The sequence below is a fragment of the Manis pentadactyla genome, chromosome X (genome assembly GCF_030020395.1).
Source record: "Manis pentadactyla isolate mManPen7 chromosome X, mManPen7.hap1, whole genome shotgun sequence".
In the NCBI taxonomy this organism is placed as follows: Eukaryota; Metazoa; Chordata; class Mammalia; order Pholidota; family Manidae; genus Manis; species Manis pentadactyla.
In genome coordinates, this window is record NC_080038.1 from 70,369,595 (window position 1) to 70,441,683 (window position 72,089).

Genomic DNA, 72,089 nt, shown 5'->3' on the forward strand with positions numbered 1-72,089 from the left:
TTCCCCATAACTGGGGAAGAGTCTAGACACTGGAAAGTGCAGAATTAGCCCTCCGTCAGATAGAAGACTGCTTAGAGGCTCTGAGTAGCCATGTAGCAGCTGGCATTGTAGGATCTCTCCTTGTCCAGACAGTGGAAAGTGTTACTGAGGAGAGAGAGAGGATTTTTGAGGTGAGAGAGAGGGTAACTGAGGAGAGAGAGAGGGTTATCAAGGACAGAGAGAGACTTTCACAGGAGAGAGACACACTTCAGCATCCCTTGGAGGAGCTAGGTAATGACCTATGGGATGCCCTTAAGGAAGAGAGACAGTAATTGAAGGGATCGGTCGCACTCCTGGAAAATTCCTTAGCAGCAGCGAGGGAGGAGGCAGCAGAATATTACATATTGCAGAAAGTTGTGGAGGAGGGGGAGGAGCGAGTGGTGCCTTCAGCTCTGGAGATGGTGGAGGAGATGTTGGGAGAGTATGGGGGGGGTGGGTCCAAGGGCCGATCTGTTGCCAAGGCCATTGCCTGAGGCACCAGCCATTCCTGTATTAAAGGCCCACCCAGTTATAATTAAGAAAGTAAAAACACAACCACCACAGGCTCCTGAGGGAGAGGAGCCATCCCCTCCCCAGGTTGTGGAGCACTCCATGCTCTGCCCCTATACCCAGAATGAGCTGTTGGACATGAGCGTCTGATATCTGCAGAAGCCATTGGAACCTCTGCCTACGTGGCTTTTGCATTTCTTGGATATGGGGTGGAAAACATTGTTATGTCAGGTCTGAAATGAGTAGACTGGCTTCCCTGATGACTCACCCTTCTTTCAGGCAGTGGTTGTAAAGTGCCCATCACACCTCAGGGAATTGGCTGCTTCTGGATTGGTTGACAGCAGCCATCAGGACAGTGTGGCCTAATCAGGGTGATTTACCATACTTACCCACTAGCTGGAAAACATATGCAGAGCTTTGATAATCCTCAAGTCAGAGGCTTGGGCATGTAGGAATTGGGCATGAAAAATATCATCTGTAATATGGACCCCCAGTACCCTGATGAGGAATTGTTCCCCATAGGAATGAGAAACCTGGTGCTCCATACAAATGCCCCATCTCTCTTTGAGTCCCTCGTGACTGTTCTTGCCCCCCACATAAGGCAACCCATAAGTGAAGCTACTCGTACTTTAGCAGATCTCAAGGATGTTGAATCACTAAAAGCACAGAAGGAAATATGGGCTACGATTGAAAGGAGAGGTACAAAGGCCCCATGAAGGTCTTGAGGACAAATGTGGGTTGATTTGATAAAAGCTGGGATAGTGAAAGAAAAACCTGATGAGCAGCCCAATAGGATTTTGTCAGAACTGTGGCACCAATTAAAGCCAGAGCAGCAGTTCCAGCCACTGAGATCCAGGGCATGGAAGCTGGAGGCAAAGCCACATGTCTGGCCTGTGTCCCTGCAAGACTTCCTGGGGGACAGTACTCAGGCTCCACCTGGGCCCTCACCCTCACAGGTTGACAATTGGGCATTGTGGTTCGACTGAGGTGAGGGTCAAAGCCTCCACCTTGGGAGATGTGGTGGGGACGAGAGGCCACATGTGGAATGATATTTATCAGTCCCCAGTTAATGTGTAGTGTGTCCTATCCCTGGTGGACACAGAAGCTGAATGCTCCATGATTTATTATGACCCAGAGGGTGTTCCAGGGACCACTCCTACTGTTTGCAGGGTGGGGCTGAGTGGAACAAGTACAAATCTCCTTGGAAATAGGGCAGCTAATACTGTGTGTTATGTTATGCTCATGTCTTATTACCTTAAAGATAGATGTGGCATTTTTGAAAGAGGTTTTGGGTCTTGTAGGCTACTGGAGAGTGTTTATTCTGCACTTGGCACAAATTCTGAAGCCCTTATGCCATTTGGCATGAAAGGGCATTAGGTGGGGCTGGCACGAAATGTGTGAATTTACCTCTTTTGTTGCAAAATGGATAGTCAAGGCCATGAGGTCTTGAGTGAGACAGACCCACCAGGGCCCTGTGAGCTGGGTGTCCATGTGACTGAAGACAGCTGTGGCTGGGGGCTTGGAAGCACCTTGTAGCCCAGGTGCATTTGCTAGCAGCATAGCCTGCCTTGGCAGAAGACAAGGCTGTAGGCTATAGCCTGTCAGTGGGGCCTGCCTTTGACCTTTGAAGAGGTCAGCAGAGCTCCATCAGAAGCATTATGTGACTGAGTCCCACAACAACCTGGAGACTATGTGGCATTGGACATTTTGACACATGGACCAATGATGGCTGGCCCTTCTGGCACCTTGGGGAAAAGACCTGCAAGCTAGCCTCCTGTATGTTCCTGAAGTAACAGAAGAGTGGCCCCCAAAGATCATGGTAGTGTACCCAAAATGTCTTGGAGATAAGAACATCCTACGGGGGGAAGTTTTGTTTTATCTTTGTGGCCAGTTCATGTACCTCCCATAGCCCTATATATTGACCCATCTGTAACTCCCACAGGGAGGGGGTGAAAGTCTGGTATTCTAGACCAGGACTAGATCCCATTCTGCCACTATTCTATCACAAGACCACTCTCTTGCATGTATCCTACCTGATGGACAAGATTTGCCTATGCTGATGGCATTAAAACATGTATCTTATCGCCCTTAAGTTTAGTTTCTTCTACTGTCGTTGTGGCCTGGATGCACACCCTGGTGGCAGCTGCCATGTGTTGATTGCTCTGAACTCCTTACCTGTTCAGCTACTGCCTGCCTGTGGAATGGATGAGCTATGAACTTAATCTGCCTAGGACTTTGAACCTAGCTGAAGCCTCTGACTTGAGGATTATCATGACTTTATTGCTGTTGCTATTCTATACTATTAGCTTGGTTACAATGCTCCAGTTTTCTTGCACAGGGGCCATTGCAGAAGATGGGGAATGTATAGATTGTGTGGTGAGATTTCTAGAGGGGAGGGCTATGGGCAAAATTGTAATATTTCCAGAATCTCTTGCCTGGCTTTGGTGCATCTGCATATCAGTAGCTGTTTCCAAGGGGTGGAGAGAGGTAGTCCATCTCCATATCATAGGTATTTCAAGGCATGGAGAGAAGTGGTCCATCTACGTACCAATAGGCAATTACAAGGGCATGCAAGGGCTTATCTGGACTGGAGAGTTTGGGTGGAGCTCTCTTCTGCTGCAGCCAGGTCAAGAGACAGGATGACTGCTTGTAAGAAATAAAAGCGTTTCTTAATTTTATTTCTCCCTTTGACTGATTTTGGTTTTAGAGGTATTTGCCCCAGGGTTTTTCTACCTGGAGTTACAGAATACCATAAATTTTCCTACAGGCTTCAATTCACCTGGTTTTGTGTTTGCCTGGAGTTCAGGAGTCTCTTAATTTGTTTGTGTATTTATCACAAAAGGGATTCATCCATGTATTGAGTTGGTGTCTCCCTGGGAGGAAAGAGCGTCAGACTTCCTATTCCTTCAACTTGTTGGTGTTACCCTTTGTTCAGACATATTTTAATACAAATTGATTGGACAACTTTTAGAGAAACACCCTACCTAGCTTTCTTGATTGAAGTTTAGGAACATTATTAGTATCTAACAAATAATGTCTCAGGATTGGTCATTAATGCAGATAATTAGTTTTTTCCATTGCGTGTTTACGTATTAATTTGTGCCTTAAATTATCTCATTGCTTTTTTATTGCTTTCAATATCATAGAGTATCATTCTTCTGACCTTGTCTCCACAATTCTGAGTGACTTTGCTCTGTTCACTTACACACTCACTACATCACTGTTATGTAAGCTTTTCGAGGGTGGAGACTTTTTATCACTGAATTCTTATTCTCTGAACTGATTGGATGTTGGGTAAATATTTGTTGGTTAATAATACCTGCATCTTGTTTGTATTGGAAATCACTGTTGACCAAAGTATTCATATGGTCCCCATTAAAATATAATGTATTATCTGAGAAGAGAATACTGATTCATTACGTTTTACTAATGCAATTGCAAGGCACACAGATAACCTCATTTTATCTTTTGGTGGAGTTGTGGAGAGGAGTATGGCATCAGGGGTGTGGAAAAATTGCAATATTTCCAGAATCTCTCGCCTGACTTCAGTGCATCTCTATACAATAGGTGTTTCCAGGGGGTGGAGAGGAGCAGGTCATCTCCATATGAATAGGTAATTACAAGGGTAAGTGAAGGCTTATGTGGATGGGAGATGTTGGATGAGGGGCTCTTCTTCTTCAGCCTGGTCGTGAGAGACATGGGGGAGCAGAAGTGGATGACTGCTTGTAAGAAATAAACTTTATTTCTCCCTTTGTCTGATTATGGTTTCATAGGTATTTGCCTGGGATATCCCACCCGGATTTATAATGGGGGAGGGGAGTCACATTGTAGTATTAGACCTCTGGATTAGGTGCCAAAATGTGCACCCTGAGTTTTGTTTTCTTAATCTCCGTCTTTCATAATGTTAATTTATTGTTTGGCTTTTTTCCAGGAACATTAAAATCATAGTTAATTTCCTCCTGGGAAACATTTTTGGCAATATGAACTGGAAACATTTTATATTTGGGTTTCAGTGGAAATCCAGTTATGTTTTTTCCCCTCAGGAGATATTTGCAGCTACCATGTAGATGACGGAAATAAGAGTTTATACCCTTTATGGATTGTAAATGTTCCAGTGAAACGCAGAAGGTTCTGAACTTAGCTAGCAAATGTTAACTAGTGACATTAAATCTGATGTTTTTAACCATATTACTAGAGATGCTTCCACAAGAAGGTCCTGGGTTGTCTCCTGGTAATTTATCATATCCTCAGAAAAACCAAGAAATATCCTTAGTAGTACTGACTGGCTTCTTGCATTTTTTAACACTTCAACTTGGCACCAAGAACATTTTAAGTTGAGTGTGTTACAGTATTTGTGACCTTGCTGGTGATAAACTTCAGGTGTTTTTCTTCATTCCTTGCCATATACATAAGGTCACTGACAGCCTGAACCAAGATCTATTGTTGGAACACCTTCCCACATGGCAGGCAGTGCCTGGGTATTCCCACAAGAACCTCTGAGTTTTTCTAGTGGTGTAATCTTTGGCTACTGTACTTGACTTGCATGTGTCCCAGGGGCTAAATTGTGACTATCTATGTCATCTGCTACACAATTATCCCACAGGTTATGTTTGGTTAATACTTGTATTATCACATCTGGTTTTCGCTGGCCTGACTGCTGCCTTGCTAGAAATGATTCCTATCATATGAAATACCTAGTGAGGCAAGAAAACAGATGTGGTAATTTCTTTAGAGGTATACTTTACTCCTTTTTAGAGGCTTCTTCTGCTATGGTCTTGTCTGGAGGTTACTAACTCTCCCCTTTTCCTCATGAGTTATGTTTCACTCTATTCTTATTGTATTTCCAACCCTATGTCAGAAAAAATACATAGCTCAATATTGATTAAGCACATGAGTTTTGTTTTTATTCACTATCCATATTCTCTAGTACTCATTTATTTTTACCCTAAGGCCCTGGGGACTTTGCCTGCTTCTCTTCTTGCCAGCTTCCATCAAATTTTTTTTTGTAAGGACCTGAAACCCTAGGGAGCATTTCTCCCTACTTTAGCCTTCAGTTATTTCCACAATGAGAATAGGGCCCTGGGCCACATTCTCCTGTGACTCCATATTTGCTTCAAGATTCACTCCAAACTACAAAGCTTGTAATCAATGTACTCTGCTGAAGCCCCATTCTACCTATTCAACTTACCTCTCATTACTGTTTTAAAATATTAAACTCTTCCAACTACTTTTCTTTGTACAAAGCAGACAAATAAAAAAACAAGAAAAGAAAACCTATGTTCAAAGGAATGCTGTTGCCAGACAAAATGTATGAGACCAAAAAGTAGATCTACTCTAAGGGGCAGAGGAAAGTTCAGATATACCCCAACTACCTTTCCTTACTTTCACCTCTAAGCAGTCCAGCTAGGGTTGGATTTGCATAAGAACCCATTTGAATAACAGTCTTCAGAGATGTTCAGTGCACAACTGGTATGGCTGTGTGGGTGGCCCTGGTCTAGTGCAACCTCCTATACAGATTGAGACATTCTCTTGTTTTTCTTACTCTTCCCCTAACATGTCATGATCATTTCAGACTCAAAGCCTTTGTCCATCCTGATCTCCAACTGAGAATGATCTGCCCTACACTTTGTCTTCTCTAAACCCAACCTTATCACTTCAAAATGCAGGTCTCAGTTCTGTTATACTTAACTAACCATACCTTTCCTAACTATCCTATTTACATAGTTCTCAGACTTCTCTAATCCGCTATAGTAGTTCTGATTCATACTACTCACCTGCAATCTTGAACAGTTTTAGAGGTGACAACCTATCTTTCTAATTAAATGTAAGTCCCTGGACATCTGAAATTGGTTATCTTATTTTTATGTTACAGAAAAATGTAGCTTAATCCAAAGCCTTGCATAGGGTAGGCATTTAAATATATGTGTCAAATATAATTAATAAGTACACAAAATGTTAACCCTGGAAAGGACTTAAAAACATCACTGGAAAGTATACTTACATATGATCCAACAATTATACTAAGCATTATCTAGCAAATATATTCTGTTTATGAAGCAAAAATGCAGCCTTTTAATTTTTACACAGGAAAAACCCCTCTTCTTCCCTACTATGTCTTTCGTTCCTCTGGGTCTGCTTTATTTTTACATAGAACACTTCACTTCTGACACTTCTGGTCACCAAATGTGTAGAAGTCTTTCCCCACAATGAGCAATTCTCTGGGACACCAGCTGGGTGTCCTGTAATTTACGTCAGTTCTGACAATCTACCCAGAGACAGTTAAATCCCACAGTTTAAGGTCTCAGTCCCATAAGACTGCCTGCACACATTTCAGGTGCCTGTTTAAATTTGCTAGAGCAGCTTGCAGAACTCAGGGTAACACTCACTTATATCTACCAGTTTATTAAAGGATATGGTAAAGGTTACAGATGAACAGCCAGATGAGGAGATACTTAGGGTGAGGTCTGGGAGGGTCCTGAGTGCAGGAGTTTCTCTCCTCATGCAGTTGGAATGCATCATCCTCCTGGCATGGATGTGTTCACCTATCTGGAAGCTCTCTAAACCCCAAACTATTGTGATTTTATGTAGGTTTCCTCTTGTAGGCGTGATCAATTATTAACTGTATTTCCAGCCCCTCTCCCCTCTCTAGAGAAGTGGGAGGCAGATGTGAAAATTCCAAGTTTCTGATCATGGCTCGTTCTTTCTGTTGACCAGCCCCATCCAGGAGTCATCCGGCAGCCCACCCAAAGTTGCCTAATTAGAATAAAAGATGCTCCTACTGCTCTTATCACTTCAGAATTTACAAGAGTTTTAGGAGCTCTGTGTCAGAGATGGGGTCAAAAAAATAAATATTAAAATAGAAGATGCTCCTAGTGTTCTTACTAGTTGGAAATTACAAGGATTTTAGGAGTTCAGTGCCAGGAACCTGGGGCAAAGACCAATATTTAATTTTTTATTGAAGTATAGTTGATATACAATATTATATTGGTTTCAAGTACACAACATAGTGATTCAACAGTTACATACATCATTAAATGCTCACCCCAATAAGTATAATTACTATCTGTCAACATAGATATTGCAGTATTATTAACTATATTCTCTATGCTGTAATTTTATCCCTGCAGTTAATATGTACTATAATTGAAATTTTTGTGTCTCTTTATCCCCTTTACCTATTTCACCCACTGATGCCAACCCATCCTCCATGGTAACCAGCACTCTCTTCTCTGTGTCTGTGAGTCTATTTGTGTTTTGTTCATTTGTTTAGTTTTGTTTCGATTTTTAGATTTCACATATGAGTGAAATCATCTCATTTGTCTCTCTGTGCCTGGCTTATTTCACTTAGCATAATACCCTCTAGGCCCATCCATGTTGTTGCAAATGGCAAGATTTCTTTCTTTTTTTATTAGTATATTTTCTATTATCTCACAATATTCAAACAAAACATCTTTCTACCTAAGGAAATATTCATCATCATTTCTGAGTTCGATTGTATTGATGTACCATAATTTATTTAACTATCTTTTTTTAGACATTATGTTGTTTTTAGTTTTTTATTACTTAAAAATATAAAGTTGCAATAAACATCTTTATACATAGATCTTTGCTCTATTTCCTAAGAATTAACTAGCAGAAGACATTATGACAATGCTTAAGTATTTTTTGTTAAGTATGTATTTTCAAACTGTCTTTTAGAGAAATTAGTTTATATTTCTGGCAACAGCATCTGAGAGTATCTGTTTTTTCACCCTCGTCCTAACACTGGATGTTATAATATTTTTTCAATTTTATAGATCTCAAAGCTATTTCACTGCTGTTTTAATTTGTACTTTTATATTTCCTGTGATTTCTACATTTCTTTCTCACTATTTTTGCCTGTTCTTTTCTCTTTTGAATTGCTTATTTGTGGTCTTTTTGTAAATTTTAAAATTAGATCCTTCTGTTTTACTTATTGATTTGTTAAGAGCTCTTTATATATTGACCTTTTTATCCCTTTGTCTTGTGTCTCTTTCAAATATATTTGTAAGTTGTTTTCTTGTACCTTTGATTCATTTTTATTTATAGAAGTTTAAAATTTTTATTTACACAAATATATTAATTCTTCTTTTTATGGTTACTGCTTTTGAGGTCATGCTTAGAAAGGCCTTTATCATCCTGATGCTTTAATCTAGGAAACTGACTATGAATAACATTCACTTCTGCAATATAACTGGGTTCTAGAGAATATTGGCTTGTGTTTCAAAGTGAAATGCCATTTTCTCTATAGGATGACTATTACCTATCTGCTTAGCCCAAAGCGCTATGTCCAACTATGTGCTGATTACTCCCAAATCTGTATCTCCAGCACGCATCAGTCTCCATTTGTATGCCCCAAATTACCAGCAGAACACTTAAGCTATTCAGAATTGAACTCTTTATTCTTCTTACCTCATGCTCAGTCTCCAACCTTCTCTACTCTTTCCCCCTATATCACCATTTCATTACATCTTCCATTGTTTAAGCTAGAGATTCAAGAGTCATATTAGCCTTTCTCTTTTCCCTCACCTCCAAAATCCAGTCCTGTCAATTCTACCTCCTAAATATCTCTTCAATTTTCTTAATCCTTTTCCACTTTGACCCTCTTTTTCATAAGCTTAATTTGATTGACTCAAAATCTCTGGCCAGATTTTTAATGCAGCCTTCTATCATGGTCTCCATGACTCCTACCTTGTTTCCCTCTACTTCATTCTCCTGCTAAAGTAGTATTTTTTAAATTGAAAATTTGGTCTGGTCACTCTCCTGTTTAGAATTCAACAGTCCTTTTCCTTCAACACTAAGTTTCAAGTATTTAACTCACATTAAAAGGCCTTTTGTGACTTGACCCTTGTTTCCTTTCTCATTTTACTGCATGAACTCTTTGCAGTCTCCCTAGTATGTCATACCATCGGGTGCTAGGATTCTGAGTTTGCTACTCCTTATGCTGGTAATGTTATCCTTCTTTGTCAACTTGTCGTATTCTTATCCTCCAAGACTCTTAATACTCTGTGTGTTTCAGAGTTCCCTCCAGGACACAATATGAATTAGATGTGGCTCTCCTACACTCTCATAATGGCCTATGTTTACCTTTGCCAAGGCACTTAGCATACTATATTGTAATTATCAGTCTTCTACACTATATAGCTCTTGGGAGAAGGGTTGATACTAGCCTTTTCAACTTTGCACCACAGCTTCTAGCACAGTGCTTGACACATGGTAAGCCTCAACAAATATATATTGAATGTATGAATGAATTGGTAACTTTCTTTAACTGTCAATTCCTGCAAAATTCCAATATTTGGGAAAGAATGGTGGGTTTATTTTTGAAATGTTGCATTCTATTTGGAGTCATTAAATTTTTTATGAGTCTTATATTTGTGGTATTAAAAATTTTACTTGAGATTTTAGGAATTTACATAAGAAGCACTGAAGGGTGTTAAATTCACACAGGAATTGAGTTTCTACTTATGTTTTCTGTGTGGAACCAGGAGTAGCTTTCCTGATCATAGATGCTGAAGTCCCTGTTGTCTTTCTTTGCCCATACATTAACAGTCCTGGATCACTGGGTAGGAATAAGAATTATCATAATGCTCATTTTTATATTATGGGCCAGGACTTGAATTTTCCATCTTTGATATATGGTTAGTTAAATCATTAACTGGTATTACAATACCTTGAGACTAAATTATTGATGGACATATAAGAGGTAATTTGGCCCAATACTGCATAGCCTCATTGACTGGCCAACATAAGAACTTGGTTAAGTGTTCCAAAATCTCTTGGTATTCACTTAGGGGTATAGAGTTCTCCATATTTAGTGATGCAGTAACCATAAAGTTATTCCAATGAACTTTGCTTTCCAGTAGTCAAAGAATGGATTTTTTGTTAATCAGCTATATTGGTTGATAGAGGTATCATATATGCTAGTCATGAAGTCTCCATTAATTAATGGTAAAAATATAAATAATATGAAATTTACCATTTTAACATTTTGAAACTTAAAGTTCAGTGGCATTAATTATGATCCCTTTATTGTGCAACCACATCACTAACCTTCTCTAGAACTTTATCTCAGGCTAAAATTCTGTACCCATTAAAAATAGCTTTTCTTCTCCCCTTTACATAGTCCCTGGAAACCACTATTTTATTTTGTCTCTATGAATATGACTACTCAGATTACCTTATATAAGTGAAATCATACAGTATTTGTACTTGTGTTTCTGACTTATTTCACCTAGTATATTGTCTCAAGGGTCATCCTAATGTTCCAGAATTTAATTCCTTTTTATAATATTCCATTTTATGTATATACCAGGTGCTGTTTATCCATTATCTATCAATGGATACCTGGGTTGTTTCCATCTTTTGGCTATTGTGAATAATATTGCTATGAACATGGAGATATATATATATATATATATATATATATATATATATATATATATCTGTTTGTATCCATGTTTTCAATTCTTGTGTGTCTATATCTGGAAGTGGAATTACTGGATCTTATGGTTAAGTTTTTTAAGAATTGTCATACTGTTTTTCATAGTGACTGCACCATTTTATATTCACACCAGCAATGCAACGGCTCCCAATTTCTCCACATCCTTAATCACACGTATTATTTTCTGATTTTTTAAATAATAATCAACCCAGTGGGTATGAAGCCATTCTTTATGGGCTTGAGGTAATATCTTATTGTGGTATTTATTTGTATTTCCACAATAATTGGTGATATTGAACATACTTTCACATGCTTAGAGGTCATTTGTATGTCTTCTTTAGAAAAATGGTCTATTCAAGTTAATCACCCATTTTTGAGTTAGGTTGTTTTTGTATTGTTGATTTATAGGAGTTATTTGTATAGTCTGGATATTATTCCCCTATCAGATATGTAATTTGCAAATATTTTCTTACTCGTTGGGTTGTCATTTTGCTCTATTGATAGTGTTTCTTGATGCACAGTTTTTTTTATTAAGAGTTCCAGCTTATCTATTTTTTCTTTTGTTACTTGTGTTTTCTGCTTATCCAAGAAATCACTGCAAATCCAATGTAATGAAGCTTTTTCCCTGTTTTCTTCTGAGAGTTTATAGTTTCAGCTATTACATTTAGGCGTGCGATCCAACTGAGTTAATTTTGTATATGGTACTAGGTAATGATTTAATTCCTATGCTTTACATGTGAATATCCAAATTTCAAAGCACCATTTGTTGAAAAGACTGCCCATTCTCCATTAAAAATCTTGGCATACTTGTGGATAATCATTTGACTGTATATGCAAGAGTTTATTTCTGGTCTCTCATTTCTACTCCGTTAGTCTACATGTCTTTATGCTAGTGCCACACTGTTTTCATCACTGCAGCTTTATGGTAAGCTTTGAAGTCAGGAAGTGTGACTCTTCCAACTTCAATGTTTTTCAACACTGTTTTGGCTCTTGGGGATCCCTAGGGATTCCAAATAAATTCTACAATGTATCTTTCTATTTCTTAAAATAATACTTTGGGATTTTCATATAGATTTCATTGTCTTTAGCACTTTGGATAGTACTGGCATCTTAACAATATTAAATTTCAATCCATGAGCCAGGGATGTATTTCCATTTATTTATGTATTAATTTCTTTCAGCAATGTTTCGTAGCTTTCTGTATACAAGTCTCTGACTTCCTTGATTAAATTAATTCCTAAGTATTTTATTCTTTTTATAAATGGAATTTTAAAATTGTCTCATGTATTTTTTATTGAAATATAATTGACATCATGTGTAAGCTTGAGATGCACAATTTATTGGTTTGTTACATTTATATACTACAATATGATTACTACAGTAGCATTAGCTAATGCTTTTACCATATCACATAATTACTATTCTTTCTCTGCTGAGAATAATTAAGATCTACTCTAAGCAACTTTGAAGTTTATACTACATTATTGTTAACTATAGTCACAATGTTATAAGTTAGATATCCAAAACTTAATTACATATTAGTTCAGGTTTATACCCTTAACCAATATCTCTCCAACTCTGCCAACCCATAGGCCATGGTACTCACAATTCTATTTTCTGTTTTTAAAAGTCCAGTTTTTAAATTTTCACATACAAGTGATATGCAGTATGTCTTTCCCTGACTTATCTCAATTAGCCTATTCCCTCAAGGCCCCTCCATGTTGTTGCAAATGGCATGATTTCCTTCTTTTTATATTTTGAGAATCTTTTCATGCACCTGTTCACCATCTGTATGGCTTCTTTGGGAAAAAGTCTATTTAGGTCCTTTGCCCATTTTAAAAACTGGAATATTTGATTTTTTGTTTTTGAGTTGATGAATTCATTTTATATTTTGGACACTATTCCATTATCAGATAGATGGTTTGTGGATATTTCCTCCCTTATGTAGGTTGTTTTTCAATTTATTGATTGTTTCCTTTGATGTGCAGATGTTCTGTAGTTTGCTGTAGTCCCACTTATTTATTTTAGTTTTGTTTCCTGTGCTTTTGGTGACATCCAAGAAATCATTGTCTGGAACAATGTCAAGGATCTTTTCCCATATGTTTTGCCTAAGAGTTTTAAGGTCTCAGAACATATATTTTAATCTTTGGTCCATTTCAACATAATTTTTGTGAGTAGTTTAAAAAAAGGGTCTTGTTTTACTCTTTTACATGTGAATATCCAGTGTTCCCAAAAACATTTATTGAAGACTGTCCTTTTTCCAGTGTGTGCTCTTGGGACCCTTGTCTAAAGTTATTGACCACGTACGTGGGGAGTTATGTCTGGGTTTTCTGTTCTGTTGCACTGGTATATGTGCCTGTTTTTATGCCAGTACCATACTTCTTTCATTACTATAGCTTGAAATCAGGTTATTGTGATGCCTCCAGCTTTTTTTCTTTCTCAGGACTGTTTGGATATTTAGGATCCTTTCTGGTTCCAGACAAAGTCTAGGATATTTTTTTCCACTTGAGTGAAAGTTACCATTGGAATTTTGATGGAGAATGCACTGAATTTGTAGAATGTTTAGGTAGTATGGGCATTCTCAGAGTATTAATTCTTTCCATCCAAGAACATGGGACATCTCTCCGTTTACTTCTGTTTTCTTCAATATTTTAAGTTACTGTCTTATATTTTTCAGTGTACAAATCTTTTAATCCTTGGTTACATTTATTTATAAATATTTTGTTTCCAATGCTACTGCAAATGGGATTGCTTCCTTAATTTCTCTTTCAGATAGTTTCTTGTTAGTGTATAGAAATGCAACTGACTATTCTTATTCTACAAATGTACCAAGTTCATTTTTTATTCTGGCAGTTTTTTGGCAGAGTATTTAGGATTTTTAATGTATAAAATCACATAATCTCTGAACAAAGATAATTTTACTTCTTCCTTTCTAATATGAATATTCTTTATTTCATTTTCTTGCCTAAAACTCAGGTTAGGATCCAGTACAACGTTGAATAGACATGGCAATAGTGGGCATCCCTGAACTGTTCCTGATAACAGAGGAAAGGATTTTAAGTTTTCACCATTGTGCATAATGTTAACTGTGGGCTTTTGGTATATGGCTTTTATTATGCTAAGAGACATTCCTTCTATATACGATTTGTTAAGCATTTTTATCATGAAAGCATGTATATTGTCAAAAGACACCTCTGCATCTACATTCATGATTTGTGTTATTCATTCTATTAATGTGGTGTATCACATTTATCGATTTGCATATGTTGAACTATCTTCGCATCCCAGGGGTAAATACCTCTTGATCATGGTAAAGGATCCTTTTATTATTTTGTTACATTTTGTTTGCTAATATTTTTTTGAGAATTTTTGCATCTACATTCATCAGAGTTATTGGACTATAGTTTCCTTTTCTTGTAGTTTCCTTATCTGCCTTTAGTATTAGGGTAATGCTGGACTCAAGAAGTGAGTTTGGGAACATTTTTCTCTTCAATATTATGGAAGAGTGTGAGAAGGACTGGCATTAGTTTTTTATTTTTTTCTACTGGAATAAAGTTGATATACAATATTATATTGGTTTCAGATTTCACACAGTGACTCAATAATTATATACATATATAGATGTTTGCTAAAATAAATGGTTACCCCAATACCATACAAAAATACTGCAATATTACTGGTTAAATTCTGTATGTTGTAATTTCATTGCTATGACTAACTTATTTACAATTTTGCAGTTTGTAATTCTTTATTCCTTTCACCTATTTCACCCATCCCCCCCATCTTCCTATGGTAAACAACTGTATTTTGTCTAATTTTGTGGGTCTATTTCTTTTTTGTTTGCTTTGTATTTAGATTCTACAAATTGTGAAATAATACAGTACTTGTATGTCTCTGTCTGGCCTATTTCACTTAGCGTGATACCTTCAAGGTCCTTCCATATTTTCACAAATGACAAGATTTCCCTCATTTTATGGCTGAATAACTTTTCATTGTTTAAAAGTGTCACAGACAGAAGCACAGACATGGGGTTAAAGATGGCAGCATGAGAGGAGAGACAGAGGCTTCCTCCTAAAACTGGATAAAATTAGAAAATTTAATTGGTGCAACTAATCCTGAGAGAGCAACAGGAAAGAGGATGGCATCAGACTGCACACACCTGGAGAAAAGAGCAGACCTCACTGAACGGGGTAACGTACCAGAGCTGTGGCTCCATGGGACCCAAGCCCCTCCTCCACCCTAGCTCACTGGCGGGAGGAAGAGAAATGGAGCAGGGAGGGAGTGGAAGGCTCGGGACTGCTGAATACCTAGCTCTGGAGATCTGTTCTGGGAGCACTAACCTACATTTCATGGTACTTTCGTGAGACTCGCATGACTACCGGATTGGAAAGTTAATAAAAGCAGAGTTCCTGGGGAGACTAGGATTCTGGCTGCTTGTGGAAAGCAGGGAACCATATTAGGCTTCTCTGGGACAAAAACATACTTGTGTGACCTGCCCACTGGCCCAGGCAGTGGAGACACGCCCAGCAGCCAGGAGGCGGGGAAGAGCTCTTTCCTCACCCCCAGGCACCAATATCACTCCTCTGCGACCCCTGACATTGCTTCAGGGGCTGAGCAGCCCCAGAATAGAGATTCTGGACACTAGAGGGCACCATATACAAACATGAAATGCCAAAGGAACTCTGTCCAGAGTAAAATTATTAATACAACTCCCGAGAAAGATTTAAATGATATGGCCTTGTGACTCTTCCTGAAAGGGAGTTCAAAATAAAAATCATCAACATTCTAATGGAGGTACAGAAAGACATCCAATAACTCAGGAATGAATTCAGGTCAGAGATCCAATCATTCAAGAGCACGATGGAGGGTATTAAAAGCAGGATGGATACGGTGGAGGAGACAATAAATAAAATAGAAACTAGAGAAGAGGAATACAAAGAAGCTGAGGCACAGAGAAAAAAGGATCTCTAAAAATGAAAGAATATTGAGATAACTGTGTGGCCAATCCAAACATAACAATACTCGCATTATAGGAATACCAGAAGAAGGGAGAGAGAAAGGGATAGAAAGTGTCTTTGAGGAGGTAGTTGCTGAAAACATCCCCAATATGGGGAAGGAGATAGTCTCTCAGGCCATGGAGATCCACAGATCTCCCAACACAAGGGACCCAAGGAAGACAACACCAAGACCCATAGTAATTAAAATGGGAAAGATCAAGCATAAGGATAGACTGTTAAAAGTAGCCAGAGGCATAAATAAGATCACATACAAAGGAAAGCCCATCAGGCTAACATCAGACTTCTCAGCAGAAACCTTACAGGCCAGAAGGGAGTGGCATGATGTATTTAATGCCATGAAGCAGAAGGGCCGGGGACCAAGATTACTTTATACAGTGAGATTATCATTTAAATTTCAAGGAGGGATTAAACAATTTCCAGATAAGCAAAATCTGAGAGAGTTTACCTCCCACAAACCATCTCTGCAATCTATTTTGGAGGGACTGCTAGAGATGGAAGTGTTCCTAGGGTTGGATAGCTGTCACCAGACGTAGGAAAACCACGGTAGGGAGGGTGGAGCAGCTGATTGTGAGGCAAATGCAAAATTAAATTGACTATCCCCAATGTCAATCAAGGGATAGACAAAAAGTACAGAATTTGGTACCCAATACATAAATAATGAAGGAGGAAGAAAAAGGAGGAGAAATACAAAAGAACCTTTAGATTGTGTTTGTAACAGCATACTAAGTGAGTTAAGTTAGACTCTTAAATAGTAAGGAAAGCAACCTGGAACCTTTGGTAACCACGAATCTAAAGCCTGAAATGGCAGTAAGTACATACCTATCGATAATCACCCTAAATGTAAATGGACTGAAAGCACGAATCAAAAGACATAGAGTCACTGAATGGATAAAAAAACAAGACCCATCTATATGCTGCTTACAAGAGTGTCACCTCAAACCCAAAGACATGCACAGATTAAAAGTCAAGGGACGGATAAAGATATTTCATGCAAACAATAGGGAGAAAAAAGCAGGTGTGGCAGTACTAGTATCAGATAAAATAGACTTCAAAACAAAGAAAGTAACAAGAGATGAAGAAGGACATTACATAATGATAAAGGGCTCAGTCCAACAAGAGGATATAACCATTATAAATATATATGCACCCAACACAGGAGCACCAGCATATGTGAAACAAATACTAACAGAATTAAAGGAGGAAATAGAATGCAATGCATTCATTTTGGGAGACTTCAACACACCACTCACTCCAAAGGACAGATCCACCAGACAGAAAATAAGTAAGGACACAGAGGCACTGAACAACACACTAGAACAAATGGACCTAATAGACATCTATAGAACTCTACATCCAAAAGCAACAGGATACACATTCTTCTCAAGTGCACATGGAACATTCTCCAGAATAGACCACATATTAGGTCACAAAAAGAGCCTCAGTAAATTCCAAAATATTGAAATCCTACCAACCAACTTTTCAGACCACAAAGGCATAAAACTAGAAATAAATTGTACAAAGAAAGCAAAAAGGTTCACAAACACATGGAGGCATAACAACATGCTCCTAAATAATCAATGGATCAATGACCAAATTAAAATGGAGATCCAGCAATATATGGAAACAAATGACAACAACAACACAAAGCCCCAACTTCTGCGGGATGCAGCAAAAGCAGTCTTAAGAGGAAAGTATATAGCAATCCAGGCATATTTAAAGAAGGAAGAACAAACCCAAATGAATAGTCTAACGTCACAATTATCAAAATTGGAAAAAGAAGAACAAATGAGGCTTAAAGTCAGCAGAAGGAGGGACATAATAAAGACTAGAGAAAAAATAAACAAAATTGAGAAGAATAAAACAATAGAAAAAAATCAATGAAACCAAGAGCTGGTTCTTTGAGAAAATAAACAAAATAGATAACTGCTAGCCAGACTTATTAAGAGAAAAAAAGAATCAACATACATCAACAGAATCAGAAATGAGAAAGGAAACATCATGACAGACCCAACAGAAATACAAAGAATTACTAGAGAATACTATGAAAACCTATATGCTAACAGGCTGGAAAACCTAGAAGAAATGGACAACTTCCTAGAAAAATACAACCTTCCAAGACTGACCAAGGAAGAAACACAAAATCTAAACAAACCAATTACCAGTAAAGAAATTGAAGCGGTAATCAAAAAATTACCGAAGAAAAAAACCCCAGGCTGGATGGATTTACCTTGGAATTTTATCAGACATACAGAGAATATATAATACCCATTCTCCTTAAGGTTTTCCAAAAACTAGAAGAGGAGGGAATACTCCCAAACTCATTCTATGAAGCCAACGTCACCCTAATACCAAAACCGGGCAAAGACCCTACCAAAAAAGAAAATTACAGACCAATACCCCTGATAAACATAGATGCAAAAATACTCAACAGAATACTAGCAAACCGAACTCAAAAATATATCAAAAGGGTCATACACCACGACCAAGTGGGATTCATCCCAGAGATGCAAGGATGGTACAACATTCGAAAATCCATCAACATCATCCACCACATAAACGAAAAGAAAGACAAAAACCACATGATCATCTCCATAGATGCTGAAATATATTCGACAAAATTCCACATCCATTCATGATAAAAACTCTCAGCAAAATGGGTATAGGGGGCAAGTACCTCCACATAATAAAGGCCATATATGATAAACCCACAGTCAACATCATACTGAACAGCGAGAAGCTGAAAGCTTTTCCTCTGCAATTGGGAACAAGACAGGCATACCCACTCTCCCCACTGTTATTCAACATAGTACTGGAGGTCCTAGCCATGGCAATTAGACAAAATAAAGAAATACAAGGAATCCAGATTGCTAAAGAAGATGTCAAACTGTCACTATTTGCAGATGACTGATATTGTACATAAAAAACCCTAAAGACACCACTCCAAAACTACTAGAACTGATATCAGAATACAGCAAAGTTTCAGGATACAAAATTAACACACAGAAATCTGTGGCTTTCCTATACACTAACAATGAACCAATAGAATGAGAAATCAGGAAAGCAATTCCATTCACAATTGCATCAAAAAGGATAAAATACCTAGGAATAAATCTAACCAAAGAAGTGAAAGACCTATACCCTGAACACTATAAGACACTCTTAAGAGAAATTAAAGAGGACACTAACAAATGGAAACTCATCCCATGCTCTTGGCTAGGAAGAATTAATATCATCAAAATGGCCATCCTGCCCAAAGCAATATACAGATTTGATGCGATCCATATTAAATTACAAACAACATTCTTCAATGAACTGGAACAAATAGTTCAAAAATTCATATGGAAACACCAAAGACTCGGAATAGTCAATGCAATCCTGAGAAAGAAGAATAAAGTAGGGGGGATCTCACTCCCCAACTTCAAGCTCTACTACAAAGCCATAGTAATCAAGACAATTTTGTACTTTCACAAGAACAGAGCCACAGACCAGTGGAACAAATTAGAGACTCCAGACATTAACCCAAACATACATGGTCAATTAATATACGAAAAAGGAGCCATGGACATACAATGGGGAAATGACAGTCTCTTCAACAGATGGTGCTGGCAAAACTGGACAGCTACATGTAAGAGAATCAAACTGGATAACTGTCTAACCCCATACCCAAAAGTAAATTCAAAATTGATCAAAGACCTGAATGTATGTTGTGAAACCATCAAACTCTTAGGAAAAAATATAGGCAAAAATCTCTTGGACATAAACATTAGCAACTTCTTCATGAACATATCTCCCTGGGCAAGGTAAACAACAGCGAAAATGAACAAGTTGGACTATATCAAGCTGAAAAGCTTCTGTAGAGCAAAGGACACCATCAATAGAACAAAAATGTACCCTACAGTATGGGAGAATATATTTCTAAATGACAGATCTGATAAAGGCTTGACCTCCAAAATATATAAAGAGCTCACACACCTCAACAAACAAAAAGCAAATAATCCAATTAAAAAATGGGCAGAGGAGCTGACCAGTTCTCCAAAGAAGAAATTCAGATGGCCAACAGACACATGAAAGGATGCTCCACATCGCTAGTTATCAGAGAAATGCAAATTAAAACCACAATGAGATATCACCTCACACCAGTGAGGATGACTACCATCCAGAAGACAAACAATAAATGTTGGCGAGGTTGTGAAGAAAGGGGAACCCTCCTACACTGCTGGTGGGAATGTAAGCTAGTTCAACCATTGTGGAAAGCAGTATGGAGGTTCCTCTAAATGCTCAAAATAGACTTACCATTTGACCCAGGAATTCCACTTCTAGGAATTTACCCTAAGAATGCAGCAGCCCAATTTGAAAAAGACATATGCACCTCTATGTTTGTCTCAGTACTATTTACAATAGCCAAAAAATGGAAGCAACCTAAGTGTCCATCAGTAGATGAATGGGTAAAGAAGGTGTGGGACATATACACAATGGAATATTATTCAGCCATAAGAAGAAGTCAAATCCTACAATTTGCAACAACATGGATGGAGCTAGAGGGTATTATGCTCAGTGAAATAAGCCAGGAGGAGAAAGACAAATACTAAATATTTCACTCATATGTAGAGTATAAGAACAAAGGAAAAACTGAAGGAACAAAACAGCAGGAGAATCACAGAACCCAAGAATGGACTAACAGTTACCAAATGGAAAGAGACTGGGGAGAATGGAGGGGTAGGGGGGTATAAGGGTGGGGAGGAAGAAAGGAGGTATTATGATTAGCATTTATAATGTGAGGGGGCATGGGGAGGGCTGTGCAACACAGAGAAGACATGTAGTGATTCTACAACATCTTACTATGCTGATGGACAGTGACTGTAATGGGGTTTTGGGGGGGGACTTGGGGTAGGGGAGAGCCTAGTAAACATAATATTCTTCATGTAATTGTAGATTCATAATAACAAAATAAAAAAAAAACAGAAAAAAATGTGTCAAATCTTTTTAAAATTGAAGTATAGTTTATATACAGTCTTATATTGCTTTCAAGTATACAACACAGTGGTTCACCAGATACCTATGTTATTAAATCCTCACCTCAACTAGTACAGTTAATATCTGTCAACATAGGAAGATATTACAGAATCACTGGCTGTTGTCTCCATGCCATACTGCCATTCCTGTGCCCAACTTATATTATGATTGAGAATATTTGTTCCCCTTTATTCCCCTCAACCTGCCATTCACCTACTAAAACCCCTCCCCCATGGTAACCACCAGTCACTACTCAGCATCTATGAGTTACTTCTATTTTGTTCATTTTGTTTATATATTTTTTAGATTCCATCAACAACTGAAATCATATGGTATTTGCCTTTCTTAACCTGCCTTATTTCACTTACATAATGCCACCTAGGTCCATCCATGTTGTCACAAATGGCAGGATTTCTTTCATTTTTATGGCTGATTTTCATATTCATATAATATTACAATGTGTATATGTACATCTTCTTTATCCCTTCATCTATTGATGGACGCTTTGGTTGCTTCCATATCTTGGCTATTGTAAATAATGTGGCAGTAAACATAAGAGTGTATGCATATTTCCAAATCAGTGATTTTCTTTTCTTTGTGTAAATTCCCAGAAGTGGAAATAATGGGTTGCATGGTATTTCTATTTGGAGTTTTCTGAGGAATCTCCATACTGTATTCCTTAGTTGTGGGACCAATTTACATTCCCACCATGAGTGTAGGAGGATTCCCCTTTTTCTATATCCTTGCCAACACTTGTTATTTCTTGGAGAGTAGCTATTCTGACATGTGAGGTGATATCTCATTGTGATTTTGATTTGCCTTTCCCTGAATATTAGTGATGTGGAGCATCTTCTCATATGCCTCTTGGCCATCTGTATATCTTCTTGGGAAAAAGGTCTATTGAAGTCCTCTGCTAAAGTTTTTTTTTTTTATCCATTATAGATTTTAGGTTTGTGGTTACTGTAAAGTTCATGGATATTATCCTAAATATGTAACACTCTGTATTAAGTTGATGATCACTAAATTTTGAGCACATTCTAGAAGGCCTACTTTCATATTCTTCTTCCTCATCCTACTTTATTTGTAATATGTCATATCTTTACCTTTTTTGTATCCACTGAGTAAATTTGTGTAGAGTTTATTTTACTACTATTGTTTTTGAATTCTTACTTGCTTTGTAAGTGTTTGGTCTACTGATATTTCTGTGGGTTTATTTTCACTGATGAAAATTATTTAGACTTAAGGGTATTTCCAAATGTAGAAGTTACTTTAACATATTCTGTAAGGCTGATTTAGTGGTAGTGAATTCTTTTAACCTCAATTTATCTGGGAATATTTTAATCTCTCCTTCAGTTCTGAATGATAACCTTACTGGGTAGAGAATTCTTGGTTGTTGGTTCTTCCCTTTCAATATTTTCAATGTTTTTTGCTACTCCATTCTGGCCTGTAAAGTTTTTGCTGAGAAATCTGCTGATAGTCTTCTGGAGTTTCCTCTATAGGTAACTGTCTGCCTTTCTCTTGCCGCTTTTAAGATTCTCTATTTTAATCATTGCCATTTTAATTATTATATGTCTTGATGTTGTCTTCCTGTGGTTCATCTTGTTAGGGTTCTCTGCACTTCCAGGACCTGGATGTCTATTTATTTACAGAGATTTGGATATTTTTAACATTATTTCTTCAGAATCTTTCTACCCCTTTGTCTATGTCTTCTTCTTCTGGTGCCCAGGATATATTTCCACTTATTTCTATCCTCTTTCATTTCTCTCATGAGTGTCTTGTAGTTTCCAGGGTATGGGTCTTTCACCTGCTTGGTTGTATTATTACTAGGTAGTTTATTCTTTTTGGTGCAATTATAAATGTAATTCTTCCTAATTTCTCTTTTTACTAATTAATTCTTAGCATAAAAGAATGCAACAGATTTCTGTACATTGATTTTTTATCCTGTAACTGCTGAATACATTTATCAGTTATAACAGTTTTTGATGATGTCTTAATGTTTTTTATATACCGTATCATGTAATTTACAAATAGTGACAATTTATTTCTTCCTTATTGATTTGGATTCCTTTTATTTCTTTTTCTTGCCTGATTGCCATTACAAGGACTGCCATTACTATGCTGAATAAGAGTGGTGAAAGCAAGCACCCTTGTCTTGTTCCTTATCTTAGAGAAAAAGCTTTCAGCCTTTTGAAATTAATGATGTTGGCTGTGCATTTGTCATATATGGCCTTGATTAAGTTGAGGTATGTTCCTTCTATACATACTTTGTTGAAGTTTTTCATCCTGTGTATATCGAATTTTGTCAAATGTTTTTCACCATCTATTTTGATGATCATATAGATTTTATCTTTCTTTTCCTTAATGAGGTGTGTCACATTGATTGATTTATGAATATTGTACCATCCTTGCATACCTGGAATAAACACCAATTGGTTATGATGGATGATCTTTTGGATGTATTTTTGAATTGAGTTTTCAAATATTTTGTTGAAGATTTTTGCATCAGGGATATTGGTCAGCAGCTTTCTTTTTCTTGTGGTTTTGGAATTTAGAGTGATGCTGGCCTCACAGAATGAGTTTGGAAGTATTCCCTCCTATTCTATTTTTTGGATACTTTAAAAACAATAGACATTAGCTCATCTTTAAATGTTTGGTTAAATTCAGCTGTGAATCCATCTGGTCCTGGACTTTTGTTTATTAGGAGTTTTTGATTACCAGTTCAGTTTCATTACTTCTAATCAGTCTGCTCAGATTTTCTTCTTGTGTTAGTCTTTGGAGATTTCATCTTTTTAGGAATTTGTCCATTTCTTCTAGCTTGTCCAATTTATTGGCATGTAATTTTTGGTAAAGTTCTGTTACAATTCTTTGAATTTCTGTGGTGTTTGTTGTAAACTTCTTCATTTCTCATTTTATTTGTGTCCACTCTCTTTATTTATTGATAAGTCTTGCTGATGGTTTGTCCAGTTTATCAAATAACAAGTCCTTGGTTTCATTAATTTTTCTATTCTTTTCTTATTTTCTATTTTATTTATTGCTTCCATCTTTATTATGTCATTCCTTCTTCTAATTTTGGGCTTTGCTTTTCCCCCTTATTCTAGTTTTTTCAGTTGTATGTTTAGATTTTTTTGAGATTGATCTTATATCCTGCAGTAGGCCTATGTTGCTGTATCTTTCCCTCATAGAACCATTATTGCTGCAACCCAAATATTTTATTGTGTTTCTGTTTTCATTTGTCTCCATACATCCTTTGATATCCTGTTTGATCTGTTTCTTGATCAACTGATTTTTGAGAAACATTATGTTTAGCCCTTAAGTGGTTGTGTTTTTTCCATGTAATTGATTTGTAATTTCATACTATTGTTTTCTGAGAAGCTGCTTGATACAATTTCAATCTTAAAGTTTGTTGAGACTTGTTTTCTTTCCTAATATGTGATCTTTTCTGGAGAATGTTCCATGTGCACTTGAGAAAAATGTTTATTTTCTTGCTTTGGGGTAGAATTTTCTATGTATGTTATGTCCATCTTGTTTAATATATCATTTAAAACTTCTGTTCCCTAATTTATTTTCCTTCTGGATGATCTGTCCATTGACATAAGCAGGGGTGTTCAAGTCTCCTACTATAATTGTGTTGCTGTCAATTTCTCCCTTTAGTTCTATTAGCACTTGCTGAATATATTTAGGTGCTCCTATGCAGGGTACATAAATGTGATTTTTATATTCTCTTGTCAGACTCATCCCATTATCATTATGTAATGTATTTTGTCTCTTATTACTTTCATTATTTTATCTAAGTATTACAGCAGCTTTTCTTTTATCCTTATTTGTATAGAATATCTTTTTTCTTCCCTTCACTTTCAGTCTGTGTCTTTAGTTCTGTAGTGAGTCTTTTGTAGGCAGCATATGCATGGGTCTTGATTTTTTATCCAGCCGCCCAGTGTCTTTTGATTGGAGCATTTAGGCATTTTCATTTAAAGTAATTATTGATATGTATATACCTATTGTCACTTTGCTGAATGTTTTCTGGTTGTTTTTGTTGTCCTTATTTGATATTTTCTTCCTCTCTTGGGTTTTATGACTTTATTGTTATAGTCAGATTACCTTCTCTTTCCTTTTTGTGAATCTGTTATAAATTTTTGGTGGGTAGTTACTGTGAGATTCTTATATGACATCCTATGAATATAATAATCTATAATTAGCTGATGGTCACTTAAGTTCAAATGCATTCTAACAGTACTGCATTTCTTACTTCCTCTCCTTTAGATATATATATCTGGTTTTATACTGTTTTGTTGATTTCCTTAACTAAATTTTAGATGTAATTGCTTATGCTACTTTTGTATTTTTGACCTTTGTAATAGATTAAGACATTGATCCACTACCATTGCTATATGTTTGCTTTACCAGTGGAAATGTTTCTTACCTTTCTTAAATTTCTTGCTATGTAGGGTCTTTTCCTTCAAAGAAATCCCTTTCATATTTCTTGTAAGGCTGGTTCAATGGTTGTGAAGTTTTATAGCTTATGTTAATGAAGTTATTTATATCTCTAATTCTGAATGATAACTTTGGTGGGCTGAGGATTCTTGGTTAGAGGGTTTTTCTGTTCATCACTTTGAATATATCATTCCATTCCCTTCTGGCTTATAGAGTTTCTGCAGAAAAATCAGCTGAAAACCCTGTGGGGCTTTCCTTATATGTAATCGATTGCTTTTCTCATACTGGTTTTAAGATTCTCTCATTGTCTTTCATGTTTGATGTTTGGTTACAATGTGTCTTGTTGTGGGTATTGTTGGGTTCCTCTTGTTAGGAGCTCTCTGTGTTTCCTGGACCTGGTAAACTGTTTCCTTCCTCAGGTTAGGGTAATTTCCTGCTATTATCTCTTCAAATAAATGTTCTACTCCTTTCTCTCTCTCTTCTCCTTCTGCAACTCCTGTAATATGGATGTTGTCCCAGAGCTCTCTTACACTATCCTCATTTCTTTTAATTCTTTTTCCCTTCTGCCGTTCAGCTTGAGTGCTTTCCATTACTCAATGTTCCAAATCACTGATCCATTATTCTGTGCCCTCTAGTATGGTGTTCATTCCCTCTGGTGTATTTTTTTATTTCATCTATTGAATTCTTCATCTCTCATTGGTTCTTTTGTAGACTTTCTTGCTCTTTGTTGAGGTCTGCCTTGAGTTCTGCTGTTGTTTTCTCAAGTCCAGTGAGCATAAACATTGCTTTCAACTCTTTATCAGGCAGGTTGATTAACTCTGTTTCATTTTGTGCATTTTTCTATTTTTTTCTTATTCTGTCATTTGAAGTATATTACTCTGTTTTCTCATGTTGTATGACTTTCTGTGCTTGGTTCCTTTAGTTATTTGAAAGAGCTCCCTCCCTTAGTCTTGAAGGATTGGCCTTGCATGGGATAGTCCCCTTTCTCAGCTGCATGCACGTGCCTTGTGATTTTGGCAGGCTGTTGACCAAGAAAGTGTGAGATGGGCTTTTCTTGATGCTGGGGCTCCCAGGCTGTGGCCCTGGGGGTGCAGCCTTGGGGTCCTGTTCAAAATGCTCCTGGTTGGACACTTTTGGGTTCTGCAATTGTGGGGGTCATGTGTTGGTCCAGTGGTTGATCAGCGGTACACTCCAGTTAACTCCTCAGTTGGTGCCAGCTGAGTCCCCTATGCCTTTTCACCCAATGTCTATGGAAAATCTGGGCCACTCAGGGCTTCTCTGAGGAATTCCCCCAAGTGTGCCTGGAGCATGGAGTAACCTTCATGCACGTTTCCCTTTGGCTCCTGTGCACCCTGAGTTGCTCCTGGGAAATCCCACATCAGCATCTTCAGTCCTGCTGGTGGCTGGGATTCAGTACTGTGCATGCATGCATGTTACCCCATGGCCCCTGGGAACTCTGGGCTGCTCTATGAAATTCCTGTGGAGGCACCTGCCTGTCCCACTGGTGGCCAGTATGAAGCACAATGCATGCACATTCCCCTGTGGCTGCACCAGGTAATTCCCACAGAAGCGCCCACCAATCCTTCTGGTGTGTTGTATCAGTCACCATGCACACACACATTCTTATTTTGCCTGCACACTTGGGCTTCTCCAGGAAATTTCCACATTAGTGCCTGCCAGACCCACAGGTGGCCAGGATCAGGCACTATGAATGCATACATTCCCCCTTGGCCTCTGTGTGCTCTGGGATACTCCAGAAATTCCTGTACCAGCAATCCCCATCTCCCTGGTAGCCAGGGGTCAGCCTCACATGCACATTCCGCTATGATGCTCTAGGGATTTAACTTGGTGGCAGCTGCCTGCACATTCATGCACCCTCTCTGAGATCTGGGGAACTTTCTCGTCCTGTTCATGGGGGCTAGGTTGGTGGATAACAGTAGGAACCAGACAGGACTACCAGATCTCATGCAGGCAAACCTGAGTGTGAGTAAATGTCAAGGGGCTGCCTATACCTAGTCTGAGATTGATGTGTGCATGCACATCCTGTTCTTGGCCACACTAAGATGTGTGGAAGAAGTGTAAACAGTAGCATTTAGTTCTGAAACTGGTTCTTTCACTATGGTCTAGTTGTACTTTAAAGAACAATGGTTTTTTTCTGCTCTTCAAGGCAGAGAGTCCATGTCTGGCTGTCTCAATGATATCCCTACCCTGCCTTTCTGATGATAGCTATACTGGGGGTGAGATTCCCATGGTTGCTATGCCTCTGTCTCTCCTGCCTTTTGGGTCTTTAATGATCTTTCTGCCCCTCATTGTAAAGAAAGTGTTAACTTTATTTTTCATTCTTCTTCATGGAAAAATGCTCTTTGTGAAGGTGCAGATTCAGTGTGTAGGTACTAAAAGGTGGATTCAGGCTCTCTTTAGTCTGCCATCTCCAAGAATCCTCTATACTTCTTGATTGTGATTTGGCACCTTTGTGTTTCTCTGGGAATTTTTCCTATTTATCAAAAGTATGTAATGTATTGGAGTATAATTGTTCATGGCATTCCCTTATACTCTTTTTATTTCTATAAGGTCAATAGTAATGGCTCCTCTTTCACAAAATGTTAGTAATTTAAATGTAGTTTCTCACTTGCTATGTCTGTCTAGGCAATAGTTTGTCAATTTTTTGTTTTCTGAGAAGCATCATTTGGTTTTGTTGTTTTTCTCTATTGTTTTTCTATTCTATATTTCATTATTTTGACTCCACTGTTTAATATTTTCTGCTGATGCTTGTTTTGAGATAGTTTGCTCTTATTTTTCTGGCTTCTTAAGGTGGAAAGTTATGTTATTGATTTGAGAGATTTCTTATTTTAAATGTAGACATTTAAAGTTACAAATTTACCTCTATGAGCTGCTTTTGCTACACCCCATAATTTCTGGTAATTTTTCATTTATTTTAATTATCAGGGTAGTTTTATTTTCTCATTATTTCATCTTTTATCCATTTGTTATATAAGGTGTGTTGTTTAATTTCCACATATTTTTGAATTTCCCAAATTTACTCACATGATTAATTTCTGATTTCATTCTGGAAATGGTTGGAAAATGGAAGTGGTTGGAAAATATAGTTTGTGTGATTTATAATTCTTTTAAATATTTTGATACTTGCTTTATGGCCTAACATTTGGTCTATCCTGGAGATTGTTCATATGCACCTGAGAAGAATTTATATTCTGGTGTTGTTGGATGGAGTGTCTTATGTCTGTTAGGACTAGTTGATTTATAATGTTGTTCAAGTCTGCTATTTCCCAGTTGATTTATGCCTAGTTATTTTATCCATGATTAAAAGTAAGATACTGAAGTCTCCAACTATAATTGTTGAATTATATATTTCTCCCTTTAATTTTGTCAGTTTTTAACTTCATGCATTTTAAGGATGTGTTGTTAGGTACATATATGTATTAATTGTTATAAGTTATCACTGGATTGACCCTTTTATCATTGTAAAATGTACCTTATTTGCCTCTAGTAATGATTTTGTCTTAAAGCCTATTTTGTCTGGTATCAGTATAGTTACTCCAGCTCACATTTGGTTACTATTTCCATGGTATATTTCTTCTATTATTTTACTTTCGATCTATCATTTTTGAATCTAAAGTTTGCCTCATTGACAGCATGGAGTTGGATTATATTTTTATCCTATTCTTCCTAGATTAGGCTTTTAATTGTAGTGTTTAATCCATTTACATTTATTTATTAAAATAAGATTTATGTCTACCATTTTATTATTTGTTTTTTATATATGTAATGGCTTTTTATTTCTCAATTACTTCTTTCTTTTGTGTTAGATATATTCTACTGTATCATTTAAATTTTCTTATTGTTTCTGTTACTATATCTTTTCTGTTTGTTTTCTCAGTGATTACCTAAGGATATTTTACATATTATTACAATCTAGTTCAGATTAATACTAATTTAATTCAATAGTATACAAAAGCCTTGCTTTATATAACTATTATTTCTTCCTCATTTGTGCCATTTCCCCTACCTTCCTCAGAGTTCACCATTGTTTGTTTTTATTATTTGAAACTAATTTTGTGAAGTTCTGTATTCTAAAATCTCTGCTCAGATGGCTAGTGATTGGACAAAGACTTCCACAAATACTTGGAACCAGTAACTCTTACAGTCTTTGCAAAGGGGCTATTTGTGTGTATATGTTATGGCCTACTTTACTTCCTGATTGTGCAAAACCTCAAGGTAAGCCATGGGTATTAAGTTAATATCTTCTCAGGTCTTTTCTGTGCATGCAACACATCCTGGGCATGCACAGAGCCCAGTGCACACATATGGCTCCCAAATTTTCAGGAATATGTCAGAGCCTTCAAAAGCCCCTATGGATGTCTCAGTCTGCAGCTTTTCCTTTTAAGATTTTTGGTGAGTCTATTGTTTGTCCCATCTATTATCTACCACCAAAGGCACCTGTGAAATTAAACAATTGCATCATTTTTTTCCCCACAAATGTCCCTGAAGAAAAAGGCTTTTACCACTGGAAAAACTCTTGAGTCAAGTTGAATAAAGACAGCCATGCAAGGAGGGTCTTCCAGCAACCCATTATCTGTAAATAAAACTGTAGAAGAGCTGTCTTCCCATTCTTCCACCTCTGGTGGTCATCAGGGTGCTAGTTTTTACCATTATTATGAGCTCTTGGTGTTTCAACCTACTTCAGAGATGGAAGCAGAGGGTGGGGAAAGGGCTAATTTTAATGCCACAAAATTCACTCTTCTTACTGAGATTCACCCATTTTTCTTAAATCTCTTCATTCTCATCATTTCTACAAGCTTTTAGTTAATTTCCAGAGTTATGAAAATGTTGCTTCTGATTTTTTAAAATTAGTGTTCTCCATTATTTTTATGTAGGATAGAATTTCATAGGTACTTACTCTTCCACTTTTACCAGTGTAAACTTGCCTACATTTTAAACATTGTTAATTGTGCTAAAGATTATCTGGAACGATAAAGCCAGTAAGTGTTTGAATAATTCTGATTGGAAGACACATTTTGATAAAATTATACTATAAGATGATATGTTAAGAGTAAATATTAAGTGAATATTATTGATTTTTGTAGCCTTGTATCTTTGCATAGTATCTGAAACTATACCTAAGATAAATTTCAGACAGAAGAATTAAAATTTAATATCTTCTATTTTAAACTTTGGCAATTGTGCTTTTCTTTTTTTTTTTTTGGTAGATAATTATTTTTTATTGAAGGGTAGTTGAGACACAGTATTATATTACATTAGTTTCAGGTGTACAATACAGTGATTCAACATTTATATACATGATAATTCTAGGTACCAGCTATCACCATACCAAGTTGTTACAATATTTTGACTATATTCCTTATGCTATATATTACATCCCAGTTACTTATTTATTTTACAATTGGAAGTGTGTACTTTTTTTTTGTGAGGGCATCTCTCATATTTATTGATCAAATGGTTGTTAACGACAATAAAATTCTGTATAGGGGAGTCAATGCTCAATGCACAATCATTAATCCACCCCAAGCCTAATTTTCGTCAGTCTCCGATCTTCTGAAGCATAACAAACAAGTTCTTACATGGAGAACAAATTCTTACATAGTGAATAAGTTACATGGTGAACATTACAAGGGCAGTCATCACAGAAGCTTTCGGTTTTGCTCATTCATTATGAACTATAAACAGTCAGTTCAAATATGAATACTCATTCGATTTTTATACTTGATTTATATGTGGATACCACATTTCTCTTTATTATTATTATTTTTAATAAAACGCTGAAGTGGTAGGTAGATAAAAGATAGAGGTAGAAAACATAGTTTAGTGTTGTAAGAGAGCAAATGTAGATGATCAGGTGTGTGCCTGTAGACTATGTGTTAATCCAAGCTGGACAAGGGCAATAAAACATCCACGTATGCAGAAGATTTCTCTCAGAACAGGGGGGGTGAGGTTCTAAGCCTCACCTCTGTTGATCCCCAATTTCTCACCTGATGACCCCCTGCGACTGTGCCTGTCTTAGGTTGTTCCTCCCTTGAGGAATCTTACCTGTCTCTGGCTAACTAGTCATCTTCCGGGGCCATACAGGGAAATGTAAAGTTGGTAAGTGAGAGAGAAGCAATATTGTTTGAAAAGGTTAGCTTTTTACTTCTTTGCAGATTTATGCCCTGTAGCTTCTATGCCTGGCATTTGTCTTGAGGTATCTTTACCACTTGGAAGAATTATGATACTCAGTAAATTTGATATGAGGCACGAATTCTGTTTAAGGGGTGTAATTAGGAAGGAAGAAGAAAAGCTATAGAAGTAGCAGGAGAAAGAAAACATGGGAAGATTGATTATTTCTTTGACATATCTTCTTGTAGAGTACCTTCAGCATGTATAGGTTTTAAACTACTACTTAAATTGCGCACACACATTAACATAATAGGAGTATAGTTACATAACCAAAGCATACCTGTAATTACCAGCCATCTCCAGTGAAACCAAGAAAACCAGTTAGGCACCTTAGGCATTTGTGAAAACTTATCTATGATATGGTGTATATTGTCCAACTGAACTTGAACAGTCTGAGAGAAATCAGACAAATTAAAACAACCCATTCCTGGGGAATGTTCACATCCCATATGATCTTTTAACAGTGAATAGTCTGTAGTTGTAAGATTTTGGAGAGCTACAATTTGCACTTCTCCTGATTCTTGGTTGAGTTCCAACAGTATAGATCCAGTCAAATTTGTTGTTTTACTGTATGCACAGGCCAGCTTAGATATCTTCTTCTTCATTCCCATGGCAAGTCCAGGAACTGTTGGGATTAGTGCATCTACAGCTGTAGCAGTGCGTGGATCTTTGTTGGGGTTTTTGATGATCATCTTCTGGCATGAGTCTTCCAGAGAGTGCTGACGTTGGAAGTTCTTTTTCATATCGTATCTTAGTTCATTTTCAGGGTAGCCCAATTAGGCTTTGATCCTCTGTATAAACACAAACAGACCCTTTGCCTACACTTTATAACCTTATGTAGAACTCACTGGAGGTTACCACACAGGAACTGCCTTTTTTTTTGTGGTATCACTAATCTACACTTACATGACGAATATTATGTTTACTAGGCTCTCCCCTATACCAGGTCCCCCCTATAAACCCCTTTACAGTCACTGTCCATCAGCAGAGCAAAATGTTGTAGAATCACTACTTGCCTTCTCTGTGTTGTACAGCCCTCCCCTTTCTCCCACTCCCTCATGCATGCTAATCTTAATACCCCCCTGCTACTCCCCCCCTTATCGCTCCCTACCCACCCATCCTCCCCAGTCCCTTTCCCTTTGGTACCTGTTAGTCCATTCTTGAGTTCTGTGATTCTGCTGCTGTTTTGTTCCTTCAGTATTTCCTTTGTTCTTATACTCCACAGATGAGTGAAATCATTTGGTATTTCTCTTTCTCCGCTTGGCTTATTACACTGAGCATAATACCCTCCAGCTCCATCCATGTTGCTGCAAATGGTAGGATTTGCCCTTTTCTTATGGCTGAGTAGTATTCCATTGTGTATATGTACCACCTCTTCTTTATCCATTTATCTACTGATGGACACTTGGGTTGCTTCCAGGTCTTGGCTATTGTAAATAGTGCTGCAATAAACATAGGGGTGCACTGATCTTTCTCATACTTATTGCTGCATTCTTAGAGTAAATTCCTAAGAGTGCAATTCCTCGGTCAAATGTTAAGTCTGTTTTGAGCATTTTGATGTACCTCCATACTGCTTTCCACAATGGTTGAACTAACTTACATTCCCACCAGCAGTGTAGGAGGGTTCCCCTTTCTCTACAGCCTCGCCAACATTTGTTGTTGTTTGTCTTTTGGATGGCAGCCATCCTTACTGGTGTGAGGTGATACCTCATTGTAGTTTTAATTTACATTTCTCTGATAATTAGCGATGTGGAGCATCTTTTCATGTGTCTGTTGGCCATCTGTATTTCTTTTTTGGAGAACTGTCTGTTCAGTTCCTCTGCCCATTTTTTAATTGGTTTATTTGTTTTTTGTTTGTTGAGGCGTGTGAGCTCGTTATATATTCTGGACGTCAAGCCTTTATCAGATGCGTCATTTTCAAATATATTCTCCCATACTGTAGGGTTCCTTTTTGTTCTATTGATGGTGTCTTTTGCTGTACAGAAGCTTTTCAGCTTAATATAGTCCCACTTGTTCATTTTTGCTGTTGTTTTCCTTGCCCGGGGAGATATGTTCAAGAAGAGGTCACTCATGTTTATGTCTAAGAGGTTTTTGCCTATGTTTTCTTCCAAGAGTTTAATGGTTTCATGACTTACATTCAGGTGTTTGATTCATTTTGAGTTTACTTTTGTATATGGGGTTAGACAATGGTCCAGTTTCATTCTCCTACATGTAGCTTTCCAGTTTTGTCAGCACCATCTGTTGAAGAGACTGTCATTTCGCCATTGTATGTCCATGGCTCCTTTATCAAATATTAATTGACCATATATGTCTGGGTTAATGTATGGATTCTCTAGTCTGTTCCATTGGTCTGTGGCTCTGTTCTTGTGCCAGTACCAAATTGTCTTGTTTTCTATGGCTTTATAGTAGAGCTTGAAATTGGGGAGTGAGATCCCCACTACTTTACTCTTCTTTCTCAGGACTGCTTTGGCTATTCGGGGTCTTTGGTGTTTCCATATGAATTTTTGAATTATTTGTTCCAGTTCATTGAAGAATGTTGCTGGTAGTTTTTTAGGGATTGCATCAAATCTGTATATTGCTTTAGGCAGGATGGCCATTTTGACGATATTAATTCTTCCAAGCCACGAGCATGGGATGAGCTTCCATCTGTTAGTGTCCCCTTTAATTTATCTTAAGAGTGACTTGTAGTTTTCAGAGTATAAGTCTTTCACTTCTTTGGTTAGGTTTATTCCTAGGTATTTTATTTTTTTTGATGCAATTGTAAATGGAGTTGTTTTCCTGATTTCTCTTTCTGTTGGTTCATTGTTGGTATATAGGAAAGCCACAGATTTCTGTGTACTGATTTTGTATCCTGCAACTTTGCTGTATTCCGATATCAGTTCTAGTAGTTTTGGGGTGGAGTCTTTAGGGTTTTTTATGTACAGTATCGTGTCGTCTGGAAATAGTGACAGTTTAACTTCTTCTTTACCAATCTGGATTCCTTGAATTTTTTTGTTTTGTCTGATTGCCGTGGCTAGGACCTCCAGTACTATGTTAAATAACAGTGGGGAGAGTGGGCATCCCTGTCTAGTTCCGGATCTCAGAGGAAATGCTTTCAGCTTCTCACTGTTCAATATAATGTTGGCTGTGGGTTTATCATAGATGGCCTTTATTATGTTGAGGTACTTGCCCTCTATTCCCATTTTGCTGAGAGTTTTTATCATGAATGGATGTTGAACTTTGTCAAATGCTTTTTCAGCATCTATGGTGATGATCATGTGGTTTTTGTCTTTCTTTTTGTTGATGTGGTGGATGATGTTGATAGACTTTCGAATGTTGTACCATCCTTGCATCCCTGGGATGAATCCCACTTGGTCATGGTGTATGATCCTTTTGATGTGTTTTTGAATTCAGTTTGCTAATATTTTGTTGAGTATTTTTGCATCTAAATTCATCAGGGATATTGGTGTGTTGTTTTCTTTTTTGGTGGGGTCTTTGCCTGGTTTTGCTATTAGAGTGATGTTAGCTTCATAGAATGAGTTTGGGAGTATCCCCTTCTACTCTATTTTTTGGAAAACTTTAAGGAGAATGGGTATTATGTCTTCCCTGCATGTCTGATAAAATTCCGAGGTAAATCCATCTGCCCCGGGGCTTTTGTTCTTTGATAGTTTGTTGATTACAGCTTCAATTTCGTTGCTTCTAATTGGTCTGTTTAGATTTTCTGTTTCTTTCTGAGTCAGTCTTGGAAGGTTGTATTTTTTTAGGAAGTTGTCCATTTCTCCTAAATTTCCCAGCTTGTTAGCATACAGGTTTGCATAGTATTCTCTAATAATTCTTTGTATTTCTTTGGGGTCCATCGTGATTTTTCCTTTCTCGTTTCTGATACTGTTGATTTGTGTTGACTCTCTTTTCTTCTTAATAAGTCTGGATAGAGGCTTTTCTGTTTTGTTTATTTTCTCGAAGAACCAACTCTGGGTTTCATTGATTTTTGCTATTGTTTTGTTCTTCTCAATTTTATTTATTTCTTCTCTGATCTTTATTATGTCCCTCCTTCTCCTGACCTTAGGCCTCATTTGTTCTTCTTTTTCCAATTTCGATAATTGTGACATTAGACCATTCATTTCAGATTGTTCTTCCTTTTTTAAATGTGCTTGAATTGCTATATACTTCCCTCTTAAGACTGCTTTTGCTGTGTCCCACATAAGTTTGGGCTTAGTGCTGTTGTTGTCATTTGTTTCCATATTTTGCTGGATCTCCATTTTGATTTGGTCTTTGATACATTGATTATTTAGGAGCGTGTTGTTAATCCTCCATGTGTTTGTGAGCCTCTTTGCTTTCTTTGTACTGTTTATTTCTAGTTTTATGCCTTTGTGGTATGAAAAGTTGGTTGGTAGGATTTCAATCTTTTGGAATTTTCTGAGGCTCTTTTTGTAACCTGGTATGTGGTCTATTCTGGAGAATGTTCCATGTGCCCTTGAGAAGAATGTATATCCTGTTGCTTTTGGATGTAGAGTTCTCTAGATGTCTATTAGGTCCATCTGCTCTACTGTGTTGTTCAGTGCTTCCGTGCCCTCACTTATTTTCTGCCCGGTGGATCTATCCTTTGGGGTGAGTGGTGTGTTGAAGTGTCCTAGAATGAATGCATTGCAGTCTATTTCCCCCTTTAGTTCTGTTAGTATTTGTTTCACATATGCTTGGGCTCCTGTGTTGGGTGTATATATATTTAGAATGGTTATATCCTCTTGTTGGACTGAGCTCTTTATCATTAGGTAGTGTCCTTCTTTATCTCTTGTTAATTTCTTTGTTTTGAAGTCTGTTCTGTCTGATATTAGTGCTGCAACCCCTGCTTTCTTCTCGCTGTTGTTTGCTTGAAATATGTTTTTCCATCCCTTGACTTTTAGTCTGTATATGTCTTTGGGTTTGAGGTGAGTTTCTTGTAAGCAGCATATAGATGGGTCTTGCTTTTTTATCCATTCTATTACTCTGTGTCTTTTGATTGGTGCATTCAGCCCATTAACATTTAGGGTGACTATTGAGAGATATGTACTTATTACCATTACAGGTTTTAAATTCGTGGTTACTAAAGGTTCAAGGTTAGCTTCTTTAGTATCTTACTGCCTAACTTAGCTCGCTTATTGAGCTGTTATATACACTGTCTGGAGATTCTTTTCTTCTCTCCCTTCTTATTCCTCCTCCTCGATTCTTCATATGTTGGGTGTTTTGTGCTGTGCTCTTTCTATGAGTGCTCCCATCTAGAGCAGTCCCTGTAAGATGTTCTGCAGAGGTGGTTTGTGGGAAGCAAATTCCGTCAGCTTTTGTTTGTCTGGGAATTGTTTAATCCCACCATCATATTTGAATGATAGTCGTGCTGGATACAGTATCCTTGGTTCAAGGCCCTTCTGTTTCATTGTATTAAATATATCATGCCATTCTCTTCTGGCCTGTAGGGTTTCTGTCGAGAAGTCTGATGTTAGCCTGATGGGTTTTCCTTTATAGGTGACCTTTTTCTCTCTAGCTGCCTTGAAAACTCTTTCCTTGTCCTTGATCTTTGCCATTTTAATTATTATGTGTCTTGGTGTTGTCCTCCTTGGGTCCTTTCTGTTGGGGGTTCTGTGTATTTCCGTGGTCTGTTCGATTATTTCCTCCCCCAGTTTGGGGAAGTTTTCAGCAATTATTTTTTCCAAGATACTTTTCATCCCTTTTCCTCTCTCTTCTTCTTCTGGTACCCCTATAATACGGATATTGTTCCTTTTGGACTGGTCACACAGTTCTCTTAATATTGTTTCATTCCTGGAGATCCTTTATCTCTCTCTATGTCAGCTTCTATGCGTTCCTGTTCTCTGGTTTGAATTCCATCAATGGCCTCTTGCATCCTATCCATTCTGCTTATGAACCCTTCCAGAGTTTGTTTCATTTCTGTAATCTCCTTTCTGACATCTGTGTTCTCCCTCCCGACTTCATCCCATATGTCTTGCATATTTCTCTGCATCTCTGTCAGCATGTTTATGATTCTTATTTTGAATTCTTTGTCAGGAAGACTGGTTAGGTCTGTCTTCTCTGGTGTGGTCTCTGTGATCTTTGTCTGCCTGTACTTTTTGCCTTTTCATTGTGATAGGAATAGTTTGCAGAGCTGGGATGAGTGACGGCTGGAAGAACTTCCCTTCTTGTTGGTTTGTAGCCCTCCTCTCCTGGAAGAACAGCGACCTCTAGTCGCTTGTGCTGGGCAGCTGCACGCAGACAGGGCTTCTGCTTCCTGCCCAGCTGCTATGGAGTTTATCTCCGCTGTTGCTGTGGGCGTGTCCTGGTTCGGGCTACTGCTCCAAAGTGGTGGAGTCGTGTTGGAGGGGGAGTGGCTGGGAGGCTAGTTATCTCCGTAAGGGTCCTCCCTGCTCTCTGCAGCCCAGGGTTTAGGGTGCCCAGAGATCCCTGGATTCCCTACCCCTTGATTAAGTGTCCCACCGTGCCCTTTTAAGACTGCCAAAAAGCACCCGCCAAAACAAAACAACGATGACAAAAAAATAAATAAATAAATAAAAAATAAATTTTTTAAATAAAAAAAAAAAGTGGCCGCTCTTTTTTCTTTATTCTCCAGCGCCAGCCTCAGGCATCTGCTCACCAGTCTTGCTGCCCTGTTTCCCTAGTATTGGGATCCCTATCCCTTTAAGACTTCCAAAACGCGCTCGCCAAAACAAAACAGCAGAAAAAAAAAAATGGTCGCTCGCTTTTCTGGTGTCCTCTGGCGCCATGCCTCCGGTGCCTGCTCACTGTTCTTGCTGCCCTGTTTCCCTAGTATTGGGGTCCCTATCCCTTTAAGATTTCCAAAAAGCGCTCGCCAAAACAAAACTGCAGAAAAAAGAAAAATGGTTGCTCGCTTTTCTGGTGTTCTCCGGTGCCAGGCCTCCGGTGCTCACTCACTGTTCTTGCTGCCCTGTTCCCTGGTATCCAGGGCCCCCCACGCATGCACTGTGTCTTCTCTCTGGCCCAGATGGCTGGGGCTGGGTGTTCGGCAGTCCTGGGCTCCGTCTCCCTCCCACTCTGCCTATTCTTCTCCCACCGGGACCTGGGGGGAGGGGCGCTCGGCTCCCGCCAGGTCGGGGCTTGTATCTTACCCCCTTCGCGAGGCACTGGGTTCTCTCAGGTGTGGATGTGGTCTGGATTTTGTACTGTGTCCTCTGGTTTTTATTCTAGGAAGAGTTGTCTTTGTTATATTTTCATAGATATATGTGGTTTTGGGAGGAGATTTCAGCTGCTCTACTCATGCCGCCATCTTGGCTCCCTCCTCCAATTTTGCTTTTTATCCCTGTATTTCCAATAACTAATTAAAAACTATTTTCACAAATTTAAAAGAGATTATTTCACACTGCAAGTTTAGTGACTCTCCAATTTTATTTCCGTTGTCATATATACAAAATCCATGCATCCCAAAGGACTAAAAATTGTTGGGTTCCCATCCAAATACCCAATTCTAAGTCAATTACTTTTTCTTATTCTACAATGTCATGGGACCCAGGATGCAGAGAAAAATTCTGCATTAATTAGATAATGGTGTCTTTAGTGGACACAGACTCAATATTCACCTTTTTTCCATTTTATAAAATACTATCAACTGTCCCCAGGGAAAGGCTGTTCAGTCTGATCTGAAGTGGAGGCTTAGGGATAACATGCGTTATCATTTCCTGTGGGATTTTTGGTGGGAGGAAGGATGTAGCATGGACAGAACCCCTATCAGAACAGTAGCTTGAAATAGTTATGTGTGCTTTGTGCAGTCCTAGAAACCTGGAGTGGGAAGAACAGGAGCAATATATAAAACAGCTGAAAGTATATTATTATAGATATTGTCCTCACTTTAATCTTGATAGACACTGTTTAATGCAGTAGAGTCAGTCACAATTGATTCCTAAACCTTCTCCTTTCTGCCCCAGCAAATTAGATATTTTCTGGCTTGGATAGAGATCAAAATCAGGCTAAAGATGGAATATAGTACCATAACAACTACCCAAGTGGCTTGTCAGAATGGTTCCCTAAAAATCGTATAGCTCAAAATCCTTTTTCATTTCACATAGATAAGGAACAACTAGGTTTGGAGAAAGCCAATTTTTAAAGATGAAATTTGTTTCAATAAATATTTGCTGAATCACAATATTCACAAAAACATACCAGGCAGAGTTGTAGGAATTAGGTTGAAGGAATAGACACAGATATGAATGATGTACAGACCCCAACCTCTTGGAATTTACATGTATTAAAGGGAAGTCTAAAACAAAAATAGCAATCACACACACAAAGAAAATATATAGGAAGTGCCTATGAAAGGTACAAGCAGAGCAGTCCAAAAACATAGATGAAAGCAGAGTGACACAGTGTCATTTGACAACAATGAAAGTTGGATAGGAATGTCCACTAAGGTAAGCACAGGCAATACGTGTTGGAAGAAGAAAGAATCCAATGTGACCTGTGCACTGAGTATCTTGGAAACTAGTTGAGGACAGATCGAGAAGGGCTTTGAATAAAAAGCTAAAGAATTTATTTTTTATTCTGTAGGTAATGGGAAGCCACTGACTGATAATTTTAAAGAATGGGACTAACGTGGATGAGGTTGCACTTTAGGAAATTCAGTCTTAAGTTCATGTGCAGAAGGAATTATATAACTGAGTATAGTTGAGCAGGGAATACAGCAATAATACATCTAGTAAGATATTGGAAGGATCTGAATGATAGTAATTGTAGGACAAAACAGCACTGAAAAGCAAGAAGCTTGGTTTCTATATCAGTGTGCCTAAACCCCTACCATCCCCCAGGCCTCTACACCTCAGCATTTATTACCAACTCACCACTTATCACCTGGTAAAATCTATCCAAGATTTGTTCCCCTCTCCTGGAAATGACTTACTATAAACCCCTGTGTCTTTCTTCATTAACAGTACTCCTGACCCTTGCTTTTTCTGGTCAGCATCTAATCATAGAATGTTGAGCTTAAGACCACACAGGTCGCAGAGGAGCCAATTTGAAGCCAGAATATTAGACTCCAGGCAAATATGACTCCAATTTTTAAAAATACTGTACACCATGATGAGGGAACTAAGAGAGGAAAGTGATTTGCCCAAAGTTACATGCAGAATCATGTGGCCAAACTGAAGTTGTAGGAAAAAAGACCTATGGAATTAAGGTCATTCGAATGTTCCTTCCTCTGCATTACATTGCCAGCTCCTCAAGCTGTTACTCACCTCTGAGTAAACTTTGGGCAGCAGAATGATGTGTTGGTGGTATCTGGTTAGATACAGCTCTGTTGACCAAGTTGTAGCCAGAACTGTGTATGCCGTCAACCCCTTCCAGGAAGACCAGTTAAACTTAGTCCCCAGCTGTCAGAATAAGTGGCACACGCCAAGAGTCTGAGAGAGCAGCACTTCTGTGAGAAGAAGACAAAAAAGACTGAGGTCTGGGAGAAGTCAGGTTACTAAAAGAACTGAGTGAAGAAGTGGGTCACAGATCCCCTGTCTGACAAGATAGAAATGGGTAAATGGATGAGTGATAAAATGCATATTTAAGAAAATTTGAAGGGATCTGATGAGACGAATGAAGGAATAGTGGCATGGTTGGGAAAATATGAGGAGAATAATTACTTGAAGAGAGAAATGCATGAGAGTAGTGTAACTAATAGCTTATGGCATTGATTCTAAGAAGAATTCTATTACCAAACAAAATTGTATGCTGAAATTCTTCCAATGAAAAATACAAAAATAGAGTGGCATTTTATTAATATAAATCTAATCTATAAACATAAATTTTTGGTTCATATTACAAAGAATAAATATCACAAGTTCAGATTGTGTTATACTCTTATGTACTCTGACACATAACACCTTTTTGAGGTTTTTGTTTAATAATCGAAATTTATACATTTTAAAAACTGAAAATAAGACATTCTCAGTGTAGCTCTCAGGGGGAAGGTATTCCTGGCCTAGTGTGAATCCCCTATAAAACTATTGAAACCAAAATAAGTCAAGGGAAAGCGTAAGTTGGAAGAAACCCTTTTTATTGCTCACAATGAGGCCCAGCTCTGTTCATCCCTTTGGCCATAGCACACTCTCTCTTTTCTCTCCAGTTCCTGCTAGCCAAGCCCACTTAGTGCTCTGTGTCTCTGCAGCCACAGCACATGTTCACTTCCCCATCCACCCCTTTTGGGGGAACCCTGCAGTTGGATTCCCAGTGACTGGCAGGTGTCAGACCAATTACACACTAGGAATGGAGGGGAGGAGGGAATGGAGGCCATCCTCTCCACTCCTTGCCCTGGAGGCTGTGGGAGGATGCAGTAGTAAACACCTATTGATATGTAAATGGATAAGGCCAGGTGTGAGATTCTGGAAATTCTATGACTTACCCCACACTCAGACTCTCTAAATCATTTTTATGGGACCCAAAAATCTATAGAATATACCATAAACCACCGGCTTAAAATATACTTTTTCCTAGGGTAATTTGCTATTTAGTAGGAAAGTACAAAGAAAAGTCTTCAAAAATTGAATAAATAAATATTTATTGAGAAATTTTAGTCAGTAGAACCTCTCAAAAAATGTCAGAATCCCTGAGGGTGCTGTAGGTGGCAGATAACTTAAAGAAAAAAATAATATTAATCATGATAATTTTGTATCTAAATAATGAAAATAATCCTATTGTTTTATAATACAGAGTACAAAAATTAAGTCTGGAAAAATCTTCTTGGCTAGTGGGTAATATTAAAAAAGATAGGACATAATTCCTAAAGCAGAGAGCCATTGAGACAGGAACGGTGTGGATGTAGTCAGAGTAGGGTGAGGGCCTCCAGAGGGGGCAGGGAGGGATATTTGCAGTCAGAGCAATGTAACTACATGCAGGGAAACCTCCCTACTAAAACTCTATGTTAAACATTAAGCTCTAGAATCATTCTTTAGTGAGATCAGTTAATGTTCCCCAGATAAAGAAGAGGAGCAATGTTTTATTATGCTAACCATTTATAATCATGTGCAAGATTCACTTTAGCATACTAAAAGGCCCAGGCCTATGTGCTGTCTTTCCTCCTTCAGAGCTGATGAAGTGATTTCGCAAACTAGGCAACTAATTTAGCAAGTAAGCCCAGGCATAAACAACACAGTAAAAGGCAAGAAGGATTCCACCTCAAAGATAAGATTGCATTTTAATACCCAAGAAGTTAAGACATTAGAAATTCTTAACTTACTCTTTAGCAAACAATACCTCAGCCCACCTTGGGGGCTGAGCTGGTGGCCTTGTTTCATATGCTCCCGGACCAAGATGCTGGTATCTCAGAGAGAAATCATCAGAGGAAGTTGTTTGTGTTAAGTTAATTCTAAATATTCAGGGACCACTTAACAAGTCCACACTGTAAGGATGGAGGCACCAGGGGAAGGGGTGAGCCTGATGGACAAGCTCAGGCCTCACAAGGTGAAGAGACCAACAGGTTCCGGTCTGAAAACATTCCAGAGCCTGATCGGATAACATTCCCAACTAGAGCCCGTCTCCCAAGCTAAAAGATTAGTGGTAACTTTCCAGTATCTGGCTAAAGGCCAATGAGAGACCCCCACGTACCCTAGGCAAGCCAATCCTCATGCCACTGTACACCTTTGCTCTCCCTCCCTCTGCTTTCTTTAAAAACTTGCTGCCTGCCCTGCTGGGTGTGACTTCCCCGGGCCTGTGTTTCAGACCGAGGAACATCACCCGGGGATTGTGTTCAAATAAACTGCCTGGTCCTTTGTTGCCTCTCTTCGCCTGCTTATTTCAGTTGGAATTTATTGGAATTTATCTTACACACACCACTAAACTTTTTTCATGTTCTCGAAAAATCCTCAACTGCCTATAAAACCCCAAGACAATGCACCACCACAGGACCTCTTGTCCTCTCCTGGCATGAGCCAGGAGCTCTATTCTCTCACTTTATCTCTAAATAAAAGCCTGTACCTTGCTCTCCTACCTTGAGTGTTTGTGAAGCTCATTCTTTGGCTTCGTGAACAAGAAACCCGGCATCACAGAGTCCCCATTAGCAAAATGCCATGTAAAAATTCTGGGGGGAGAATAAAGTTTTTGTGTTCATCAACTAGAGGCATGAGATTGTTAAAGGATGAAAACACTATTTTACAGCAATATAAAATTCTTAATAATAGCAAAAGAGTAAGATAACATAGATTCCAGATCTCTTTTGTCTAATATGATTTTCTGTTTTACCTAAGCTGAAGGGGATAGGTGGGGCTTGGCAATAGTTTCTACTACTAAAGCAGAGGTTCTTAACCTGAATCATGGCTCCAGGGCATACCTAAGCCCCTTGAAATGATATGCAAATTTTTATGTACATACGTTTTTTTCTGAGAGGAAGGTCCACAGATTTCATCAAATTCACAAAAGGATTTGTACCCTTCTCACCGGGAAATAAAGGATAAGAACCACAGAAATGAAGGATCCCACCTCCAAGAATGCTTCATGGAGTTCCAGGGTATGTGATTTGCAAAAACAAAAGCATAAGGTTATTTGGAAGTACGTGAAATTTTATTAACGAGAAAGCATTACTTGATAAGGCTTTGCGAATCCTTTGGCTTCCATGATTCCAAAAATCACCATCCAAATTAACATGAGATGTTTATATGCTCCTGATGAAAGTGTTTATATGGAAGGTAACTGTGGGCAAAGCAGTATTCAGGGAACAAGGTTCTGTGCTGGAAGTGAGGGCTTAGATAAAAAGGTGGATTTGGTGCTCTAAGAGCCTACTAACGAAACTTTCTTAAAGGAAAAACAAGAAACATTTTAGCCACATTGGTTTCTGAAACTGACCAAAAATTTTAAATCAGTTTTGACCCAACACATAATTGCTGATGTACATTATAATATCACCATCTTGTGGAAAATAGTAGAAATTCATGCATTTCTTTGAGGTTGCTCAGACTGTTTCTTAAGGTGTGGTATATAACCACCAGAGCATACAGAAGACATATTCAGAGGTCCATGGGTCAAAGCTATTTTCATAATACTACTAATATGTCATTTGCATTTTGAATTGTATTGGCATTGGCAAAGTTGGTGCAAAAGCAATGTTGGATAAAACTGTGGACATATTAGCCTGAATCATGCCAGTGGTCCCAATTTATACTATTAGTCATTGTGTTCTTCACTGCTATACATTTAAAGGAAACAAAAAGCTTATGAAGTACAAAAATCATTTGGGAGGCAAAGCTGTAGGACTCACTGCACAGGAATTCACTTTATTATCAGTTTTACTTCCAAAAATTTCCTTCAAGAACTAAGGAATCTCTGTTAGTAGCAAAGATTTGTAAACATCATGCATAAGAAGCTTATGTTTTAATCCCTGTGCCTCCACCTGTTAGCTTCAAGCATCAGTGTTCTCACCACTCAGGAAGGGGTATTTCTAGGAGTTGTTGTATTGAGAAATCATGAAGATCAAAAGCTGGATATAATGGCTTAGTAAGAGTCAGCTTTTCTAGTGTCGTCTCTTCCTATTTGTGCCAAGAGTTATCAAAGCATTTAATCTTCACAGAAACTCTGTGAAGCTGATATTTTCATCCTCCCTTTCAGATGGGAAAACTAAAGCCAAGAAAGTTCAAGTCTCTTGCCTGAAGTCACACAGCAATGTGAGTGGTTAAGGAGGACTTGAACCCAGGCAATTTAATTTCAGAGGATTAAAAGTTCCTTGCAGCTTCTGCCTTGTAAGAAATTGAAGAAAGATAGAAAGAATGAGATTGCAATTAGCTGGGGTCCAGGAAATGATGAAGACATGACACAAGATGGAAAGGGATAATAATGGGGCCTTTAAGAACAATTTATGAAAACTGGATATACAGCCTTAAACAGAACATGTACCTAAATACCCAGAAGTACTCCCATTTGTAAGATTTGTAACAAAAATAATGTGAATGTGGTTAATATTTCTAATGGAATGGTAAAACCAAGAGCCATATTCATGGTAGCAAAATGACAGAATTCATATAGCATCAAAGCGGTCTTTCAAAAGCTTCAGAGTCTAAAGAAAATATGGTATTATATCAGCCTCCTGAAGAAGTGTTAGAGTAATTAATCAAAAGGAAAAGCCACAGTATTCCTCCCAGTTGGATTTAAACAATCTTTATTTTCCACAGTAGTAAACTTTGAATATATGTCTTTTAGACCCCAAAGTTCTGTAAATAAAGCTCTTATTCAAAGGCAATTCACCTTAAAATAATGTATATAATACTAAACTTTCGGTCCATTTGATGTACGTTGTGCTATAACAAATCATCCTATCAAGTATTACCATTGTCCATATAACATAATTTCTGGAACCAATAAATTATTATAAATTGATTCCCATCATAACCAGTAAGACATAGGGCATATCTAACTCAACATTGAAATATCTGACAATCACATTGCTGCTAATTGCATGGCCTGAGGTCTCTGCCTTCTTTCCACCTCCACTGAATTCTTGCCTCCAGCTTGGGGTAGTTTATCAGAATAGAATTTCAAACTTCAGCCTGTGGGACTACTTCTAGGCACATCTATACCCAAGTTTCTTTTATAAGTCTAAGTGAAGACCCCCTTCCAAGCCATCATTCTTTCCTCACTCTCCTAAACTACCACTAAAGTATAGATACAGCCCTTTCTACCCCTTTCTTAAATTGTCCCTTGTTGAGGAATTCAAAGCCTTCCCCAATTTTCTCTAACCCAACCTTTCTAGGGGTGTTTTTTCTTCTCCCATTACTCCCTTTCTGTAGTTTCACCACCCAACATGTTCTATGACACTTACCTTGATTTGACCAGAAGCAGTTGGTAAGGTTTGAAAGGGTCTCTGACCTCCCTCATTAAGCTTTGGAACCACATTTATTTATTCTCCAACAGCTTGTTAAATGAATATTGGATTTTCAACCTCCCACTTCCTGCTGTCATCATCAGCTGATGCATTTTTTTAGCTTAGGTTTTGATATGGTGAAAGGTCAGACAACAGTGTTAATCAGACCTGCCAGCTCTCAAAACCCTTAGTGGGTAAAACTTAGAGAAAGCCCATATCAAGACACTTGTAATCACACTCAATTCCTCTGATTAACTTTCTTTTATTATAATTGCTTTTGGTTTTTAAAAGCAATTGAAGAGATTTTAAATAAACAGGATGAACATTTGGTCATTCTCACAATTCATTAGGGTATAGTTTAGATATGACAATTAGAAAAAAACTTGAATTTGATGCATTCTTTGGTTTTCATGCTGATGTTTCTTATGATCTTCAGCAAGGATTAAAAAGACTTTAGGAGGGAGTCTAAGGAAGATGGCAGAATAAGTCACTGTGAAATCCTCCTTCCACATACCCACAGAATAAGCACCTACACCAAATATAACTAACTCTGAAAATGACCTGAAGACTATAGTGCAGACCACATACAGCTAGTGAAGAAGAAAGAACCACATTTAGAAGGGCAAAAGGGACAGAGACATGATTAATGTTAATTCAAGCACTTCCCTCATCCCAGCCCACAAGCTGGAGGGAGAGGAATGGAGGGCAGAGGGGATAAATGCTCAGGAACCTGGCACACGTAGAACTGAGGATCTTCTCTGGAAAAATGAGTTCCTGCTACATTAGGCTTTGAAAATAAAAGGGGCTTGGCACCAGGCAGTGTTGGAGCACTGTAGGGTACCAAGTCTTCAGTTGCTTGTGGAATACCAGAAGGCTGTGTTGATCCTATGAGACCCAACACATGGGCATCAGATTGAATGATTTGTTAACCTTATGAAGTGTGCCAGAGGGGTGGGGGTCTGAAGGAACACTCTCCACAGGAAAAAAGGCATGGCACTTGTCATTGCAGCAGGTGGGCATAGGGAGCCCTGCACACAGGACATCTTAGCAGAAATGCAAAGCATCACACAGAGCCTAGCAGTGGCAATTCATTACTGGCAGACAGTGAGCAGCCCTGCCCACAGCCCATTAATAGCATTCATGACTTAGCCACAACAGAGGACTGGGCTCTGGTGAGCAGTTCTTCTTGCACATCTGGGCACCAAAAGATGTTTGCTACATAAAGCCACTGGTTTCAAGATCAGGAGGCACAGCTAATCTAATACAAAGGAAGAAACAGAGACACAGACAAAATGAGAAGGTAGAGGAATATGTTACAAATTTAAAAAAAAGACAAAACACCAAAGAAACTGGTAAATGAAACACAGATAAGCAATCTTCCTGAAAAAGAATTCAAAGTAACTCATAAGGATGCTAACTGAATTGTGGAAAATAATTAATTATCTCAGTGAGAACTTCACCAATGAGAAAATGTAAAGAAGTGCCAATCAGAGCTGAAGAATACAATAACTGAAATGAAAAATTCAATAGAGGAATGAATATTGGCTGGAGTAGGCAGAGGAATGGGTCAACAAACGGAAAGACAGAATAGTGGAAAGTAAACAAACTAAGGAACAGAGAGAAAGGAAGAATTCCTAAAAATGAGATGATTCTAATAGAGCTCTGCAACAAATCCAACTGGAACAATATTCACATAACAGGGATCTGAGAAGAAGAGAAAGAGAGAAGCATAGAAAGTCTATTTGCAGAAATAATAGTTGAAAATATACCCAGTCTGGGGAAGGAAATATACATCCATGTCCTGGAAGTGCATACAGCAACTAAGAAGATAAACCCAAGGCACATACTAATTAAAACAAATCTATTTCAAGACACATAGTAATTAAAATGGCAAATATTTTTTTAAAAAGAGAGTATCTTAAAAGCAGCAAGAGCAGACTGTTATCAGGAGGAGGAATTCCATAAGGCTATAAGCAGATTTTTCAGCAGAAATTTTACAAGCCAAGAGGATTGGCATGAAATATTCAATGTGTTGAAATGGAAAAATTTATAAAAAAGGAATACTCTATCTGGCAAGGTTATCATTCAGGTTTAAAGGAGAGATTAAAAATTTTCCAGATAAATGAAGGTTAAAAGAATTCACCACCATTAAATTGTCTTAAAGGATATGTTAAAGGCATTTCTTTAGATGGAAAAGTTTTTAAGTTTAACGTTTTTCATCAGTGCAGACAAACCCACAGTAAAGATAGTAGACCAATCACTTACAAAGTGAGTATGAAGTTCAAAATACAAGAGTACTAAAATCATTTATACACAAAATAAATCAAGGAATATATAAAATAAAAAGATTTAGATTATACTTTCATATACATAAAATGAGGAGGAATAAAAATAAAAAAGTAATACTTTTAGAATGTGTTCAAAATTAAGTGACCATCAACCTAATATAGACTCATATACAGGAAGCTATCCATGAACCTTATGGTAACACAAACATAAATTCTATAATAAATACACAAAATGAAGAGAAAGAAATCTGAGCATAACATTAAAGAAAATCATCAAATCACAAGGGAACAGAGCAAAAGAGTAACAGAGAGGAACTACAAAAATAACCAGAAAACAATGAAAAAAATGGCAATAAGTGCATACCACTCAATTGTTATTTTAAATGTAAGAGCAATAAATGCACAAATCAAACACATAGGGTACTTGAATGGATAAAGCAATAAAACCCATCAACATGCTCCTTTCAAGAGACTCATTTCAGACCTAAAGACACATATAGACTGAATGTAAAGGGATAGAAAAAGATATTCCATGCAAATACAAGAAAAAAAAGCAGGAGTAACAATACTTAGACAAAATAGACTTCAAAGCAAGAAAGTAACAAGAGAAAAAGAAGAACATTACATAATGATGAAGAGATCAGTCCAACAAGAGAATATAACTATAAATACCCATTCACCCAAGATAGGAACACCTAAATATATAAAGCAATAACAGCAGACATAAAGAGATAAAATGACAATAACAAAATTGTAGGGAACTTTAACACTCCCAATTATATAAATAGATAGATCATGCAGAAAGAAAATAAAAAAGGAAAGAATGGTACTGAGTAACACATTATACCATATGGACTTAAGAGATATATATGGAACTTTCCACCCAAAAGAAGAATAATACACATTCTTTTCAAATGTACATAGAATGTTCTCCAGAAAAGATTACATATTTAGACACAAAACAGTTCTCCAGAAATGTAAGAAGATGAAATTGTACCAAGCATCTTTTCAGATCATAGTAGTATGAGACTCAAAATCAATTACAAGAAAAAAACTAAAAAAAATCACAAACACGTGGAAGCTAAAGGACATGTTTTTAAATAAGAAATGGAACAATGAACAAAGAGGAAATCAGATAGAAACAAATGAAAACAGAAGCACAATGGTTCAAAATATGATAGATGTATCAAAAGCAGTTCTAAGAGTGAAGTTCGTAGCAATACAGTCTTAACTCAAGAAACAAGAGGAATCCCAAATAGAAATCTAAACTCACGACTAAATGAACTACAAAAAGAGCAAAGACCAAAGGTAGAAGGAAGGATGTAGTAAAGATACAAGCAAAATAAATGAAATAGGAACTAAGAAAACAATGGAAAAAAATCAATGAAACCAGCTGGTTCTTTGAGAAGATGAAACAAATAAACCCTTAGCCAGACTTATCAAGAGAAAAAGAAAAAGGGCACAAACCAAATCAGAAATGAAAAAGAATTTATAACTGACAACACAGAATTTAAAATATTTATAAGATACTTCCACAAAAAAATCATATGACAATAAAATGGACAACCTAGAAGAGATAGATAAATTCCTAGAAACATGCGTTCTCCCAATACTGACCCAGGAAGAAAGAGAAATTCTGAACAGACAGATTACTAGTAATGAAATTAAACTAGCAATTAAAAAATGCTTAACAACAACAAAAAAATGTCCAGGAACAGAGAGCTTTATGGTGACTTCTACCAAACATTTAAAGAAAAGCTAATATCTATCTTTCTTAAAGTATTCCAAAAGAATAGAAGAGGAGGGAATACTCCCAAATTCATTCTACTGGGCCAGCATTGTCCTAACACCAAAAGCAGGCAAAGACACTTAAAAAAAAAAGAAAACTACAGACCAATATCTCTGATGAACATAGATGCAAAAGTCTCCAACAAAATATTTGCAAAGCAAATTAAAAAATACAACAAAAGGATTATTCATCATGAACAAGTGAGATTTATTACAAGGATGCAAAGATGGTAAAATATCTGCAAATCAATCAATGCAATACACCACATTAACAAAAGGAAGGTTAAAACATATGATCATCTCAGTAGATGGTGGAAAAGCACTTGACAAAATTCAACATCAATTCATGATGCAAACCCTCAACTAAATGGTTATAGAGGGTATGTACCTCAACATAATAAAGGTAATGTATGACAAACCTGCTGCTAATATACTCAATGGTGAAAACTTGAGAGTTTTCCTCTAAGATCAGGAACAAGACAAGGATGCCCACTCTCACCAGTTTTATTCAATGTAGTAGTAGAAGGCCTAGTTATAGCAGTCAGACAATAAAAAATAAAATGCATCCAATTTGATAAAGAAGAAGTAAAATTGTCACTATTTGCAGATGAAACAATACTATATACAGACAACCCTACAGACTCTACCAAAAAACTAATAAATGAATTCAGTAGAATTTCAGGATACAAAACAACATATGGAAACATGTTACTTTTCTATATACTGAAAATGAACAAACAGAAAGAAAAATTAAGAAAACATTACCACTTATAAGTGCATCAAAAATTATAAAATGCTTCTGAATAAATCTAACCAAGGAAGTGAGAGCCCTGTGTTCTGAAAACTATAAAACACTAGGAGGAGAAATTTAACACAACACAAATATATGGAAATCTATCCCTTATCTAAGGCTAAGAAGAATTAATGATACCTAAATGGACATACTACCCAAAGCAATTTACAGATTAAATTCAATCTTCACCAAAACACCAGACACATTTTTGCATGGAAATAGAGAAAGTAACCCTAAATTATATGGAACCAGGAAAGACCCTGAGTAGCCAAAGCAATCTTGAGAAAGAAAACAAAGCTGGAGATATCACTCTCTCTGACTTCATGATATAATACAAATCTACAGTGATTACAACAGTATGGCAAAGCACAAGAACAGATATATTAATCAATGGAACAGAATGAAGAGCTCAGATAAACCCTCACATATATGGTTAATTCATATGTGACAAAGGAGACAAGAAGATATAATGGGGAAAAGACAGTCTCTTCAATAAGTGGTACTGTGAAAATTGGACAGCTATATGCAAGAGAATGAAACTGGATTACTGTCTAACACTATACATAAAAGTAAATCTAAATGGATTAAAGACCTAAATGTAAGACATGAAACCATAAAACTCTTAGGAGAAAACATAGGCAGGAATCTCTTGAATACCAGTATAAGTAATTTTATTTTGTATACATCTTCATGGGCAAAAGATATAAAAGAAAAAATAAACAAGTGGGACTACATCAAACTAAAATGTTTCTGAATTACAAAGGAAACCTTCAACAAAACAAAAAGGCAACCTATCATATATGTGAGACTATATGAACAAATGACATATCTGATAAGAAGCTAACATCTAAAATATATAAAGAATTCATACAACTCAACACTGATAAAGCTAATAATCCTATAAAAAATGGGCAGTGGAAATGAATAGACATTTTCCCAAAGACATCCAGATGGCCAACAGACACATGAAAAGATCCTCAACATCACAAATCAAGGAAATGCAAATTGATACCACAATGAGATATCACCTCATAAGGGCCAAAATGGCCACTTTCCAAGAGAATAGGAATGACAAGTGTTGGCAAAGATGTGGAGAAAAGGGAACCTTCCTACACTGTTGCTGGGAATGTAAATGGTGAAGCCAGCATGGAAAGCAGTATGGAGGTGCCTCAAAAAACTAAAAATAGAAATACCATACAATCCATTAAATCTACTTCTAGGAATTTATCCAATGAAGAAAGTTATCTGATTCAAAAGGACTGATGCACATCTATGTTTATTGTCACATCTTTTACAGTAGCCAATATATGGAAGCAACCAAAGTGTCAATAGAAAAATGAATAAAGAAGATATGGTACATATATACAATGGAATATTATTCAGCCATAAAAAGAAAGAAATCCTGCCATTTGTGATAACATGGATGGATCTAGAGGGTATTATTCTAAGTGAAATAAGCTAGGCAGAGAAAGACAAATAACATGATTTCACTTATATGTGGAATCTTAGCAAAACAAAACAAATAGACTCATAGATACAGAGAAGAGACTAGTGGTTACCATAGTGGAGAGGTTGGGGTGGGTGGGTGAAACAGATGAAGGGGATAGAGAGGCACAAAATCTCAATAATATAAATTAGTCACAGGGATGAAAGTTCAGAATCGAGAACATAGTCTATAATCCTGCAACATCTTTCTATTTTGACAGATAGTAACTACACTTATTGGGGTGAGCATTTAATAATGTAGATAACTGTCAAATTATTATGTTGTACACTTCAAACCAATACTATATTGTATAACAACTATACTTCAATGAAAAAAAAGAGAAAAATAAAGTACTTAGTGTGTACAGCAAAACCTGAAACTGGTGGACTTGACTTCAACTTTTCTATTAATGACCAGTAAATGCTGAAAGCTGGATGCATACCAAAATAAAAGTAATTTGTTGTATTCTAAAAATGCTTTCATTTTATTATGTTAACACTTCAGTCTTTCACACATTCTATATAACAAAATAAAAAATATGCATGAAGCCTTTTTGCTGCTTACCATGGTGTTATTTGGCTTTCTCAAGGAAAAACATTTTTGTGATTGAGTTTGCAAACTGAGTTTCTTTTGTCATGAAGCATCATTTTTACCCAAAAGAATGACTAACAGATAAGTTATGATTTTATGACTTGGACATTTGACAGATATTTTATCAAATATGAATAAAATAGACCACTACAACAAGACAACTGATAATATTTGTTGCCAATGATAAAATTAAAGATTTCAAGTGAAAATTAGAGCTTTGTAAAACTGTATCAACTGTTATCTGAATGACTTCCTAGTATCTTTTCTGATTAAAATGGTGGTGACAGTAATGAATGTGATCATTCTTAATATTATATAATGAAACGTGTCAACAGTGAAACCATACTTGTAAAATAATCAATCAAGACATCATGTTACAAATCAGGCATGAGTAAAACATCATCCAAAGTATAATGTAGACCAATGATAAAAGTGTTCCAAAATTTCCCTAATATGTTTTCAGGATCTATATTATAATTATCCTTTAATAAATTATTATTTGTCTAGTTTGGATGTGTCAAAGAAAAATATGCACACTTACCTGAAAAGGCTATTAAAATATTTCTCCCTTTATAGTTACTTACCCATGTAAGGTTAGACATTTTTCCTATATTACAAACAAAATAATATATCACAAAACAACATATCTGCAAAAATAGATATGAGAATCCAGCTATATTTTAAAAACTAGACATGAAGAGATTTGCAATTTGTAAAACATGCCACACTTCTCAATATTTTTGTAAATTAGTTATTTTTCACAAAATGTGCTATTAATGGTAATATGGAATAGATTTCTTATTTTTACTTTTAAATGTATTGAGAAATTAATATTTAAAAATTTTTCAGTTTTAATTTCTAAAATGGTAAACATATAATCAAAAGCTCTTTCATATCCTCACCAATTTTTAAGATTGTCAAAGCAGCGTGAGAGTAAAAATCTTGAAAACCAATAGTTTAAGTGAAACAACCATTTGGCAAATGAGTTAGTAAAAAGATGCCCCTTTTACTGGATTAATTACTGACACATTCAATGAACACTTTTTTGTTGATGAATATAAAAGCAGGAAAATTGGGAGGGGGATGGCATCCTATAATTCAGTTTCTGACTCAAATTAGAAGGCTTAATTGGAATCCATTAGGACTGTGGGCGGCTTCCTTGACTTTATGTTGCCATCAGAAACATTTTGGTCTTCCTTTCTAGTTGTGGTTAAATGGAGGTACTTGCCCCTAAAACTCTAGGTCATTTATAAGCTAAGAGACAGAACCAAAAATGGTTGGCCCAATGAGTTTAAAAGAGTGCTAATCCCAGCAAAAGGAATTTGTTTATTTATTTATGATTGACATATAGTTGATATTCAGTATTATGTTAGTTTCAGGATGACAACATAGTGATTTGACAGTTATGTACATTACTAAATCACACATGGAGGAGGTCAGGCCTGGCACTCAGCTATAGAAAACATGAGCCTGCTTCAACCAAGGAAATTATTTCCTCAGAAACCATCTATAAGCCAATTCATATGGAAAAGGGAACATGACACAATGGATGACTCCTGTGTAAACTGGGAAACTCAATTTACCTGTCTGTGTTTAGGTTCATCATAGGTATAAAGGGAAAATTCATACTTTTCAGGATCAAATAGTTGAATATCTACAATTTCACATGATTCAACATAATAGCTGTCTTGCTTCATTTTCACTCTTTTAAGGGAGAGAAAGGAGGAAATTAATCATTTGAAATATGCCAAAGAATCATGCTAAAGTTGTCCTTCCTGAAAGAGAAAGCTTTGATTCTTTCATTCCCCACTTTAGTTATTGCCAAAGACTGTCATTGCCTAGCAGTTATACTACTTACAGTTAGACCAATACAGTACATAATTTTTTTTTGCCTCTGCATTATTGCACAGGCTATTATCTCTGCTTAGAATTTCCTTCTCTATCAAGATCCTATCTTTGGGAATTCCTTTCAAATGCCACTTCCATTATGAATATTTATTGATTTCCTTCAAGCAGGTAACAATAATGACTTCTGTGTTGTGCTTTACAATTTTTATAAGGTTTCTTATAATATTAATTAGCTCTTTTTTCTGAATTGTATATGTCTTTGTTTGTACCACCCTTATATCACTTTTCATATTCTGTACCATATTCTAGCAACTTCCACCATTGTCATATCTCACCCTTCTTACTATTAAGTAAAGTATAGTATAGAGTTTGTCTTTTTCATCTTTCAGTCTCTTAGAGCACTATACAGAGTGATTTAAAATAGAGATTATGAGCAATATATTTTGATTGAATTGAATGAAATTGAATCATTGATAAAATGTCATTTTAGATAGGAGGAAAAAGATCTATTTCCGAGAACCATTTCCAAATATTCCATGTGCTCAATAGGGAGTCTTAAGAGAAATAAATAATGGAAAAGAAACCATGAACAATACTATGAAACAACTATATATAATGGACATTCATTCCACCCAACAACAGCAGAGTGCACATTCTTTTTAGGTTCATGTAGAACACTCACCAAACTAGGAATATTCTTGATGAGAAAATAAATTTAAGAATTCCACTTTCTAGACCAGAATGTGTGGGGCTTGGAAGTCAACACTCCATTATAACAACAAGTAAAAGCTGAACAAACAGCAAAATAAACAGCTCTTCTTAGATGCATCAGAGAAGCAAGGGTAGGAAAAACTGATGACCCCAAAATTTGAGAGAAAGACAGGCAGATAGAGAATCATAACTTACCAGAGCAGAAATCCATGAATAGAAACCTCCAAGAGAAACAGTTCTGGATTATGAGAACCAAAACTGTAATTGATAAATTGCTTAAGGCTCAATGTGGAAAAATATGAGAGTTTAAAACTCCAGGTTACCCCAACATAGGGAGTCCCCCCCACTTTTTTCCCTCCAGGAGTTCTACCAGTTTCTCTAGTGAATATCAGAGAAAAATCCCTAAGGCTTCTGGAAAGGGAGGAAGAAAATAATCATTTTGAATATGCCAAAACATTCTATTCGTAACAGGCTTGATCTCAAGAGAAACTATATTAGCCATGGTTGTCCAGAGGAACAGAACTAGTAGGATATATAGAGACATATTTATATAAGAGGCAATTTATAGGAATTGGCTTACATGATTATGGAGGCTAAGAAGTCTTGTAATCTGCAATAACCAAATTAAAGAACCATGGCAGCCAGTGTTGTAATTCAGTCTAAGTCTTAAGACCTGGAGATGGTGGTATAAATCTTAGTCTGAGTCCTAAGGCCTGAGTATTTGGGCCAATTGCGTAAGTCCCAGTTGAAGTACAAAGGCACAAGAATCAGGAGTACTGATAGCCAAGGGAAGAAAAACATGGATACCCCAATTCAAGCAAAAAGAAATTCAAGACAAAATAGACGTCAAAACAAAGAAAGTAACAAGAGATAAAGAAGGACATTACATAATTATAAAGGGCTCAGTCCAATAAGAGGGTATAACCATTATAAATATATATGCACCCAACACAGGAGCACCAGCATATGTGAAACAAATACTAACAGAACTAAAGAAGGAAATAGAATGCAATGCATTCATTTTAGGAGACTGCAACACACCATTCACTCCAAAGGACAGATCCACAAGACAGAAATTAAGTAAGGACACAGAGGCACTGAACAACACACTAGATCAGATGGACCTAATAGACATCTATAGAATTCTACACAAAAAGAAACAGGATACACATTCTTCTCAAGTGCACATGGAACATTCTCCAGAATAGACAACATACTGGGCCACAAAAAGGGACCTCAGTAAATTCAAAAAGATTGAAATTCTACCAACCATCTTTTCAGACCACAAAGGTATAAAAATAGAAATAAATTGTACAAAGAAAGTAAAAAGGCCCACAAACACATGCTCCTAAACATGCTCCTAAACAATGAATGATCAATGACCAAATCAAAATAGAGATCAAGCAATATATGGAAATAAATGACAACAACAACACAAAGCCTTAACTTCTGTGGCATGCAGCGAAAGCAGTCTTAAGAGGAAGGTATATAGCAATTCAGGCATATTTAAAGAAGGAAGAACAAACCCAAATGAATAGTCTAACATCACAATTATTGAAATTGGAAAAAGAAGAACAAATGCGGTCTAAACTCAGCAAAAGGAGGGACATAATAAAGATCAGAGAAGAAATAAAAAAATTGAGAAGAATAAAACAATAGAAAAAATCAATGAAACCAAGAGCTGGTTCTTTGAGAAAATAAACAAAATAGATAAGCCTCTAGCCAGACTTATTAGGAGAAAAAGAGAATCAACACACATCAACAGAATCAGAAACGAGAAAGGAAACATCAAGATGGACCCTACAGAAATACAAAGAATTATTAGAGAATACTATGGAAACCTATATGCTAACAGGCTGGAAAACCTAGAAGAAATGGACAACTTCCTAGAAAAATACAACCTTCCAATACTGACCAAGGAAGAAACAGAAAATCTAAACAAACCAATTACCAGCAAAGAAATTGAAGCGGTAATCAAAAACCTACCCAAGAACAAAACCCCTGGGCCAGATGGATTTACCTTGAAATTTTATCAGACATACAGGGAAGATATATTACCCATTCTCCTTAAAGTTTTCCAAAAAATAGAAGAGGATGGAATATTCCCAAACTCATTCTATGAAGGTAACATTACCCTAATACCAAAAACAGGCAAAGACCCCTCCAAAAAAGAAAATTACAGACCAATATCCCTGATGAACATAGATGCAAAAATACTCAGCAAAATATTAGCAAACCGAATTAAAAACACATAAAAAGGATCATACACCATGACCAAGTGGGATTCGTCCCAGGGAGGCAAGGATGTTACAACTTTGAAAATCCATCAACATCATCTACCACATAAATAAAAAGGACAAAAACCACATGATCATCTCCATAGATGCTGAAAAAGCATTCAACAAAATTCAACTTTCATTCATGATAAAAACTCTCAACAAAATGGGTATACAGGGCAAGTACCTCAACATAGTAAAGGCCATATCTGATAAACCCACAACCAACATCACACTGAACAGCGAGAAGCTGAAAGCTTTTCCTCAGAGATCGGGAAAAAGACAGGGATGCCCACTCTCCCCACTGTTATTCAACATAGTACTGGAGGTCCTAGCCACGGAAATTAGACAGAACAAAGAAATACAAGGAATTCAGATTAGTAAAGAAGTTACACTGTCACTATTTGCAGATGACATGATATTGTACATAAAAAACCCTAAAAACTCCACTCCAAAACTACTAGAACTAATATCAGAATTCAGCAAAGTTGCAGGATACAAAATTAACACACAGAAATCTGTGGCTTTCCTACACACTAACAATGAACTAATAGAAAGAGAAATCAGGAAAAGAATTCTATTCACAATTGCATCAAAAAGAATAAAGTACCTAGGAATAAACCTAACCAAGGAACTGAAAGACCTATACCCTGAAAACTATAAGACACTGTTAAGAGAAATTAAAGAGGTCACTAACAAATGGAAGCTCATCCCATGCTCTTGGTTACGAAGAATTTATGTCATCAAAATGGCCATCCTGCGCAAAGCAATATACAGATTCGATGCAATCCCTATCAAACTATCAACAGCATTCTTCAATGAACTGGAACAAATAGTTCAAAAATTCGTATGGAAACACCAAAGAACCCGAATAGCTAAAGCAATCCTGAGAAGGAAGAATAAAGTGGGGGGGGGGATCTCACTCCCCAACTTCAAGCTCTACTACAAAGCCACAGTAATCAAGACAATTTGGTACTGGCACAAGAAAAGAGCCACAGACCAGTGGAACAGAAAAGAGACTCCAGACATTAACCCAAACATATATGGTCAATTAAAATATGATAAAGGAGCCATGGACATACAATGGGGAAATGACAGTCTCTTCAACAGATGGTGCTGGCAAAACTGGATAGCTACATGTAAGAGAATGAAACTGGATCACTGTCTAACCCCATACACAAAAATAAACTCGAAATGGATCAAAGACCTGAATGTAAGTCATGAAACCATAAAACTCTTAGAAAAACCATAGGCAAAAATCTCTTGGACATAAACATGAGCTACTTCTTCATGAACATATCTCCCTGGGCAAGGGAAACAAAAGCAAAAATGAAAAGTGGGACTATATCAAGCTGAAAACTTCTGTAGAGCAAAGGACACCATCAATAGAACAAAAAGGTACCCTACAGTATGGGAGAATATATTCATAAATGACAGATCTGATGAAGGGTTGACATCCAAAATATATAAAGAGCTCACGCACCTCAACAAACAAAAAGCAAATAATCCAATTAAACAAGGGGCAGAGGAGCTGAACAGACAATTCTCCAAAGAAGAAATTCAGATGGCCAACAGGCACATGAAAAGATGCTCCACATCGCTTGTGATCAGAGAAATGCAAATTAAAAGCACAATGAGGTATCACCTCACACCAGTAAGGATTGCCACTATCCAAAAGACAAACAACAACAAATGTTGGCGAGGTTGTGGAGAAAGGGAACCCTCCTACACTGCTGGTGGGAATGTAAATTAGTTCAACCATTGTGGAAAGCAGTATGGAGGTACCTCAAAAAGCTCAAAATAGAAATAGCATTTGACCCCAGAATTCCACTTCTAGGAATTTACTCTAAGAATGCAGCAGCCCAGTTTGAAAAATACTAATGCACCCCTATGTTTATCGCAGCACTATTTACAATAGCCAAGAAATGGAAGCAACCTAAGTGTCCATCAGTAGATGAATGGTTAAAGAAGATGTGGTACATATACACAATGGAATATTATTCAGCCATAAGAAAAAAACAGATCCTACCATTCGCAACAACATGGATGGAGCTAGAGGGTATTATGCTCAGTGAAATAAGCCAGGTGGAGAAAGACAAGTACCAAATGATTTCACTCATATGTGGAATATAAGAACCAAGAAAAACCGAAGGAACAAAACAGCAGCAGAATCACAGCACCCAAGAACGGACAAATAGTTACCAAAGGGAAAGGAACTGGGGAAGATGGGTGGGAAGGGAGGGATAAGGGCATGGAAAATGAAAGGGGGCATTATGATTAGCATGTATAATGTGGGGGGGGCATGGTGATGGCTGTACAACACAGAGAAGACAAGAAGTGATTCTACAGCATCTTACTACACTGATGGACAGTGACTGTAATGGGGATTTTGGGGGTACATGGTGAAGGGGGGAGCCTAGTAAACATAATGTTCTGCATGTAATTGTAGACTAATGATAACAAAATAAAAAAAATTCATCCTTCTTTCAACTTTTTATTCTATTCAGGCTTTCAATAGATTAGATGACGCCCACCCACATTAATGAGGGCAATTCTTTACTCTGTCTACTTATGCAAATGCTAATCTCTTCCAGAAAGACTCTCACAGAGACACCAGAAATAATATTTTACTAGCTCCCTGGGCATCCCTTAGCCCACTGAGTTGACATATAAAATTAACCATTACAAGGTCACTTCTTGTCAACTTGGCACTCATATGCATCTCCTTAAACCACACTTAATCTCCAAGTACAACAACAAAGACATAATTCTATAAATGAAAAATCATGTAGAAATAAATGACATACTGATCGGAAAAGCATTAGAAAATAACAATGAAACTAAGAGCTAGTCCTATGAGAAGATAAACAAAAGAGACAAAATATTAGCTAAACTATGAAAAGAAGAAAGGATTCAAATAAACAAAATCAGAAATGAAAGAGGAGCCCTTACAACTTATAACACAGACTTATAAGATTGTTGTGAGAGATTACTATGAATAATCACATGCTAATTGGATAACCTACAGAAATGGATAAATTTCAAGAAACAGATGAACTACAAAGACTGAATAAGGAAGAAATAAAGTATCTAAATAGACCAATAACCAGATGAGATTGAATCAGTAATGAAAAATGTCCCAACCCAGAAAAGACCTGAACAAACTGGTTTCACAGGTGAATTCTGGCAAACATGTAAAGAAAAGTTAATGGGGATTCTGGAAAGATGGCAGAGAAGAGAGAGCCTGAATCTACCTTCTCCCACCTACATAGTGAATCTAAATTTACATACAGAACATTTAAACCTGAAGAAGAATGAAGAATGAACTGAGCACCTACAGTATGGACAGAAAGATCAAATTTTTAGAAAATGGAAGGAAAGATGGAGTCACAGTAATGACAAGAACCCCAACCCCAGGACAACTACCAGCAGAGGGGCAGGGTAGGGATATACTGAGAGAGCCACGAGTGGAATTCCTGCCCTGAAGCACAGGATAAAAGCTAGTAGTTTAAACAACAAATAAACCGTAAGAGAAATAATCTAGGTTTTAGGAGTAAACATCCCCTGCTCGGCAAAGAAACCATTGGAGATAATACAGAATGGAAGGAGCCAGCCAGCACCATTGTTTGCAGCTCTTCTTCATATCTTAGTGCAGCCCAAAGCAGGATATGGGCACAATCAAGAAGTCCTGCCTTTTTGCCTCCTGTTATCCACTGTCCCAGTCCCAGTCAGAAAGACTAGGTAGTTCCCAAACTCACAGGACAGTTGCACAAATTTGTGCGCTGCTGTCACCAATGCAACTCCCCAGAACATGACAAGGGAACATGTGTGGCAGACCTGAACCCTGGTCATGAGTGGGACACAGCAGGTGCCAATATGGGAATTCCCCAGAATATCCCAGAGCACACAGGTGCCATGGGAGAACACATGCATGAATGGTGCCTGATCCTGGCCACTAGCAGGACCAGCAGGTGCTGACATGAGAATGCCCCAGAGCAGCCCAAGTGAGTGGGGGCTTCAGGGGATGAACATGTGCACTGTGGCTGAACCTGACTGTCAGAGGGGTCCGTAGGTGCCAACACAGGAATTCCTAGGAGCAGCCCAGAGAGCACAGGGCCCAAGGGGGAATGTGCATGGATAATGACTCCATGTTGCCAGTGGGAACTCATGGGCAGCAATGCAGGAATTTCTCAGAACAGTCCTGAGTGGCCACAGTGTGCATGGATATAAGGGTAAGGAGGCACAGGGGACTCAACCAGTGCCAATTCAAGTTAACTGGAGCACACCCCAAACCCACCAATGGCCCACAGCATGACCTCCACCAGTGCATAACTTACAACTGTCCAACCAAGATTCTTTCAAACAGGACACAAAGGGCGTGCCCCAGGAACATGCCATGGAAGCCCATCTCACACTTGTTTAGCCTGAAGCTTACCAAAACTACAAGACATGTGCAGTTGAGAAAGGGGACTACCCCACAACAGGACAATCCTTCAAGACTGGCGTTGGGAGGGAGATAGGGGGTGCTAGTGCAGGAATTTCTGGAGTAGCCCAGAGCACACAGAGGCCATGGGGGGAATGTATGAATTCATAGTGCCTGATCCTGGCCACCTGTGGGTCTGGCAAGCACTAATGTGGGAATTTCCTGGAGCAGCCCAAGTGTGCAGGCAAAATAAGAATGTGTGTGTGCATGGTGTCTGATACAACACACCAGAAGGATTGGTGGGTGCTTCTGTGGGAATTACCTGGTGCAGCCACAGGGGAATGTGCATGCATTGTGCTTCATACTGGTCACCAGTGGGACAGGCAGGTGCCTCCACAGGAATTTCATAGAGCAGCCCAGAGTTCCCAGGGGCCATGGGGTAACATGCATGCATGCACACTGCTGAATCCCAGCCACCAGCAGGACTGAAGATGCCAATGTGGGATTTACCAGGAGGAACTCGGGGTTCACAGGAGCCAAGGGGAAACGTGCATAGAAGCTACTCCATGTTGCCAGTCAGACATGGGGGAGTTCCTCAGAGAAGCCCTGAGTGGCCCAGATTTTCCACAGACATTAGGTGAAGAGGCATAGGGGACTCAGCTGGCACCAACTGAGGAGTTAACTGGAGTGTACCTCTGATCAACCACTGGACCAACACATGACCCCCACAATTGCAGAACCCAAAAGTGTCCAACCAGGAGCATTTTGAACAGGACCCCAAGGCTGCACCCCCAGGGCCACAGCCTGGGAGCCCCAGCATCAAGAAAAGCCCATCTCACACTTTCTTGGTCAACAGCCTGCCAAAATCACAAGGCACATGCAGCTGAGAAAGGGGACTATCCCATGCAAGGCCAATTGTTCAAGACTAGGGGAGGGAGCCCTTTCAAATAACTAAAGGAACCAAGCACAGAAAGTCACAAAATGAGGAGACAGAGTAATATGCTTCAAATGACAGAACAAGAAAAAAAAAAGAACAGAAAAATGCATGAAATGAAACAGAGTTAACCACTCTGTCTGATAAAGAGTTGAAAGCAATGTTTATACTCACTGGACTTGAGAAAACAACAGCAGAACTCAAGGCAGACCTCAACAAAGAGCAAGAAAGTCTACAAAAGAACCAATGAGAGATGAAGAATTCAACAGATGAAATAAAAAAATACACCAGAGGGAATGAACACCATACTAGAGGGCACAGAATAACGGATTGGTGATTTGGAACATTGAGTAATGGAAAGCACTCAAGCTGAACAGCAGAAGGGAAAAAGAATTAAAAGAAATGAGGATAGTGTAAGAGAGCTCTGGGACAACATCCATATTATAGGAGTCCCAGAAGGAGAAGAGAGAGAGAAAGGAGTAGAACATTTACTTGAAGAGATAATAGTTGGAAATTACCCTAACCTGAGGAAGGAAACAGTCTACCAGGTCCAGGAAACAGAGAGCTCCTAACAAGAGGAACCCAAGAATACCCACAGTAAGACACATTATAACCAAACATCAAACATGAAAGACAATGAGAGAATCTTAAAACCAGTATGAGAAAAGCAACGGATTGCATAGAAGGGAATGGAATGATATATTCAAAGTGATGAACAGAAAGACCCTCTAACCAAGAATCCTTAGCCCATCAAGGTTATCATTCAGAATTAGAGATATAAATAACTTCATTATCATAAGCTATAAAACTTCACAACCATTGAACCAGCCTTACAAGAAATATGAAAGGGATTTCATTGAAGGAAAAGACCCTACATAGCAAGAAATTTAAGAAAGGTAAGAAACATTTCCACTGGTAAAGCAAACATATAGCAATGGTAGTGGATCAATGTCTTAATCTGTTACAAAGGTCAAAAATACAAAAGTAGCAAAAGCAATTACATCTAAAATTTAGTTAAAGAAATCAATGAAACAGTGTAAAACCAGATATATACATACAAAGGAGAGGAATTAAGAAATGCACTACTGTTAGAACGCATTTGAACTTAAGTGACCATCAGCTTACTGTAGATGATTACATTCATAGGATATCATATAAGAACCCCATGATAACCACAAATCAGAAATGGAAGATGACCCGACCATAACAGTAAAGTAAGTTACCAAACACAAGAGTGGAAGGAAAGGGAGGAAAGATCAGAGAAGAACAACCAGAAAACATTTTTCTTAATGGCAATAAATACAAATATAACCTAAATTTCTTGAAAAGCAAATAGTCTAAATGCTCCAATGAAGACATAGGGTGACTGAATGGATAAAAAAACCAAGACCCATCTATATACTGCTTATAGGAAACTCTCTTCAGACCTAAAGAAACACACACACTGAAACCGAAGGGATAGGAAAATATATGTCATGTAAATAAGAACAGAAAAATGGAGTTGAAATACAAAAATCAGACAAAATAAACTCCAAAAAAAGGAAATTAAAAAGAGACAAGAAGCACATGACATAATGATAAAGGGATTAGTCCAATAAGAGATATGACAATCACAAACATCTATGCACTGAACATAGGAGCACTGAAATATATAAACCAAAATCCTAACAGAACTAAAGAGAGAAATTGACAGCAACACAATAATAGTAGGTGACTTTAACACCCCACTTACATAATGTACAGATAATCCAGACAGAAAATAAATAAGGAAACAGTTAATGAATGATACATAAGACCATATGGACATTAGAGATACATATAGAACACTACCCAAAAGCACAGAATAAGCATATTTCTCAAGTGCACATTGAATGTTCTTCAGAATGGATCACATATTAGGACACAAAATAAGTCTCAACAAATTTAAGATTAAAATTGTATCAAGCATCTTCTCAGAACACAGTGGTATGAAACTAGAAATTAATTTCAAGAAAAAATGGAAAGAGATAAACATATGCAGTCTAAATAGTATGCTTCTAAATAATCAATGGATTAAATAATAGACAAAAGAGGAAATCAAAGAATGAATGGAAACAAATGGAAACAGAATCGTAACTGTTCAAAATATGTGTGATGCAGCAAAAATGCTTCTAGGAGAGTTTATAGCAATAAAGTCCTACCTCAAGACACAAGAACAACCTCAAATAAATAATGTAGTCCTACAACTAAAGTAACTAGAAAAAGGGCAAAGCCCAAAATTAATAGAAGGAGGGACATAATAAACATCAGAGTGGAAATAAAATAGACTAAGGAATCAATAGTAAAATCAGTGAAACCAATAGCTGGTTCATTGAGAATATAAACAAAATAGACAAACCCGTAGCCAGATATTTCAAGAAAAAGGACACAAAAAAACAGAATTCAAAATTAAAAAGGAGGTTACAACAAAAATCACACAAATTCCAAGAATTATAAGAGAATTCTATGAACAATTACATGCCAATAAATTAGACAGCCTAGAAGAAATGGATAAATTCGTAGAAACATACAATCTTCCAATGCTAACCCAGGAAGAAACAGAAGTTCTGAATAGACAAATTACTAGCCACAAAAATGAATTAGTTATTAAATAGAATACCAACAAAAAGTACAGAACCAGATGGCTTCAAGGGCGAATTTACCAAATACTTAAAGAAGAGCTAATACCATCCTTATTAAGGTATTCCTCAAAATAAAAGAGAAGGGAATATTTCCAAACTCATTTTATGAAGCCAGTATTACTCTAAAACCAAAACCAGTCAAAGACACCACACACACACACACACACACACACACACACACACACACACACACACAAACACATACCAATATCCCTGATGAATATACATGCAAAAATCTGAAGAAAATGTTAGCAAACCAAATTAAAAATTATATAGAAAGGCTCTTTCATCACAACCAAGTAGGATTTATTCCAGGATAAAAGGATGTTACAATATCAGAAAAATCATACACTGTGATATACCACATTAACAAAAGAAAGGATAAAAACCACATGATCATCTCAAAAGATACCAAAAAAGCATTTGACAAAATTCAACAACTATTCATAATAAAATCCCTCAACAAAATGGATATAGAGGGAACATACCTAAATGTGATATAGGCCGTATATGAAAAACCAACAGCTAACATCATGCTCAATGGCAAAAAGCCGAAAGCTTTTCCTTTAAATTTAGGAACAAGACAAGGGTGCCCAGCCTTACAAATTTTGTTCAACGTATCAGTGGATATCCTAGCCATGGCAAACAGACAAGAAAAATAAATAAAAGGAATCCAAATTGGTAAGAAGGAAGTAAAACTGTTACTATTTGCAGATGACATATTACTATATATAGGAAACCCTAGACTCCACCAAATATCTGCATTCAGCAAAGTAACAAGCTACAAAATCATATACAGAAATTTGTTGCATTCCTACATACTAATAATGAACAGGCAGAAAGAGAAATCAAGTAAACAATTGCATGTATACAATTGTAGCAAAAAGAATAAAATGCCTAGGAATAAACTTAACCAAGGAGGTGAAAGACCTGTACTCTGAAACTATAAGACACTTATGAAAGAAATTGAAGATGACACAAATAATTGGAAATGTATCCCATGTTCCTGGATAGGGTGAATTAATACTGTCCAAATGGCCATCCTACCAAAAGCAATTTACAGATTTAATGCAATCCTTACCCAAATATCAATGGCATTTTCATTGAACTAGAGAAAAGAATATTAAATTTATATGAAAGCACAAGAGGCTCCATATAGCCAAAGCAATGTAGATAAAAAATAACAAACATGTGGTATCATGCTTCCTGACAAGTAATGTAAATAGTATCTATGCTACAATTATCCAAACGGTATGATACTGGTATAAGAACAGACCTAAATATCAATGGAACAGAATAGATAGCCCAGAAATAAACACATCATGGTCAATTAATATATGATTATGGAGCCATGAATATACAGTAGGGAAAAGACAGCCTGTTCAATAAATGGTATTGCAAAAGTAGACAGCTATATGCAAGAAAATGAAACTAGGTCATTGTCTTACACCATATACAGAAGTAAACTCTACATGGATTAAAGACCTAAATGTAAGACATGAAACCATAAAACTCTTAGAAAAAACTTTAAGTAGGAATCTCATGAATATCAACATGAGAAATTGTTTATTGGATACATCTACATGGGCAAGGGAAAGAAAAGCAAAAATAAATGCGACTACATCAAACTAAAAAGTTTCTGCACAACAAAGGAAACCATCAACAAAACAAAAAGGCGGCAACCTACCATATGGGAGAATGTATTTGTAAATGATATATCTGATCATCAGCTAATATCCAAAATATATAAAGATCTCATAAAACTCAACATCAAAAAATCAAATAATCCAATTAAAAAATGGCAGAGGACATGAATAGACATTTTTCCAAAGAAGACATATAGATGTCCATTAACAGACATCTAAAAGGTGCCCAACATGACTAATCATTAGGGAAATGCAAATCAAAACTACAATGAGGTATTACTACACACCAGTCAGAATTGTTACTATTCAAAAGAAAAAACTAAGTCTTGGTGATGATGTTTAGAAAAGAGAACCCTTCTACACTGTTGGTGGGAATGAAAATTGGTTCAGGCATTGTGGATAATTATAGGGAGTTTCCTCAAAAAACTAAACATTTAAATACCACATGACTCAGGATTACATTTCTGGGAATTCTCTCTTGGAAAAGAATGTCACTGATTAAAAAAGATATATGCATACCTATGTTTGTGGATACATTATTTACAATAGCAAAGATATGGAAGCATCTAATTTCCCACCAGTAGATGAATGGATAAAGAAGGTGTGGTATATATACAGAATGGAATATTACTCTGCCATGAAAAGGAAAGCTTGCAATTTGTGACAACATGGATGGACCTAGACGGTATTATGCTAAGTGGAATAAGTCTTGCAGAGAAAACAAATACCATATAATTTTACTTACGTGGAGTCTGAAAAACAAAATAAATAAGGAAACATACAGAAAAGAAGTAGACCTGTAATTATTGACAGTAGACTGTTGGTTACCATAGGGAGCTGGGGGAGTGATGGGTGAAACAGGTGAAGTGGATAAAAAGATCCACCTGAAAATTATAAAATAACTTAGTCATAAGAATGGAAATACCACAGGTAGAATATGACCAATAATGTAATATCTTGTTATGGTAACATGGGGGAACTACACTTACCATAGCAAGCATCTAGTAGTGCGTATATTTAACAAGTCACTATGTTGTACATCTGAAACCAATATAATATTATATTCAACTTTATTCCAATCAAAAACTAAAAAATGAAATATAAAATCTGCTTAGATGTAAAACAAGTAAAGAGATTTCATTAGTAGTGAGAAAATTCCTACAAATTTAAAGCCTAGGACCAGTAAGCTTTGTAGTGAATTCTTCCAAATTCTAAGAAATAATTAAGACCAGTCCTTCACAGATACTTCCAAAATATAGAAAAGAGGGGTCACTTCTAACATCAGCCCATGCAATAAGTGCTACCCTGTTATCCAAATGTTACAATGAGTTCACAAGAAAACTATAGACCAATATCTTTTGTTAATACAGATGTAAAAATCCTCAACATAATAGTAGCAAACTGAGTTCAGCAACAAATGAAAAGGATTGGGGCAACTGGGGTCTTGCTAACTTGAGTTCCTTTCAGTGGTTAGACATTACAACTTCTCCTGAACCAAAAAGGTAGAGAAGTGTTGAGAATATAATGATCAGGGAAAAAAGATGATAGAGTAGGAAGGCAAGATGGAAACCTCCAAAAAATACATAAGGGAAGGAAATATAGCAAATACAACTAAATCAGAAAATGACCAAAAGACTGCAGAACAGACGACCTAAACCTGGGGAAGCAGAGAAGTTTACACAGGAAAGGAACAGGAAGCACAAAAGGTCCATCTAACACAAAGGAAGAAACACAGAAACCCTGACAAGATGAGGCAGCAGAGGAATATGCTTCAAACGAAACTATGGGACAAGACATTGGAAATGGGGCTAAATGAAATAGAGATCACCAATTTTCTTGATAAACTTTCAAAGTAAAAGTAATAAATATGTTCACTGATTTTCAGAAAGATATTAAAGATCTTAGGGAAGACTTCAACAGAGATAAAAGACCTGAAAAAGAGCCACTCAGGGATGACAAATATGGTACCTGAAATGAAATATGCAATGGAGGCAATCAATAGTAGATTGCTTCAAGTAGAGGAGAGAGTCAATGAGATGGAAATCAGAGAGTAGGAACACAGTGAAACTAAGGAACAAAGAGAAAAAAGGATCTGTAGGAAAAAATGATGAGAGCTATGTGATGATCCAAATGAAAAGAAATACACATAATAGGGATACCTGAAGGAGAAAATAGAGATAAAGGGATAGAAAATCTCTTTGAGGAAATAATTTGGGGAAGGAAATAGACACTCAGGTCATGGAAGTACAAAGAACCCCTAGCAAAAGGAACTCCAAGCAGACAACACCAAGACATATGATAATTAAAATGACAAAGACTAAGGATAAAGAGAGAGTACTGAAAGCAGCCATAGAGAGAAAAAAGATTAATTAAAATAATAGCCCCATCAGGCTATCAACAACTTTATGAGAAGAAACTTTACAGTTCAAAAGGGAGTGGCATGAAATATTTAATATATTGAAACAGAAGGACTTTCAACCAAGAATTCTCTATCCAGCAAGTTTATCATTTAAATTTTAAGTAGAGATAAAAATTTCCAGATAAATGAAGTCTGAAAGAATTTATAACAACTAAACCAGCATTACAGGATATGTTAAAGGGACTGCTGTACATGGAAATGCTCCTAAGGCTAAATAGATTTCACCAGTGAAAATAAACCAAGAGTAAATGCAGTAGATGAATTAATTACCAAACAAGTATGAAATTAAAACAAAATAAGCAAAATCAACTATACACAAAATCATTCAAGGGACACACAAAAAGTGCAGATTTTTATATCTAATACATAAAGTGTGGAGGAGGGAGAAGAAAGAAAGAACTTTTTAGATTGTGTTTGAAATAGAGCAACCAGCAACTTAATATAGAGTTTTATACACTAAGGAAGTTATCCTTGAACCTTTGGTAACTACAAAACTAAAGCCTTTAATAGGTAAACAAAAAAATTTAAAAGAGAAATGAAATCACAACACTAAAGAAAATCATTAAATAACAAGAGAAGAGTATAGATAGGAAGGAAGAAACAGAGAGCAGCTATAACAACAACCAGAAAACAATAAAATGGCAGTAAGTACATACCTATCAATAATTCTCTTAAATGTAAATGGTATGAATGAACCAATCAAAAGACAGAGCCTGGTGGAATGGAAAAAGGAACAAGACCCATCTATATGTTGCTTACAAGAGACTCATTTCAGACCCAAAGACATACACAGACTAAAAGTGAAGGGACAGAAAAAGTTTTTTCATACAAATAATAGGGAGGGAAAAGCAGGTGTAGCACTACTAATATCAGACAAAATCGATTTCAAAACAAAGAAAGTAACAAGACACAAAGAAGAAGATTACATAATAATAAAGAGGTCAGTCCAACAAGAAGATATAACCTTTATAAATATCTATGCACCCTATATAGGACCACCTAAACATATAAAACAAATACTACCAGAAATAAAAGGGGAAATAGATTGTAACACTTACATTTAAGGTGACTTTAACACACCACTCATATCAACAGACAAATCAAAAAGAGAAAATAAATAAGGAGAGAGAGACATTGAATAGTACATTATATCAGATGGACTTAACAGATATCTGCAGAACATTCCACCCAAGAGCAGCAGTATACACATTCTTCTCAAGTGTGCATGGAATGTTCTTCAGAATATATTATATACTAGGCCACAAAAAGAGCCTCAATAAATTAAAAAGATTGAAATTGTATCAAGTAGCTTCTCAGACCACAATGGTATGAACCTAGAAATAAATTACACAAAGAAAACAAAAGAAGCATATAAACACATGGAAGCTAAACAACATGCTTCTAAATAATCAAGTGATCAATGAACAAATGAAAACAGAAATTGAGAATTACAGAGATAAATGAAAACAAAAATACCACATTCCAAAATATGTGGTATGCCACCAAAGCAGTTCTAAGAAGGAAGTACACAGCAATACAGGCATACCTCAAGTAAAAAGAAAAGTTCCAGATAAACAGTCTAAACTCACAATTAAAGAAACTAGGAAAAGAAGAGAAAATGAATCTCAAAGCTAGTAGTAGGGGGGACATAATAAAGATCAGAGCAGGAATAGATAGAATAAAAACATAGAAAAAATTAATAAAACCAGGAGCAGGTTCTTTGAGAATACAAACAAAATAAATAAACCCCTTGCCAGACTTACCAATAAAAAAGGGAGATTA

General features: G+C 37.0%; 1 pseudogene; it reads left to right on the plus strand.

The window, feature by feature from the left end:
- Window positions 1-26,892: 26,892 nt before the first annotated feature.
- Window positions 26,893-45,690, plus strand: LOC118934041 (ubiquitin-conjugating enzyme E2 variant 1-like; annotated as a pseudogene).
- The last annotated feature ends 26,399 nt before the right edge of the window (window positions 45,691-72,089 follow it).